Below are 72,089 nucleotides of genomic sequence, written 5' to 3' on the forward strand. Positions count from 1 at the left end.
ATTGTCTTGCTGAAAGGTGAATTCATCTCCCAGTGTCTAGGATTTTGCCTGTGTTTAGCTCCATTCCGTTTCTTTTTCATCCTGAAAACTCCCCAGTCCTTAACGATTACAAGCATACCCGTAACATGATGCAGCCACCACTATGCTTAAAAATATGGAGAGTGGTACTCATGAATTTGTATTGGATTCGCCCCAAACATAACGCTTTGTATTCAGGACAAAAAGTGAATTGCTTTGCTACATTCTTTGCAGTTTCTTTAGTGCCTTGTTGCAAACAGGATTCATGTTTTGGAATTTTTTAAATTTTATTTACCTTGATTTAACTAGGCAAGTCAGTTAAGATCAAATTCTTGTTTACAATGACGGCCTACCCCGGCCAAACACTCCCCTAACCCTGATGATGCTGGGCCAATTGTGTGCCACCCTAAGGGACTCCCGATTCAGGGCAGTTATGATACAGCCTGGGATCAAACCAGGGTCTGTAGTGACGCCTCTAGCAATGCAGTGCCTTAGACCGCTGCGCCACTCGGGAGCCCATATTCTGTACAGGCTTCCTTTTCACTCTGTCATTTAGGTTAGTATTGTGGAGTAACTACAATGTTGATCCATCCTCAGTTTCCTCCTATCACAGCCATTAAACTCTAACTGTTTTAAAGTAATCATTGGCCTTATGGTAAAATTCCTGAGCGGGTTCCTTCCTCTCTGGCAACTGAGTTAGGAAGGACACCTGTATCTTTGTAGTAACTGGATGTATTGATACACCATCTTGATGTCTATAGTATTCTCTCTGGTGTGCAATCTGGTTTCCGCTCAGGTTATGGATGTGTCACTGCAACAAAGGTCCTCAATGATGTCACCATTGCCCTTGATTCTAAGCAATGTTGTGCTGCTATTTTTATTGACTTGGCCAAAGCTTTTGATACGGTAGACCATTCCATCCTTGTGGGCCGGCTAAGGAGTATTGGTGTCTCTAAGAGGTCTTTGGCCTGGTTTGCTAACTAGCTCTCTCAAAGAGTGCAGTGTATAAAGTCAGAATCTGCTGTTTCAGCCACTGCCTGTCACCAAGGGAGTACCCCAAGGCTCAATCCTAGGCCCCATGCTCTTCTCAATTTACATCAACAACATAGCTCAGGCAGTAGGAAGGTCTCTCATCCATTCATATGCAGATCAGTCTTATACTCAGCTGGCTCCTCCCCAGATTTGGTGTTAAATGCTCTACAACAAAGCTTTCTTAGTGTACAACAGGCTTTCTCTACCCTTAACCTTGTTCTGAACACCTCCAAAACAAAGGTAATGTGGTTTGGTAAGAAGAATGCCCCTCTCCCCACAAATGTGATTACTACCTCTGAGGGTTTAGAGCTTGAGGTAGTCACCTCATACAAGTACTTGGGAGTATGGCTAGACGGTACACTGCCCTTCTCTCAGCACATATTAAAGCTGAAGTTAAATCTAGACTTGGTGTCCTCTATCATAATCGCTCCTCCTTCAGCCCAGCTGCCAAATTCGGCCATCAGATTTGCCACCAATGCTCCTTATAGGACACATCACTGCACTCTGTACTCGTCTGTAAACTGGTCATCTCTGTATACCTGTTGCCAGACCCACTGGTTGATGCTGGCCTCCTTACTGTCCCTAGAATTTCTAAGCAAACAGCTGGAGGCAGGGATTTCTCCTGTAGAGTTCCATTTTTATGGAATGGTCTGCCTACCCATGTGAGAGACGCAGACTCGGTCTCGACCTTTAAGTCTTTTTTGAAGACTCATCTCTTCAGTAGGTCCTATGATTGAGTGTAGTCTGGCCCAGGAGTGTGAAGGTGAATGGAAAGGCACTGGAGCAACGAACCGCCCTTGCTGTCTTTGCCTGGCCGGTTCCCCTCTCTCCACTGGGATTCTCTGCCTCAAACCCTATTACAGGCGCTGAATCAATGGCTTACTGGTGCTCTTCCATGCCGTCCCTAGGAGGGGTGCGCCACTTGAGTGGGTTGAGTCACTGACGTGATCTTCCTGTCCGAGTTGGCACCCCCCCTTGGGTCTGTGCTGTGGGGGAGATCTTCGTGGGGTATACTCGGCCTTGTCTCAGGATGGTAAGTTGGTGGTTGAAGATATCCCTCTAGTGGTGTGGGGCTGTGCTTTGGCAAAGTGGGTGGGGTTATATCCTGCCTGTTTGACCCTGTCTGGGGGTATTGTTGGACGGGGCCACAGTGTCTCCCGACCCCTCCTGTCTCAGCCTCCAGTATTTATGCTGCAATAGTTTGTCGGGGGGCTAGGGTCAGGCTGTTATATCTGGAGTATTTCTCCTGTCTTATCTGGTGTCCTGTGTGAATTTAAGTATGCTCTCTCTAATTCTCTCCTTCTCTCTTTCTTTCTCTCTCTCTCTCGGAGGACCTGAGCCCTAGGACCATGCCTCAGTACTACCTGGCCTGATGTCTCCTTGCTGTCCCCAGTCCACCTGGTCGTGCTGCTGCTCCAGTTTCAACTGTTCTGCCTGCGGCTATGGAACCCTGACCTGTTCACTGGACTTGCTACCTTGTCCCGGACCTGCTGTTTTCAACTCTCTAGAGACAGTAGGAGGGGTAGAGATACTCTGAATGATCGGCTATGAAAAGCCAACTGACATTAACTCCTGAGGTGCTGACCTGTTGCACCCTCTACAACCACTGTGATTATTATTTGATCTTTCTGGTCATCTATGAACATTTGAACATCTTGGCCATGTTCTGTTATAATCTCCACCCGGCACAACCAGAAGAGGACTGGCCACCCCTCATAGCCTGGTTCCTAGGGAGTTTTTCCTAGCCACTGTGCTTCTACACCTGCATTGCTTGCTGTTTGGGGTTGTAGGCTGGGTTTCTGTACAGCACTTTATGACATCAGCTGATGTAAAAAGGGCTTTATAAATACATTTGATGCTTCTTTATAAAACCCTCTTAGGCCTCACTCCCCTATCTGAGATATCTACTGCAGCACTCATCCTCCACATACAACACCCGTTCTGCCAGTCACATTCTGTTAAAGGTCCCCAAAGCACACACATCCCTGGGATGACATCCCTTGTCTTTTCAGTTTGCTGCAGCTAGCGACTAGAATGAGCTGCAACAAACACTCAAACTGGACAGTTATCTCAATCTCTTCATTTAAAGACTCAATCATGGACACTCTTACTGACAGTTGTGGCTGCTTTGCGTGATGTATCGTTGTCTGTGCCCACTAATGTTTGTACCCTGTTTTGAGCTGCTACCATGTTGTGCTGTTGTCATGTGTTGCTGTCTTAGGTCTCTCTTTATGTAGTGTTATGTTGTCTCTTGTCGTGATGTGTGTTTTATCCTATACTTATTTTGTAATTTTAATCCCAGCCTGTCCCCACAGGAGGCCTTTTGGTCGGCTGTCATTGTAAAAAAAAAAATGTGTTCTTAAATGACTTGCCTAGTTAAATAAAGGGCAAATAAAATGAATAACTTCGCCATGCTCAAAGGGATATTTCATGTCTGGTTTTTTATTTTTACCCATCTACCAATAGGTGCTCTTTTCCAAGGTCACTTGGAAACATGTTTGTATTTGAAATTTCACTCATTCTGCTCCAGCCATTACAACGAGCCCTTCCTCCCCAATTAAGGTGCCACCAGCCTCCTGTGGTGGGGTACAGAGATGAGGTAGTCTATCAAATCATGTTAAACACTTATTGCTCAGAGTCCAAGCAACATATTATGTGACTGAAGTAAATGTTTACTCCTGAACTTATTTAGAATTGCCATAACAAAGGGTTGAACACTTATTGACTAAAGACATTTCAGACTTTTTTTTGTAAACACTTCAAAAAGCATAACTCCACTTTGACAGTATTGTGTGGAAGGCCAGTGACAATATACATTTTAAATTCCGGTTGTAACACGTGGAGAAAGTCAAGGGGTGTGAATACTCTCTGAAGGTACTGTATGTCGCAGATATTGAGATGGTTGAGGTGAGACTAATGTAGACAAGCTAAATAAAACCAGAGACATTTTTGACAGACCAGATACTGAACCCAGATCATCTTTGCATTTCAAGACCATCTTAGCCCATTGAGCTAAAGCCTAGGCATTACAACTTGGAGCTAACATGAGTCTTCAGGTCTCAGGCAAGATACTGCACTAACACTGTGACATGTGTGTATTGTAGCCTGGTAAATTGTGTTTTGAGGGGTAATCTTGATGTTATAGCCTCCTACATGTGTCCTCTGTTAAGGCCTATTCACCATCAAACCACCGACCAAAACACTGCCGGCTAAGCTCGCCCCTCCCCTTCTACGCGTGCCCGTGGCTCTGAGCGCGCCCCCCACTGTTTCCCTCTTTTCGCGGGGTCCTGCAGTGCCTCCCCTCTCCTCGCCCCCGCGGCGCGCACCCGTTGCTGTAATCTCGTCTGTGTCCGCCAGGAGGCAGTAAGGTTGCAGTGAGAGGCTGCGCCACCAGAACAGCATTACAGCGAGGAAGGCTCCACCAGATGGCAGTTTAGGATTGTTCCTTTCTGCTCCAAGGCGCGGTTCCCGCTTCTCACGACATATTTACAATATTAAAATCTACACACTTTTATCAGATATATCGATTATTTTATTTCGGAAGACAGTAATCGATTGGTCAATGGCCAGTAAAGGTGAGTTTGTTGGTATTTTGGTTGTGTTTTTGGCTTGTGGGAAAGAGGAGACGGGTCTCAGAATCAAGATGGTGGATTCAGAGAGCGAGAGAGGGATGGGGAGAGAGGAGGGGGATGGGTGCTGCTCCGCAAGCTAGCGGAGAGAGCTGGATGTGCTTTCTCTCTTCCCTCTGTTCGGCTAGCTAGCTACATGATCGAGGGCCATTAGCAGGAATGTCTCAACATGTCAGATTGCAGGAACGCACGAGAGACTTGACCGATGTGTTTAGCTAGAATCACTTTTAATCACTCGCCCTTAGTTTCCCCGTTACTAAGTCAATGGGTGTGACGTGTTTTTATTGCTCTTGATAGACGGACAGATTCAAAGCGTCAACACAATGTTGTATACAGACTCTTATTGTAACGTTATAGTGCCGCCTGCGCGACCTAGCTAGCTAACCAGCCAGCCAGCCATTGCTATTGTTGCTAGCTAACCCTAATTCATTGCATATGTGTCGGGTTTTCGGATGATATATTTGGGAGCAAGGTAACGTCAGTGTTAGCCAGGTTGCTGTCACCAGTGCTATTTGACATCCATCCTTGCCAATATATCACGCCATTCGTAGAGATTCTGCAGAAATTTCACCTGTAACGTTAACAACATTGTTTCCTGTTTTCCCACCCATTGTTTTGACATGTTACTTATTGTACCGAAGTTCAACGTTGGCATTCTTGACAAATTCCAATATTTTGACTAGTAGATTCTTTTTTGTAAGTGCAGCTAGCTAGTTTGCTAACCCACTCCGCCCCTTTCTCTGCTTAAAGAAATTTAGCGGGGAAGTGTGTGAGGGGGATGGGTTCCAAATCCAACCCTGGGTACAGTCCAACGCTGTTGGTCTCCATGCTCCCCACTCCAGACCTCACTCTCCCAAGGATCCATTCTTCTGGCAGAAGTCACTTATGGGTTATGAGGATATCTGTTCACTTATACCATTTCAAATCCACATACATCTTTCTTTATTAATGAACTAGGAACTATGGAGTTTGAGAATATTTGGCCAAGTTAGCTAGCTGGCTACTTTAAGCCTAACTCTTTGAAGATTGTGTTAAACACCCAGCTTCACTGTTCTTTGTATAGAGTCTAGACTCTAGAGTCTGATGTTTAGGGTAAAGGATTATACAGCCAGCTTGTGTCCTAGTGATCAATCACGGATTGTCAACAAAGTGGTTATGCAACAAGAGGAGCCATGTGACTTTCCACCAGCAGACTGAACTAGCAGCCTACTGTAGGCTATGCATCCTGGAAGACCAACTAACTACACTGACTGTAAACTACAACTGGTGCTAGAGATACAACACAACTTTATTGTCCCACATTGTAATGTTCCTTGTCTCCTTTTGCGTAGAACATACAACATAGACTGGCAATATTTAGTACACAGCCATAAAACACCACACACTGCAGACAATGATATGATCTTCACTTGGCAGGGCTGTTGACACAGTTCTTGGTTGAGTAGTGTGACTTGGTAAGATTTCCAGTGTATGACTAACCTATTACATATGGCAAATCAATTTGAAATGGGAAACGTTTCAATGCAATGGGGTATACATACATTACTTCTCTGAGCAGCCTAGCTATTGACTTTGTTGAGTCAGGGGCTGGGATACAAGTCTACTCACCTAACATTTTAGCAATAGTTCTACAGCACAGATGCTGCCCATCTGCAACAGTCTGAAAGTCTATCTCTTCAGACAGCACCTGTCCTCCTCTACCACCTTGCCACCCTTCTTACCTGTTGGACTTGTAATGACTTGTATTGACTTGTAATGACTTGTAATGACTTGTAATGACTTGTATTGACTTGTATTGCCATCACTTTCACCAGGACTGATTCTGCTCATGACGTCGTTGTTTTACGTACTCTAGTTGAATGCACAGATTGTGCCATATATTTTCAGCTAAAAAAAAAGTTTGATGTCAAGCCTTGGTTGTGTGGATAAGACTGTCTGCTAAATTACTCAAATGTAATGTAGAGTGATTTAGGGGGGGGATCATGGTTTTTGAAGAACATGGAGTAGAAATTCCCTGAAATAGCTTTCCTAATAGCTTAACAATGTTATCCAAAAACATCTGTTGAAAATAGTCTTGGTTTCTAGGCTAATAATGTTTTCACTGAACGTGAACCAGTCATGAAACATTAGCAAGCTGCTGTTTACACAAGTTAACTGGAGACTCCAGTCATGGATTAAAAGGCAACGTTACCGCTTCAGACAGCATTAAATCGTTTTCCATATTTTTTTTTATTCCTTTACTACTGCTAATACTATCTGCTAATTTGCATAAACTTGGTCGCCAAGATCATAGTCGCCGACCATTAAGTTGTAGAATGTATTCTTGTCTGCAGCACCCATAGAAACTGGATGATCTCTGGTAGTTTGACCATTAGAGGTAGTGCCTGGTGTAATCGTGGCATTTTGCTAGGCCACATGTAGGACCTTGAGCAAAATATTTAAATTTGTTTAGACCAGGGGAAGAGCTAGGTGGGGAGCCCTCCATACCTATTCAAAGGCAGGGGAAACACTGGAGTGGCTGTTCTGTAAGGAACGTCAGTGGAAATTGGCGGAAGTTACCGTCGCTCTCTCATTGAAAACAATGACATCCGGTCATCCTGCCGTGGCCCCAGTCCAGTAATCCAGACCAGACTGTTATGCAGCAGTAGGTCAGGCAGAGTCTACATTAAAACAGGGGTTGGCAACTAGATTCATCCACAGAGCGGTTTTTGTCAGAGGATGGTCGAATGACCGGAACATCATTCTAATCATTTGAACACTGCAAATTGATCACAACTAAGCCCAAAAAGTGCTTGTATTTTAAAATAACAGTAATTTCATATCTTGGTTACATTGAGACACGAGACATGTCTCTTTTTGTTATTCGTGGGAATACTTTTAAAAAATGTATTTCACCTTTATTTAACAAGGTAGGCCAGTTGAGAACAAGTTCTCATTTACAACTGCGACCTGGCCAAGATAAAGCAAAGCAGTGCGACACAAACAACAACACAGAGTTCAAATCTGGGAACAGATTTTCTAAGTTAAACTCATTTTAACTGATTTCCTTGTGATTTTGGTCTTTTTTTTGACCCAAAGCTAAAATTCTAAATTATTATATATATATTTTTTACTAAACTTTGGGGGTGTGGGCCTGTGTAATGACTAGTATATTTCTAGTAAGTTATTCATTTGTAATAGCTAGTTGATTTGTGCGAATGAACCAGTTTTGATTTGTAACTGAATTAGTATTTTATGATCAGGCCAATTACACCATAAATTATACTGTAACATGTTGCCATTATACAGCTCCGGGGCGGTTTCCATGACTTCAGCACACTCAGCCGTGACATTGTTATTGAATCCAGGTGTGTGTGTGTGTGTGTGTGTGTGTGTGTGTGTGTGTGTGTGTGTGTGTGTGTGTGTGTGGAAAGCATTATTTCAGTTTTAGGGAATGACCAATATCAATCGTGTTCGCTGAAAGAATAGTCCCTACGTCTCTTTAGAATGAGGACATCTTGAAGCTAGCTAAAGCAAATGGTATGTATACAGGGAAGCTGTCTAAAGCAAATGGTATGTATACAGGGAAGCTGTCTAAAGCAAATGGTATGTATACAGGGAAGCTGTCTAAAGCAAATGGTATGTATACAGGGAAGCTGTCTAAAGCAAATGGTATGTATACAGGGAAGCTGTCTAAAGCAAATGGTATGTATACAGGGAAGCTGTCTAAAGCAAATGGTATGTATACAGGGAAGCTGTCTAAAGCAAATGGTATGTATACAGGGAAGCTGTCTAAAGCAAATGGTATGTATACAGGGAAGCTGTCTAAAGCAAATGGTATGTATACAGGGAAGCTGTCTAAAGCAAATGGTATGTATACAGGGAAGCTGTCTAAAGCAAATGGTATGTATACAGGGAAGCTGTCTAAAGCAAATGGTATGTATACAGGGAAGCTGTCTAAAGCAAATGGTATGTATACAGGGAAGCTGTCAGGACCACTCACAGTAAAATAACAACTTTAGCTTCAATTGGCATTCGAAAAATCTGATGCTATTAGTTAGCTAACTGGTTGTGTCGCATAGTAAGCTGTGGTGTAGTTAGCTAGCTGGTTGTTGTGTAGTTGGCTGTGGTGTAGACCTAGTTTAGCTAGCAGTTTGTGGTGTAATCAGCTAGCGGATGTTTAGCGGGTTGGCTAGCGGATATTTAGCGGGTTGGCTAGCGGATGTTTAGCGGGTTGGCTAGCGGATGTTTAGCGGGTTGGCTAGCGGATGTTTAGCGGGTTGGCTAGCGGATGTTTAGCGGGTTGGCTAGCGGATGTTTAGCGGGTTGGCTAGCGGATGTTTAGCGGGTTGGCTAGCGGATGTTCAGCGGGTTGGCTAGCGGATGTTCAGCGGGTTGGCTAGCGGATGTTCAGCGGGTTGGCTAGCGGATGTTCAGCGGGTTGGCTAGCGGGTTGGCTAGCGGATGTTCAGCGGGTTGGCTAGCGGGTTGGCTAGCGGATGTTTAGCGGGTTGGCTAGCTGACCTGTAGCATCAGATGGAGAGAGAGAATGTGGGGCTGAAAATGCTCTGAAGCATTCCTGTCCAGCGCTTCGCGTGGTTGTTTCACATCATTCCCTGAGACCTAGCAGACTGGTGTACTTGTTGGCTACTTGGTTCAACACCCAGTTGGCTATACTAGTGTAACATTAAATAGTATGTATCTAAAGGCATTGAAAGCACACAGTCAAGTATGTTTCAGCACGGTAGCATTGCATCTAAAGCTAACATGATGATGCTGCTAATATTTCTCCAGCCGATGCTTGTCTGGTTTGGTTTTCTAGCACATTATTCTCCAACACTACTACTGCTGGTGACACATTTAATGTGGGCCTACCCTCAGGGGATCAATAAAGTACAGTTACACACACACACACTAACATACACACACACATACACATTTTACGTCATTGTCTGCCTAGCCTATATAATGCTCCTGAGATTTTCTGGCGGAGAAAGCCGGCTCACACTCAGATTAAGGGTGTGTGTGTGTTGTTCACGTCATCTGCCCTCATAGTCTCGTGTGGGATTAAGGGTTTCCCTGTAGCACAGTAGATTAAACTACCCCTTCTAACCCCCAGATTACCCCATTACCATTGTATCAGCAGTGGTCCGGTAAACTACCCTCATGGATGATGAACATTGGCTGCCTGGGACCTGAAGACTAATGTCAGGATGTTTAGGCTTTAGCTGAATGAGATAATGCAATCTTCAGTTGAGTTGAAGAGAAGTCAGAACCTAGGTTCTATGTCTGGACAGTCACACTAGCACATTGACAACCTGTGTCACTTTCCCCCAGTAGCATCTCAAGGTAAACCAAACACCTTTGGCCAAACAAACACCTGACTTCATAGGCTGACTTCATGACCAGGCTGCAGAGAGCCCTGGATATGCAGTGCTCTTGAACCCAGTCTTTATCTCACACACACATACCGATTCTGCTAGTCACAGTAATGTGTTCTCTGTAGTGAAATGATAACGTTCTGTAGCCTCTTATGTCATTAGGGTATAATAACCTCAGCTGGAGAAATATGTGTGTGTGTGTGTGTGTGTGTGCCAACAGACAGTGAATGTGGGTCAAGGTGAGAGAGCGAGAGAGGCAGAAAGATGAGAGACAAACTAATGAGTCTCTTGCTCCCCCAGCCCTCCCCTCTCTCCTCCTCTGCTCCCGCTGAACTCCCTTTGTGCTCTCGTTCTCTCCTCCATTTCACTCTCCCTGGCTCTCTCTCTGCGTCTCCATTTTGCGATAGCTGCAGTGAGCCAGGCGGCCATTGCAGAGAGAATCTTCTTTCTTTTCCTTTTTTCTTTCTTTCTCGTTCTTTCTTTCTTGCCTACTGGTATTTCTTGCTTGTTTAGTTGGTTGCTTTTTCTCTTGAGATTAAAAAAATAAAACATCTTTAGAAACCTTTTTGTTTTTTTATGTAAAGCCTGCAGCCCAAAGCCTACTCTAGAGCTCTGTAAAACCACTGGATTACTGTAGAGCCTGCAGCCCAAAGCCTACTCTAGAGCTCTGTAAAACCACTGTATTACTGTAGAGCCTGCAGCCCAAAGCCTACTCTAGAGCTCTGTAAAACCACTGTATTACTGTAGAGCCTGCAACCCAAAGCCTACTCTAGAGCTCTGTAAAACCACTATATTACTGTAGAGCCTGCAGCCCAAAGCCTACTCTAGAGCTCTGTAAAACCACTGGATTACTGTAGAGCCTGCAACCCAAAGCCTACTCTAGAGCTCTGTAAAACCACTGGATTACTGTAGAGCCTGCAGCCCAAAGCCTACTCTAGAGCTCTGTAAAACCACTGGATTACTGTAGAGCCTGCAGCCCAAAGCCTACTCTAGAGCTCTGTAAAACCACTGTATTACTGTAGAGCCTGCAACCCAAAGCCTACTCTAGAGCTCTGTAAAACCACTATATTACTGTAGAGCCTGCAGCCCAAAGCCTACTCTAGAGCTCTGTAAAACCACTGGATTACTGTAGAGCCTGCAACCCAAAGCCTACTCTAGAGCTCTGTAAAACCACTATATTACTGTAGAGCCTGCAGCCCAAAGCCTACTCTAGAGCTCTGTAAAACCACTGTATTACTGTAGAGCCTGCAACCCAAAGCCTACTCTAGAGCTCTGTAAAACCACTATATTACTGTAGAGCCTGCAGCCCAAAGCCTACTCTAGAGCTCTGTAAAACCACTATATTACTGTAGAGCCTGCAGCCCAAAGCCTACTCTAGAGCTCTGTAAAACCACTGGATTACTGTAGAGCCTGCAACCCAAAGCCTACTCTAGAGCTCTGTAAAACCACTGGATTACTGTAGAGCCTGCAGCCCAAAGCCTACTCTAGAGCTCTGTAAAACCACTGTATTACTGTAGAGCCTGCAGCCCAAAGCCTACTCTAGAGCTCTGTAAAACCACTGTATTACTGTAGAGCCTGCAACCCAAAGCCTACTCTAGAGCTCTGTAAAACCACTGGATTACTGTAGAGCCTGCAGCCCAAAGCCTACTCTAGAGCTCTGTAAAACCACTGGATTACTGTAGAGCCTGCAGCCCAAAGCCTACTCTAGAGCTCTGTAAAACCACTGGATTACTGTAGAGCCTGCAGCCCAAAGCCTACTCTAGAGCTCTGTAAAACCACTGGATTACTGTAGAGCCTGCAACCCAAAGCCTACTCTAGAGCTCTGTAAAACCACTATATTACTGTAGAGCCTGCAGCCCAAAGCCTACTCTAGAGCTCTGTAAAACCACTGTATTACTGTAGAGCCTGCAACCCAAAGCCTACTCTAGAGCTCTGTAAAACCACTATATTACTGTAGAGCCTGCAGCCCAAAGCCTACTCTAGAGCTCTGTAAAACCACTATATTACTGTAGAGCCTGCAGCCCAAAGCCTACTCTAGAGCTCTGTAAAACCACTGGATTACTGTAGAGCCTGCAACCCAAAGCCTACTCTAGAGCTCTGTAAAACCACTGTATTACTGTAGAGCCTGCAGCCCAAAGCCTACTCTAGAGCTCTGTAAAACCACTGTATTACTGTAGAGCCTGCAGCCCAAAGCCTACTCTAGAGCTCTGTAAAACCACTGTATTACTGTAGAGCCTGCAACCCAAAGCCTACTCTAGAGCTCTGTAAAACCACTGTATTACTGTAGAGCCTGCAGCCCAAAGCCTACTCTAGAGCTCTGTAAAACCACTGGATTACTGTAGAGCCTGCAACCCAAAGCCTACTCTAGAGCTCTGTAAAACCACTGGATTACTGTAGAGCCTGCAACCCAAAGCCTACTCTAGAGCTCTGTAAAACCACTGGATTACTGTAGAGGCTCTCTGTAATAGAGACCATGATGCTGCATTATTAAGTAAACCCCCACTACAGATACCTTAGAGCAGGCCAGGGGAGCTCCACTCATTTGTCAAGGGGGCATGAGTTCATTGGCATGATTCAAGGGACCAGAGAATGAAAATTAGGAAGGTATTTTTTTCATTGGCCAATGGGCTGGACACAGTGAGGACACATGTTATTCCCTTATATTACATTTGACATTTGAGTCATTTAGCAGACGCTCCTATCCAGGACGACTTACAGGAGCAATTAGGGTTAAGTGCCTTGCTCAAGGGCACATTGACAGATTTGTCACCGACACACACATTCACTACAATATCTACTACGCTGTTGCTTAAAGACTCATTCCATGTGGGATTGGCAGAGAGAAAGAGATGGGGAAGAGTAGGAGAGGGAGAAGATGGACGAATGGTGAGTGAGTGAAAGAGAGCGGTTGTGTGTGAGACACTTCATCCTGTCATTACCCTTCAGAACAGGGTTCTCCAATAGGCGGCCCACCGGTGATTTTATTTAAAATAAATAAATAAATATATATATATATATATACCGTACCAGTCGAGTTTGGACACACCTACTCATTCCAGGGTTTTCCTTTATTTTGACTATTTTCTACATTGTAGAATAATATTGAAGACATCAAAACTATGAAATAACACATATGGAATCTCATGTACTAACCAAAAAAGTGTTAAACAAATCAAAATATATTTTTATTTGAGATTTTTCCAAGGTAACCACCCTTTACCTTGACAGCTTTGCACGCTCTTGGCATTCTCTCAGCCAGCTTCACCTGGAATGCTTTTCCAACAGTCTTGATCCCACATATGCTGAGCACTTGTTGACTGCTTTTCCTTCTCTGCTGTCCAACTCATCTGAAACCATCTCAATTGAGGTCGGGTGATTGTGGAGGCCAGGCATCTGATGCAGCACTCATTACTCTCCTTCTTGGTCACATAGCTGAAGGCACTGTGTGTGTGTGATATTATATATATATATATATATATATACACACACACACACACACAGTGGGGAGAACAAGTATTTGATACACTGCTGATTTTGCAGGTTTTCCTACTTACAAAGCATGTAGAGGTCTGTAATTTTTATCATAGGTACACTTCAACTGTGAGAGACGGAATCTAAAACAAAAATCCAGAAAATCACATTGTACGATTTTTAAGTAATTAATTTGCATTTTATTGCATGACATAAGTATTTGATACATCAGAAAAGCAGCACTTAATATTTGGTACAGAAACCTTTGTTTGCAATTACAGAGATCATATGTTTCCTGTAGTTCTTGACCAGGTTTGCACACACTGTAGCAGGGATTTTGGCCCACTCCTCCATACAGACCTTCTCCAGATCCTTCAGGTTTCGGGGTTGTCGCTGGGCAATACGGACTTTCAGCTCCCTCCAAAGATGTTCTATTGGGTTCAGGTCTGGAGACTGGCTAGGCCACTCCAGGACCTTGAGATGCTTCTTACGGAGCCACTCCTTAGTTGCCCTGGCTGTGTGTTTCGGGTCGTTGTCATGCTGGAAGACCCAGCCATCTTCAATGCTCGTACTGAGGGAAGGAGGTTGTTGGCCAAGATCTCGCGATACATGGCCCCATCCATCATCCCCTCAATACGGTGCAGTTGTCCTGTCCCCTTTGCAGAAAAGCATCCCCAAAGAATAATGTTTCCACCTCCATGCTTCACGGTTGGGATGGTGTTCTTGGGGTTGTACTCATCCTTCTTCTTCCTCCAAACACGGCGAGTGGAGTTTAGACCAAAAAGCTCTATTTTTGTCTCATCAGACCACATGACCTTCTCCCATTTCTCCTCTGGATCATCCAGATGGTCATTGGCAAACTTCAGACGGGCCTGGACATGCGCTGGCTTGACCTTGCGTGCGCTGCAGGATTTTAATCCATGATGGCGTAGTGTGTTACTAATGATTTTCTTTGAGACTGTGGTCCCAGCTCTCTTCAGGTCATTGACCAGGTCCTGCCCTGTAGTTCTGGGCTGATCCCTCACTTTCCTCATGATCATTGATGCCCCACGAGGTGAGATCTTGCATGGAGCCCCAGACCGAGGGTGATTGACCGTCATCTTGAACTTCTTCCATTTTGTAATAATTGCGCCAACAATTGTTGCCTTCTCACCAAGCTGCTTGCCTATTGTCCTGTAGCCCATCCCAGCCTTGTGCAGGTCTACAATTTTATCCCTGATGTCCTTACACAGCTCTCTGGTCTTGGCCATTGTGGAGAGGTTGGAGTCTGTTTGATTGAGTGTGTGGACAGGTGTCTTTTATACAGGTAACGAGTTCAAACAGGTGCAGTTAATACAGGTAATGAGTGGAGAACAGGAGGGCTTCTTAAAGAAAAACTAACAGGTCTGTGAGAGCCGGAATTCTTACTGGTTGGTAGGTGATCAAATACTTATGTCATGCAATAAAATGCAAATTAATTACTTAAAAATCATACAAAGTGATTTTCTGGATTTTTGTTTTAGATTCCGTCTCACAGTTGAAGTGTACCTATGATAAAAAATTACAGACCTCTACATGCTTTGTAAGTAGGAAAACCTGCAAAATCGGCAGTGTATCAAATACTTGTTCTCCCCACTGTATATACATACAGTTGAAGTCGGAAGTGTACATACACTTAGGTTGGAGTCATTAAAACCTGTTTTTCAACCACTCCACAAATGTCTTGTTAACAAACAATAGTTTTGGCAAGTCGGTTAGGACATCTACTTAGTGCTTGACACAAGTAATTTTTCCAACAATTGTTTAAAGAAAGATTATTACACTTATAATTCACTGTATCACAATTCCAGTGGGTCAGAAGTTTACATACACTAAGTTGACTGTGCCTTTAAACAGCTTGGAAAATTCCAGGAAATTATGTCATGGCTTTAGAAGCTTCTGATAGGCTAATTGACTAATAAGCTAATCATTTGAGTCAATTGGAGGTGTGGATTTATTTCAAGGCCTACCCTCAAACCCAGTGCCTCTTTGCTTAACATCATGGGAAAATCAAAAGAAATCAGCCAAGACCTCAGAAAATAAATTGTAGACCTCCACAAGTCTTGTTCATCCTTGGGAGCAATTTCCAAACGCATGAAAGTACCACGTTCATCTGTACAAACAATAGTACGCAAGTATAAACACCATGGGACCACGCAGCCATCATACCGCTCAGGAAGGAGATGCGTTCCTTCTCTTAGAGATGAACGGACTTTGGTGCGAAAAGTGCAAATCAATCCCAGAACAACAGCAAAGGACCTTGCGAAGATGCTGGAGGAAACGGGTACAAAAGTATCTATATCCACAGTAAAACGAGTCCTATATCGACACAACCTGAAAGGCCGCTCAGCAAGAAGGAAGCCACTGCTCCAAAACCACAATAAAAAAGCCAGACTACGGTTTGCAACTGCACACAGGGACAAAGATCATACTTTCTGGAGAAATGTCCTCTGGTCTGATGAAACAAAAATAGAACTGTTTGCCATAATGACCATCGTTATGTTTGGAGAAAAAAGGGGGAGGCTTGCAAGTCGAAGAACACCATCCCAACCGTGAAGCACGGGGGTGGCAGCATCATGTTGTGGGGGTGCTTTGCTGCAGGAGGGACGGGTGCACTTCACAAAATAGATGGCATCATCAGGGTGGAAAATTATATGGATATATTGAGGCAACATCTCAAGACGTCAGTCAGGAAGTTAAAGCTTGGTCGCAAATGGGTCTTCTAAATGGACAATGACCCCAAGCATACTTCCAAAGTTGTAGCAAAATGGCTTAAGGACAACAAAGTCAAGATATTGGAGTGGCCATCACAAAGTCCTGACCTCAATCCCATAGAAAATTTGTGGGCAGAACTGCAAAAGCATGTCGGAGCAGGGAGGCCTACAAACCTGACTCAGTTACACCAGCTCTGTCAGGAGGAATGGGACAAAATTCAGCCAACTTATTGTGGGAAGCTTGTGGAAGGCTACCCAAAACATTTGACCCAAGTTAAACAATTTAAAGGCAATGCTACCAAATACTAATTGAGTGTATGTAAACGTCTGACCCACTGAGAATGTGATGAAAGAAATAAAAGCTGAATTAAATAATTCTCTACTATTATTTGGACATTTCACATTCTTAAAATGAAGTGCTATTCTTAACTGACCTAAGACAGGGATTTTTTACTAGGATTAAATGTCAGGAATTGTGAAAAACTGAGTTTAAATGTATTTGGCTAAGGTGTATGTAAACTTCCGACTTCAACTGTACATTTACAAAAGAAACGTACCCTTTTTCAGGACCCTGTCTTTCAAAGATAATTCGTAAAAATCCAAATAACTTCACAGATCTTCATTGTAAAGGGCTTAAACACTGTTTCCCATACTTGTTCAATGAACCATAAACAATTAATGAATATGCACCTGTGGAACGGTCGTTAAGACACTAGCAGCTTACAGACGGTAGGCAATTAAGGTCACAGTTATGACAACTTTGGACACTAAAGAGGCCTTTCTACTGACTCTGAAAAACACCAAAAGAAAGATGCCCAGGGTCCCTGCTCATCTGCGTGAATGTGCCTTAGGCATGCTGCAAGGAGGCATGAGGACTGCAAATGTGGCCAGGGCAATAAATTGCAATGTCCGTACTGTGAGACGCCAAAGACAGCGCTACAGGGAGACAGGAAAGGACAGCTGATCGTCCTCGCAGTGGCAGACCACGTGTAACAACACATGCACGGTACATTCGAACATCACACCTGCGGGACAGGTACAAGATGGCAACAACAACTGCCCGAGTTACACCAGGAATGTACAATTCCCCCCATCAGTGCTCAGACTGTCCGCAATAGGCTGAGAGAGGCTGGACTGAGGGCTTGAAGGCCTGTTGTAAGGCAGGTCCTCACCAGACATCACCGGCAACAACATCGCCTATGGGCACATTCCCACCGTCGCCTGACCAGACAGGACTGGCAAAAAGTGCTCTTCACTGACGAGTCGCAGTTTTGTCTCACCAGGGGTGATGGTTGGATTCGCGTTTATCGTTGAAGGAATGAGCGTTACAACGAGGCCTATACTCTGGAGCGGGATCGATTTGGAGGTGGCGGGTCCATCATGGTCTGGGGCGGTGTGTCACAGCATCATCGGACTGAGCTTGTTGTCATTGCAGGCAATCTAAACGCTGTTCGTTACAGGGAAGACATCCTCCTCCCTCATGTGGTACCCTTCCTGCAGGCCCATCCTGACATGACCCTCCAGCATGACAATGCCACCAGCCATACTGCTCGTTCTGTGTGTGATTTCCTGCAAGACAGGAATGTCAGTGTTCTGCCATGGCCAGCGATGAGCCCGGATCTCAATCCCATTGAGCACGTCTGGGACCTGTTGGATCAGAGGGTGAGGGTTAGGGCCATTCCCCCCAGAAATGTCCGGGAACTTGCAGGTGCCTTGGTGGAGGAGTGGGGTAACATCTCTCAGCAAGAACTGGCAAATCTGGTGCAGTCCATGAGGAGGAGATGCACTGCAGTACTTAATGCAGCTGGTGGCCACACCAGATACTGACTGTTACTTTTGATTTTGACCCCCCCCCCTTTGTTCAGGGACACATTATTCCATTTCTGTTAGTCACATGTCTGTGGAACTTGTTCAGTTTATGTCTCAGTTGTTGAGTCTTATGTTCATACAAATATTTACACATGTTAAGTTTGCTGAAAATAAACGCAGTTGACAGTGAGAGGACGTTTCTTTTTTTGCTGAGTTTACATACATGCATACATACAGTGCCTTCAGATTTTTTCCACATTTTGGTACAACCTGAATTTAAAATGGATTCAATTTAGATTTTTTTTGTCACTGGTCTACATACAGTACCCCATAATTTCAAAGGGGAATTATGTTTTTAGAAATGTTTACTAATTCATTAAAAATGAAAAGCTGAAATGTCAGTAGTGATTCTACCCATTTGTTATGCCAAGCATAAATAAATTCAGGAGTGAATGTTTCTTAAAACCCTTTGAGCATGGTGAAGTTATTAATTACACTTTTGATGGTGTACCAATACACAACAAAGATACATGCGCCCTTACTAACTCAGTTGCCGGAGAGGAAGGAAACGTCTCAGGGATTTCACCACGAGGTCAATGATGACTTTAAAACAGTTACAGAGTTTAATGGCTGTGATAGGAGAAACCTGAGGATGGGTCAACAACCGTGTAGTTACTCCACAATACTAACCTAAGTGACAGAGTGAAAAGAAGAAAGCCTGTACAGAGTCAACATATTACAAAACATGCATCCTGTTTGCAACAAGGAACTAAAGTAAATGAAAGTAAATGGCGTAAAGAAATGTGGCAATTCACTTTTCGTACTGAATACAAAGCGTTGTGTTTGGAGCAAATCCATCACGGAGTACCACTCCCATATTTTCAAGCATAGTGGTGGCTGCATCATGTAATGGGTTTGCTTGTAATTGTTAAGGACTGGAGAGTTTTTCAGGATAAAAAATAAATGGAATGGAGCTAAGCACAGGCAAAATCCTAGAGGAAAACCTGGTTCAGTCTGCTTTCCACCAGACACTGAGATATGAATTCATCTTTCAGCAGGACAGTAACCTAGACAGTAACCAAGGCCAAATCTACACTGGAGCCAAGAAGACAGTAATGTTCCTGAGTGGCCGAGTTTCCGTTTTGACTTAAATCTACTTGATAATATATGTCAAACTGAAAATGGTTGTCTAGCAATGATCAACAACCAATTTGACAGAGCTTGAAGAATTTTGAAAAGAATAATGGGAAAATGTTCCACAGTAATCTCTTAGAGACTTACCCAGAAAGACTCAGAGCTGTAATCACTGCTTCTACAAGGTATTGACTCAGGGGTGTGAATACTTATGGAAATGAGATATTTCTGTATTTCATTTTCAATACATTTGCAAAAAATGTCTAAAAACATGTTTGTACTTTGCCATTATAGGGTTGTCATTATTGACTAGATGGGTGAGAATAAAAATAAATGTGAATCCATTTTGAATTCAGGCTGTAACACAACAACATGTGAAATAAGTCAAGGGGCATGACTGCTTTCTGAAGGCACTGTATCTGTTTGGGATTCTCGCAGTCAAATTATTTATAGCTATGTTCCGACCATCCGCTCAAGGAAAACTCGGCCCACAGCTGAATGTAATTGGGGACACCTGCCTTAAGGTGTCTGTCTGCTTCTCCTTCCTTGTATGACTGGGGTCATGACTGGGTTAGGAGAGTTCCATCTCTCTCATTGACCTGCATGGGGATAATACTGGTCCCCTTCTTTTCCTATCTCTTGTTAATTTATTCTCACTCTTCTCAGACTCTCTTGATCTATATAATTTGATCATCCTCCTCTGCCGTCTCTCTCTCTCTGGCATTCCCTTCTCCCAGGTGAAAAGTCTTGTTATTATACCTCTTAAGGATGCTATGGTCTCTCTCTTTCTCTCTTCCGCGCCAGGCTTGTTGGCTCTCATACAGAACCTCCGAGATAAGAACCCCCACACTGTTCAACTGACAGAGCAGTATTGAGATGAGACAGAAGTAAATAGCTGGAGCAGTCCGTATCATCCCAGTCCTAGCTAGAGCTGGTGTAGTGTTGTTTGAGGACCATGACTGACTCCTCGGATCTCTCTGCCCTCATTTCTCTGGAGTCTACAACTGTTTCAGATCAGAGGACAATAGCATGCCCAAAAGTCCTCGTCCAAATGACATGGTTTTATGTTTCAGAAAATGGTGTGACATTTCAGAGACTATAATCGTGTCCTTTTTTTTACTAGTTGGCCTAGTTGTCTTGTTCCAGATTGAATGGCCCAGTAATTGCAGGCAGCAGTCTGGTAGAGTTGTCTTTTTATATGCTGTTTCCCTCTTTCACCTCTGTCTAGTTGCTGTTGGAAACACCTTGGCTGTTTTTTGTTGTTTTGGATTCGGACAGGATCACTTTCTTATGAGTGATGCTCTTTAGAGTGCAGAAGCTTGAATAGTGTGTGTGCAGCATTTTGTGTGGGATCTCTACGAATCTTGTTAAGATGCATTATTGAAAAGGCAACACCTTTTCTCTCACTATCACGCTTGTATTTATTTAACCTTTATTTAACTAGGCAAGTCAGTTAAGAACAAATTCTTATTTACACTGACGGCCTAGGGGGTTAACTGCCTTGTTCAGGGGCAGAACGACAGATTCTTACCTTGTCAGCTCGGGGATTCGATCTAGCAACCTTTCGGTTACTGGCCCAACGCTCTAACCACTAGGCTACCTGCCGCCAACATGGAGCTGTCTGAGTGAAGGGTCATGCTCTGCCAAATGATGGGATCTTTTACAGTTGACTGCTGTCTTCCTCCTCCCAAGAGACGTGTTCTCCTCATCTTCAGTGCTGTTAGTTCCCACAGCTTTGTTGGACAGAGGCAGCCTAGTGGCAGTACTCTCTGTCCTTGTTCCCATTATGACAGCATTCTTATGGGCGACTTTATTCAGGTGAAATAGGATTGTATAATGTGGGTAGGTGATAATGTGTTATTATCCACCAGGTCGTTATAGTTGAAAACAGTGGAGATTCTTAAACCTGTTAAGGCTAGGGGGTGCTGTTGTCACTATTTATGGAAATCGTGTAATTTTTGAAACGGCTTCCTACAAACTTCTTGATCGTACAATATGCATATTATTATTATTATTGGATAGAAAACAGTCTATAGTTTCTATAGCCGTTGAAATTTTGTCTCTAAGTGGAACAGAACTCATTCTACAGCAATTTCCCTGACATGGAGTCAGATTTCACACATTTTGGCCCCTGTTCTGGAGTCAGTTTTAAGGCCACTGTTATTCCTATGAGTATACGGACACTGCTTACGTCTTCCCCTGGATGCCTTTACGTGATGACGCTTTGAATGGTATCGATTGCCCAATCACAGCCACTATAAATGAAAAAATCCTCTAGGTAGGAACTCTTTTCTAGGTGCGTCATGCGCGCGGAGGATACCGACCTACTGTTTTTCCAAGCATTAGTGTAGCCAGTTATATTTCTCCGGTCATATTTTTACTCGTTATAGGAGTTAAAAACATCATAAGGTAGTTAATTTAAAGCGTTTTATAGCAATTTATATCCGTTTAGTGCGATTTTGGGACATTTATTTCTGAGCCACTGTGAATCTCTGGGCACCGTTCCAGTTCATGCCGAACGCAATGTGCATTTCTGCATGGCAAGAGGACAGCTTTCGACCAAAAGACGATTAGACCCAAGAAAGGATTCTTTGCCCAAGATTCTGATGGAAGAACAGCTCAAAGTAGGAACAATTTATTATGATAAATCGTGTTTCTGTCGAAAAATGTTAGTGGCTTAGGACGCCATCTTTTTTGACGTAGCTTCGCTTGGCGCAAACTGTATTGAAAAGTAAGGATAATTTAAAAAATGTAATTCCGCGATTGTATTAAGAATTAAATTGTCTATCAATCGCTGTCCACCCTATATTTTTTAGTCACGTTTATGAGTATTTATGTATACGACTAGATCACTGTCTAATATGGCGCACGACATTTTCTGACCAGCTCGGCTACTTTTCTCATTGTATAACCACGATTTTGGTGGCTAAATATCCACATTTTCGAACAAACTGTATATGTATGTTGTAATATGATGTTACAGGAGTGTCATCTGAAGAATTCTGAGAAGGTTAGTGAAAAAATTAATATCTTTTGGCGATGTTGACGTTATCGCTCTCTTTGGCTAGAATCAATGCTGGGGTAATGTTTGGACATGTGGTATGCTAATATAACGATTTATTGTGTTTTCGCTGTAAGACACTTAGAAAATCTGAAATATTGTCTGTATTCACAGGATCTGTGTCTTTCGATTTAGTGTATGCTGTGTATTTTTACGAAATGTTTTATGATTAGTAATTAGGTAAGACACGTTGCTCTATCTATTTATTCTAGTCGATTTGTGACGGTGGGTGCAATTGTAAACTATGATATCTACCTGAAATATTCACATTTTTCTAACAAAACCTATCCTATACCATAAATATGTTATCAGACTGTCATCTGAGGAGGTTTTTTCTTGGTTAGTGGCTATCAATATCTTAGTTTAGCCGAATTGGTGATAGCTAGTGGTGTTGGTGGACAAAGAAAAAATGGTCTCTTTTGCTAAGGTGTTTACCTAATAGATTTACATATTGTGTCTTCCCTGTAAAACATTTTAAAAATCGGACATGTTGGCTGGATTCACACGATCTGTATCTTTCATTAGCTGTATTGGACTTGTTAATGTGTGAAAGTTAAATATTTTCAAAAAAATTTTTTTTTGAATTTCGCGCCCTGGCTTTTCAGTGGGGGGGGGGGGGGGGTCCAGTCCTAGACAGGTTAACAGCAGTGAAAAGGACTTCTAAGGAATCCCCAGAGATCACAATGGATCTCTTCATCTCTTTTGTGCCTTCTTACCCCCTGTCCCTCTCCTCTTTCCCCCAATCTCCCCCTTCTATCACTCTCTCTCCTCCCCACCCGGTCCCTTCTCACTGATCAGCCAATCAGGGGAGGGGGGGGGGCTTATGACCCACACGGGTTGCCATGGCAATGCCTCCCTGCCTCCCGGAGTACATGTCATGCATGTTAAGTGGCTTACACACACACACACACACACACACACACACACACACAGTTCTATGTGTGTTCAGTCAGACCACAGATGATAAAATATGAGCGCTGGATAACTGTCTGTAACGTGTTATATAAGCCCTCGCTGCCTGCCTCCGTGTGTGTGATCTCTCACATTGATTCTAAGCAGGATCAGCCTATTGTAGCAGAGGAAGCTCTGGTTATTCTGTGTGGTATGACACACACACACACATTCCTGATGCCACAGCACCACCTGGAATGTCAGGGTGAGTGCTTCAGAGCACTCCAAGCAGTGAAATCACACAATTCCACTCTCTCTGTCTCTCCTTGTGGAGCTGCTCTGCTCCGTGAGAAAAGGACACACACACAAACCTCTCACCCGGGCAGCTCCCAAAGCGGTCAGAGTCCAGTAACTGGAATACAGAGACCACAGGTGTGTGTGTGTGTGTGTGTGTGTGTGTGTGTGTGTGTGTGTTGGCTGCTCTTTTTTTAACAGTGAACAGACACTCCCTCCAGGCTTCTGTGTGAGAGCGAGATGGATGTTAATTAAGGAGTATTAGTAGCAGTAGTCTTCAGTCGATGGTCAATAACAACTCTGGCAGACACCCATCTCTGGCCTTCTGCCAAGGTGACGCACAGCTTTCAAATACTATCTGAACCCAGTCACACAGATTTCCCCTGTTGCTTTAGCCTTCTTTTGTCCGGAGAGAATCTAGAATTGGGGAGGGAAGGAAGCAAGGGAGGAGAGGCAGAGATGGAGAGCACACATTTCAGCCAACAGTGGGACCGTAGTGATCCCTGGAGAGATGCTACTAGAAGTGGTGGTGGTGGTAGGGGGGTTGTACTGCATAATGACAGTAGCTGGTGGTTAGCATTCAGGATTTCCCTCTGTGTTTTTACAGCTCTTCACATCCTACCACCTTTTATTAGTTAACCTCAATGTGTACCATTATATGGTACCCAATATTGGGTAAAAAATATACTGACATTTTCTACTTACAAGTCCAATCAACAATTTACTTTAATCAATCAATAAATTATCATATGTATATTATATACCGGTACAAACTAGCTATATTTTGTATATATTCACAAACCTCAATAAACAAAAGTTGATAGACCTAGCTATAGCTGAGATAAAGCTGAGAATCCACCATCTCTTCCCTCAGCACTTCTCTCTGTGTGCCCTGCTGTGTGTGACAGACAGACAGAGGGGGGTGTGTGCAATGTGCATGTGTTGGTAACAGACTCACTCGGCTGGTGTGCTCAAGCTCTCTCCAGTTTCTCTGTGTGTGAGAACATTTAAATACAGTCTCTCCTAGCCTGCCCCCTACTGTTGTTTAAGCCCAGTCTCAGCCACACACACACACTCACCCTCCATAACACTCCCTAGACACACTCAACAAAGAGACAAAACACCACATAAACTCACGTTTAACTTATTGAGAGGTTAGATGATTTTTCAAATGATCAAAACCTTGTTAAAGCCGTATAAAGTGTGTTTATGTTGATGGAGGTGAGAGGACTTTGTGGATCATACTGCCATTGGTGGCCAAAGCAGGGTACTGCACCCACTCGTTGATATTTACTGCACTAGGCCTAATATGTAGTAATGACTGTTATTTCTATAAATAGGGCCAGGAGTTTATTCCTATCCAGGCAAGCAAATTGATAGGACAATTAGATCTACGTTAGATCTAACGTATAGCCTATAGAAGGAGCCCTAGAGTTTTCCTGACCTTGCAACCGTGAAAAACTCTGGGGTCTGACCAGTAAAAAATGATTTTCCCTTTTCATAAAGGATCAGATTTGACAACAAAACATCCTGGGTTTGTTATGGGATTTGTTGTGAAGATCTTTTCAAGGATACTTTTTCTTCACTTTAAGTTGAAATCACGTTGTTTGAACTTATTAGAATTTATAATGTTGTGGTTGAAATTATTAAATGTAATTGGTCAGAATGTTGTTGACATGATTAGACCTCTTTCTGTTTGAAACGTGCACACTCTCGACACGCCCCCTCTAGACTTTACTGTTGCACTTCCTAAAGTGGCCAGTTGGTGTCTCCCTTTCCACTCTTTCTCCTCTACTCTGCCTGCTTTCTCTCTCCTCCTCCCTACCTTCTATCTCTCCTCTGATACTCACTCTTTCTCCTTTCTCTCCTTTTTTCGTTCTCTTTTTCAAGTTGCGTAAATGTTGAGAATATTACAAACTAAATCACCAGACATTTGTGACAAATGGCTAAACTGTGTGTCTCTCTTTCTAGGGGCTGGTGTGTTGTGAGGTGCTGTGTCCCCAGTGTTGAGTGAATTTGGTCACCCCTCTGTAACCCCCCCCCCCCCCCCCCCCACACACGCACACGGTTGACCCCGTACCGAGCCACACCCCTCCCTCCAGCGGACCCTTTCCTGAGGACACACATCCCTCCCCTGCAGCAGTCAGGATGATCACCTCTGAGCTGCCTGTCCTACAGTGAGTCTTTCCCTGTTGCATCGTCAACCAAAGCCTCATTAAGAGATCACAACACACCCCTGATGCGGTAATTAGTCGAACGCAGGTGTGTGTGTGATGTATGTTGTGATCGCTGAGTGTGGGTAGAATTCTGTATGTGTATCCCTCTCAGTATAAGTGTGTGTGTGTGTGTGTGTTGCAGGGACTCGTCCAATGAGAGCGGAGCGGCAGACACAGTGAGTCTGAGTGTGAGTGTGAGTGAGCTGGAGGACCCGACAGACACTAAAGGCAAGAAGAAGAGAGGGAGGCCTGGCAGACCACCAGTAAGAACACCTTTCTACAAGGTTCCTTCTCTCTGCATAGTCTCTTCCTGTATATCTGAACCCGTTGCCCCTCCCCCTTTTAGGCAGCCAATAAGAAGCCTCGGAAGTCCCCAGCGGAGAAGGCTACAGGCGGTGCTAAAGGGAGGAAGGCCAATGGGGTCCCTCAGACCAACGGCGAGGGAGGAGACCCCGTCACTCTGTTTGAGGTGGTCAGAATGGGAAAGAGTGCCATGCAGTCTGTGGTTGATGACTGGATCGAGTCGTACAAGCAGGACAGAGACATCGCCTTACTGGACCTCATCAACTTCTTTATCCAGTGTTCTGGCTGCAAAGGTATTACTGTCATAGTCTACTGCTACCTACACACCAGACAATATTCTGATTATATAGGCCTCATTTCCAGGTTGGTTGTATTGTGGTTGTTAAAGGTTGTATTGTGGTTGTGCGTAACCCTCTTCAGGCACCGTGCGCATCGAGATGTTCCGGAACATGCAGAACGCTGAGATCATCAGGAAGATGACAGAGGAGTTTGACGAGGTAATGCATCAAAGCTGTCATTGGTCGGATGAGGGGAGGGAGGGGCGGGTGGATATAGACTGATGTGTGTATTAACGTATTGATGTACGTCAAGGACAGTGTGACAACTGCTGATTTATAAAAAGGGCTTTATAAATACATCTTAATTGATTGACTACCCTCTCACCGTGTCCTCACCCCGGTAATAGATCAACATATTGATCGTGTTTATCTGTGGTCTGCAGGACAGTGGGGACTACCCTCTCACCATGTCCTCACCCCGGTAATAGATCAACATATTGATCATGTTTATCTGTGGTCTGCAGGACAGTGGGGACTACCCTCTCACCATGTCCTCACCCCGGTAATAGATCAACATATTGATCGTGTTTATCTGTGGTCTGCAGGACAGTGGGGACTACCCTCTCACCGTGTCCTCACCCCGGTAATAGATCAACATATTGATCATGTTTATCTGTGGTCTGCAGGACAGTGGGGACTACCCTCTCACCATGTCCTCACCCCGGTAATAGATCAACATATTGATCGTGTTTATCTGTGGTCTGCAGGACAGTGGGGACTACCCTCTCACCATGTCCTCACCCCGGTAATAGATCAACATATTGATCATGTTTATCTGTGGTCTGCAGGACAGTGGGGACTACCCTCTCACCGTGTCCTCACCCCGGTAATAGATCAACATATTGATCGTGTTTATCTGTGGTCTGCAGGACAGTGGGGACTACCCTCTCACCGTGTCCTCACCCCGGTAATAGATCAACATATTGATCATGTTTATCTGTGGTCTGCAGGACAGTGGGGACTACCCTCTCACCATGTCCTCACCCCGGTAATAGATCAACATATTGATCATGTTTATCTGTGGTCTGCAGGACAGTGGGGACTACCCTCTCACCATGTCCTCACCCCGGTAATAGATCAACATATTGATCATGTTTATCTGTGGTCTGCAGGACAGTGGGGACTACCCTCTCACCATGTCCTCACCCCGGTAATAGATCAACATATTGATCGTGTTTATCTGTGGTCTGCAGGACAGTGGGGACTACCCTCTCACCATGCCCGGGCCGCTGTGGAAGAAGTTCCGCTACAACTTCTGTGAGTTCATCTGCGTATTGATACGTCAGTGCCAGTACAGCATCATCTATGATGAGTACCTCATGGACACGGTCATATCCCTCCTCACGGGACTATCTGACTCACAGGTCAGAGCTTTCAGACACACCAGCACACTGGCAGGTAAGAGATTCTCTTTCCCTCTGTCGCTCTCTGTCTCCCTCTCTCTTCTCTCCTCTCTCTATATCGATCTCTGAAAGAACTGGAGACCAGTGTCATTGCTCGGTGTAGATTACAAGATCTATCTATAAGTCTCTGTAATATATATTTGTGGTTCGTGAAGATCAGTTGTATTGTGGCCCGGTCTGTCCTCTCCCTCCAGCGATGAAGTTGATGACAGCGTTGGTGAACGTAGCGTTGAACCTCAGTATCCACCAGGACAACACCCAGAGACAGTATGAGGCTGAGAGGAACAAGATGGCCGGAAAACGAGCCAATGAGAAGCTAGAGCTGCTGCTGCAGAAGAGGAAGGAGGTATGTGATTGGTCTGCTGGTGGTTGGAGGAGGGGCTAGGATCCAACACCTGTCATTCCTCTGAAACAGACCACACACACACTCTGACCCCTTGACTGTCGTTCCTCTGAAACAGACCACACACACACTCTGACCTCCTGACTGTCGTTCCTCTGAAACAGACCACACACACTCTGACCCCTTGACTGTCGTTCCTCTGAAACATACCACACACACTCTGGCCCCTGACTGTCGTTCCTCTGAAACAGACCACACACACTCTGACCCCTTGACTGTCGTTCCTCTGAAACATACCACACACACTCTGGCCCCTGACTGTCGTTCCTCTGAAACAGACCACACACACTCTGACCCCCTGACTGTCGTTCCTCTGAAACAGACCACACACACTCTGACCCCCTGACTGTCATTCCTCTGAAACAGACCACACACACTCTGACCTCCTGACTGTCGTTCCTCTGAAACAGACCACACACACTCTGACCTCCTGACTGTCGTTCCTCTGAAACAGACCACACACACTCTGACCTCCTGACTGTCGTTCCTCTGAAACAGACCACACACACTCTGACCCCCTGACTGTCGTTCCTCTGAAACAGACCACACACACACTCTGACTGTCGTTCCTCTGAAACAGACCACACACACACCCTGACTGTCGTTCCTCTGAAACAGACCACACACACTCTGACTGTCGTTCCTCTGAAACAGACCACACACACCCTGACTGTCGTTCCTCTGAAACAGACCACACACACACTCTGACTGTCGTTCCTCTGAAACAGACCACACACACTCTGACTGTCGTTCCTCTGAAACAGACCACACACACTCTGACTGTCGTTCCTCTGAAACAGACCACACACACACTCTGACTGTCGTTCCTCTGAAACAGACCACACACACTCTGACTGTCGTTCCTCTGAAACAGACCACACACACACTCTGACTGTCGTTCCTCTGAAACAGACCACACACACACTCTGACTGTCGTTCCTCTGAAACAGACCACACACACTCTGACTGTCGTTCCTCTGAAACAGACCACACACACTCTGACTGTCGTTCCTCTGAAACAGACCACACACACACCCTGACTGTCGTTCCTCTGAAACAGACCACACACACTCTGACTGTCGTTCCTCTGAAACAGACCACACACACCCTGACTGTCGTTCCTCTGAAACAGACCACACACACCCTGACTGTCGTTCCTCTGAAACAGACCACACACACTCTGACTGTCGTTCCTCTGAAACAGACCACACACACCCTGACTGTCGTTCCTCTGAAACAGACCACACACACCCTGACTGTCGTTCCTCTGAAACAGACCACACACACCCTGACTGTCGTTCCTCCACAGCTCCAGGAGAACCAGGATGAGATTGAGAACATGATGAACTCTATCTTCAAAGGAATCTTTGTCCACCGCTACAGGTACACACACACACACACACACACACACACACACACACACACACACACACACACAGTAATGAAAGCAGTGATGATGACGTTGGGGTGTGTTTCAGGGATGCTATAGCTGAGATCAGAGCTATCTGTATTGAGGAGATTGGAGTTTGGATGAAGATGTACTCTGACGCCTTCCTCAACGACAGCTACCTGAAATATGTAGGATGGACCTTACACGACCGGGTAGGAGCGCGCGCGCACACACACACACACACACACACACACACACACACACACACACACACACACACACACACACACACACAGGGGCATGCACATAGACACTTACACTCTCTGTCTCCTCTGTCTGTCTCTCTCTCTGTGTCTCCTCTCTCTGTCTCTCTGTCTCCTCTCTCTCTCTCTCTCTCTCTCTCTGTGTCTCGTCTGTCTCTCTCTCTGTGCGTAGCAAGGCGAGGTACGTCTGAAGTGTTTGAAGGCCCTCCAGAACCTGTACACCAACAGAGAGCTGTTTCCCAAACTGGAGCTGTTCACCAACCGCTTCAAGGACCGCATCGTGTCCATGACTCTGGATAAGGAGTATGACGTGGCTGTGGAGGCTATTAGACTGATCACGCTCATCCTGCAGTACGTATCAACACACACACACACGTTTACATATCAACACAAACACACACACGTTTACATATCAACACAAACACACACACGTTTACATATCAACACAAACACACACACGTTTACATATCAACACAAACACACACACGTTTACATATCAACACAAACACACACACGTTTACATATCAACACAAACACACACACGTTTACATATCAACACACACACACACACGTTTACATATCAACACACACACACACACGTTTACATATCAACACACACACACACACACACACGTTTACATATCAACACACACACACACACGTTTACACATCAACACAAACACACACACGTTTACACATCAACACAAACACACACACGTTTACACATCAACACAAACACACACACGTTTACACATCAACACAAACACACACACGTTTACACATCAACACAAACACACACACGTTTACACATCAACACAAACACACACACGTTTACACATCAACACAAACACACACACGTTTACACATCAACACAAACACACACACGTTTACACATCAACACAAACACACACACGTTTACACATCAACACAAACACACACACGTTTACACATCAACACAAACACACACACGTTTACACATCAACACAAACACACACACGTTTACACATCAACACAAACACACACACGTTTACACATCAACACAAACACACACACGTTTACACATCAACACAAACACACACACGTTTACACATCAACACAAACACACACACGTTTACACATCAACACAAACACACACACGTTTACACATCAACACAAACACACACACGTTTACACATCAACACAAACACACACACGTTTACACATCAACACAAACACACACACGTTTACACATCAACACAAACACACACACGTTTACACATCAACACAAACACACACACGTTTACACATCAACACAAACACACACACGTTTACACATCAACACACACACACACGTTTACACATCAACACACACACACACACAGGTTTACGTATCAACACACACACACACACACGTTTACGTATCAACACACACACACACACACGTTTACGTATCAACACACACACACACACACGTTTACGTATCAACACACACACACACACGTTTACGTATCAACACACACACACACACGTTTACGTATCAACACACACACACACACGTTTACGTATCAACACACACACACACACGTTTACACATCAACACACACACACACACGTTTACACATCAACACAAACACACACACGTTTACACATCAACACAAACACACACACGTTTACACATCAACACCAACACACACACGTTTACACCAACACCAACACACACACGTTTACACATCAACACAAACACACACACACGTTTACGTATCAACACAAACACACACACGTTTACGTATCAACACAAACACACACACGTTTACGTATCAACACACGTTTACGTATCAACACACACACACACACGTTTACATATCAACACACACACGTTTACACATCAACACAAACACACACACGTTTACACATCAACACAAACACACACACGTTTACACATCAACACAAACACACACACGTTTACACATCAACACAAACACACACACGTTTACACATCAACACAAACACACACACGTTTACACATCAACACCAACACACACACGTTTACACATCAACACCAACACACACACGTTTACCGTAATTTCCGGACTATAAGCCGCTACTTTTTTCCCACGCTATGAACCTCGCGCTTTATACAATGACGCGGCTAATTTATGGATTTTTCCCGCTTTCACAAATTCATGCCGCCAAAAAACTGAGCACCGTCACATAATGTGACGCAAATCGAGCGCGCTCAAACTTGCCATCATTCTGATTACGGTAGTCATTTTGTCACCCTCATCATAGCAAAGACACAGAGAAATGCATATGATGCAGCTTTCAAGTTGAAGGCGATCGATCTGGCTGTTGGAAAAGGAAATAGAGCTGCTGCACGGGAGCTTGGCCTTAATGAGTCTATGATAAGACGTTGGAAACAGCAGCATGAGCAACTGACTCAGTGCAGAAAGACAACAAAAGCTTTCAGAGGGAAGAAAAGCAGATGGCCCGAACTAGAAAATGAGCTTGAAGACTGGGTCAACACACAGAGAGCAGACGGCCGAGGTGTTTCAACTGTGCAGATCCGACTGAAAGCCAAAACAATCGCCACCGCAATGAAGTTTGAGGATTTTAGAGGTGGACCATCGTGGTGTCTAAGATTTATGAGACGTAAAGGCCTGTCCATCAGGGTACGGACGAGTCTGTCAGCAGCTCCCTCCCGACTACGAGGAAAAAGTTTCAAACTTCCGTAAATTCACTGATGCAAAGATAGCGGAGCATTCCATCGGCCCGCACGACATCATAAATATGGACGAGGTTCCTCTGACGTTTGACCTGCCTCTCACTCGGACTGTCAACAGGAAAGGCGAATCATCCATCACGCTGAAAACAACTGGGCATGAAAAAACGCACTCCACCTGTGTTCTGAGCTGCACGGCATCGGGAGAAAAGCTTCCACCGATGTTGATTTTCAAACGCATGACGATGCCAAAAGAAAAATTCCCGAGAGGAATTGTTGTGAAAGTCAACAAGAAAGGATGGATGACAGAAGGCCTAATGCATGAATGGCATACGGAGTGTTACGGCAAGCGACCGGGAGGATTCTTTCACAAGAACAAGGCATTGCTCGTGTTGGACAGCATGAGGGCCCACATAACAGATTCTGTGAAAGAAGCCATCAAGAGGACAAACTCAATTCCAGCTGTGATTCCTGGGGGCACAACAAAGTATTTGCAGCCACTCGACATCAGTGTAAATCGTGCATTTAAGGTGGCGCTCCGTGTTCAGTGGGAGGCTTGGATGACAAGTGGGGAGAAATCCTTCACTAAAACGGGCCGCATGCGAAGAGCAACTTATGGTCAAGTCTGCCAGTGGGTCCTGACAGCGTGGAGCATTGTCAAAAGATCCACTATCATCAACGGGTTTCGAAAGGCTGGACTGCTGCGTGTTGAAGAGGGCAGCATGAGCTCAGCGGGGAATTTGCCTCCGGATGAAAGTGACGAGAGCGACAATGAAAACGATCCAACATCGGATGAAGCAATTCTGAGGCTATTCAACTCCGACACCGAAGGAGATGACTTCAGTGGTTTCAGTGCACAGGAGGAGGAAGATAGTGACCAATGACTTTCTTGGTAGGATACTGTTTACTGCTATTTTTATTTTTTTTGTTATAAGCCGTGTTTCGTTAAAGCCTATTTATTTTTGTTACAAGCCGTGTTTCGTTTAAAAGCCTATTTATTTTTGTTACAAGCCGTGTTTCGTTTAAAGGCTGTGTAAAGTTCATTTGTTTCAATGTACCGGTAGGCACCTGCGGCTTATAGACACGTGCGGCTTATTTATGTACAAAATACATATTTTTTAAAATTCAGTGGGTGCGGCTTATATTCAGGTGCGCTTAATAGTCCAGCAATTACGGTACACATCAACACCAACACACACACGTTTACACATCAACACCAACACACACACGTTTACACATCAACACCAACACACACACGTTTACACATCAACACCAACACACACACGTTTACACATCAACACCAACACACACACGTTTACACATCAACACCAACACACACACGTTTACACATCAACACCAACACACACACGTTTACACATCAACACCAACACACACACGTTTACACATCAACACCAACACACACACGTTTACACATCAACACAAACACACACACGTTTACACATCAACACAAACACACACACGTTTACACATCAACACAAACACACACACGTTTACACATCAACACAAACACACACACGTTTACACATCAACACACACACGTTTACACATCAACACACACACGTTTACACATCAACACACACACGTTTACACATCAACACACACACGTTTACACATCAACACAAACACGTTTACACATCAACACACACACGTTTACACATCAACACACACACGTTTACACGTCAACACAAACACACACACGTTTACACGTCAACACAAACACACACACGTTTACACGTAAACACACACACGTTTACACGTCAACACAAACACACACACGTTTACACGTCAACACACACTCGTATAATGAGACCCTGTGTGCTTATTGTAACGGTTTGGGATTGGCTGCGGCGTTTAATGTAACTATTTGTGATTGGTTGTTCTAGGGGCAGCGAGGATGCGTTGTCCAATGAGGACTGCGAGAATGTCTACCACCTGGTTTACTCCGCCCACAGACCTGTCGCCGTGGCAGCAGGAGAGTTTCTGCACAGGAAGTGAGTCTGCCTGCCTGTCTGAGTGTTGGAATCCAACCGATAAATCCATTCCGCGATTTATTATTGGCCGATTATCGACCTTTTCCAGCAACATTCCACTTTGTGTGCAGGTTGTTCAGCAGACATGACCCCCAGGCAGAGGAGGAGTTGGCTAAGAGGAGAGGGAGGAGCAGCCCCAACGGCAACCTCCTCCGCATGCTGGTGCTGTTCTTCTTGGAGAGTGAGCTTCATGAACATGCAGCCTATCTGGTGGACTCTCTGTGGGAGAGTTCTCAGGAGCTGCTGAAGGACTGGGAGTGTATGACTGAATTACTGCTGGAGGAGCCTGTACAAGGAGAGGAGGGTGAGAACCACACGTCTCTAGATCTTTACCATAACTCACTGGGTGTCTGTTTATGTCGCAGTAGTTGTTTATCGCAGTATCTGTTTATATCGCGTATCTGTTTATAAAGAGTTGATTGGCGGTCAGACGGTGATCTCTCTCTCCTCTATCTCATCACAGTGCTGTCAGACAGACAGGAGAATTCCCTGATAGAGTTGATGGTGTGCACCATCCGGCAGGCAGCAGAGGCTCACCCACCCGTCGGCAGGGGCACTGGGAAGCGGGTTCTCACGGCGAAGGAGAGGAAGACTCAGATCGACGACAAGAACAAACTGACAGAACACTTCATCATGGCCCTGCCCATGCTCCTGTCCAAGTACCAGGCCGACTCTGAGAAGGTGGCTAACCTGCTACAGATCCCCATGTTCTTTGACCTGGATGTGTACAGCGCTGGGCGTATGGAGAAGGTAGGAGTGTGAGTGAGACAGAACGTTGTGTGCGTGCAAGAGGCCTAGTTAACATTTTTGTGTGTGAAGTTTTCTTTATGGTGACTGTACGGTAGTTACTGACCTTCCCTCCCTCCCTCCTTCTCCCAGCACCTAGATGCCTTACTGAAGCAGATCCGCCTGGTGGTAGAGAAACACATTGAGACAGACGTGCTGGAGGCCTGCAGTAAGACCTACAGTATCCTGTGTTCTGAAGAGTACACCATCATGAACAGAGTGGACATCGCCCGCTCGCAACTCATCGACGAGATGACGGACCGCTTCACACACTCCGTAGAAGACCTGCTGCAAGAGGCCGAGGAGGCCGACGATGACGACATCTACAACGTTCTGTCTACCCTAAAGAGACTCACGGCCTTCCACAAGTAAGACCGTCCTTCCTCTGTCTCATTTCAAGTAGGACCCTCGCTCCTTCTCTCCGTCCCTCTCAGTAAGTCATGAATATAAAGGTCCTCCCTAGACTGACTGGTGTGTGTGTGTGTGTGTTCCCAGTGCTCATGACCTGACGCGGTGGGACCTGTTTGGTAGCTGCTACAGGTTGTTGAAGGCTGGTATTGAGCAAGGGGCCATGCCAGAGCAGATCGCTGTCCAGGCCCTGCAATGTTCCCACTACTCCATACTGTGGCAGCTGGTGAAGATCACAGAGGGAACTCCTAGTAAGGAGGACCTGGTGGCTCTGAGGAGAGTGGTGAAGTCCTTCCTGGCTGTCTGTCAGCAGTGTCTGTCCAATGTCAACACACCTGTCAAAGAACAGGTACGAACCAGTTTGCACCTGTCGGACCAGTCTCACTCCAGTTCAATAAACCAGTCTCACTCCAGTTCAGTTCAATAAACCAGACTCACTCCAGTTACACCTGTTAGACCAGTCTCACTCCAGTTACACCTGTTAGACCAGTCTCACTCCAGTTACACCTGTTAGACTAGTCTCACTCCAGTTACACCTGTTAGACTAGTCTCACTCCAGTTACACCTGTTAGACTAGTCTCACTCCAGTTACACCTGTTAGACTAGTTTCACTCCAGTTAGACCAGTCTCACTCCAGTTATACCTGTTAGACCAGTCTCACTCCAGTTACACCTGTTAGACTAGTCTCACTCCAGTTACACCTGTTAGACTAGTCTCACTCCAGTTAGACCTGTTAGACTAGTCTCACTCCAGTTAGACCTGTTAGACCAGTCTCACTCCAGTTACACCTGTTAGACCAGTCTCACTCCAGTTACACCTGTTAGACTAGTCTCACTCCAGTTAGATCTGTTAGACTAGTCTCACTCCAGTTAGATCTGTTAGACTAGTCTCACTCCAGTTACACCTGTTAGACTAGTCTCACTCCAGTTACACCTGTTAGACTAGTCTCACTCCAGTTACACCTGTTAGACCAGTCTCACTCCAGTTACACCTGTTAGACTAGTCTCACTCCAGTTACACCTGTTAGACTAGTCTCACTCCAGTTACACCTGTTAGACTAGTCTCACTCCAGTTACACCTGTTAGACTAGTCTCACTCCAGTTACACCTGTTAGACTAGTCTCACTCCAGTTACACCTGTTAGACTAGTCTCACTCCAGTTACACCTGTTAGACTAGTTTCACTCCAGTTACACCTGTTAGACTAGTCTCACTCCAGTTACACCTGTTAGACTAGTCTCACTCCAGTTACACCTGTTAGACTAGTCTCACTCCAGTTACACCTGTTAGACTAGTCTCACTCCAGTTACACCTGTTAGACCAGTCTCACTCCAGTTACACCTGTTAGACCAGTCTCACTCCAGTTACACCTGTTAGACCAGTCTCACTCCAGTTACACCTGTTAGACCAGTCTCACTCCAGTTTAAATTGATGATAAGAGCAGTGTGTGTCCTTTCCCTGCTACCCCAGTCTCAAACCAGTTTACACCTACCTGTTCAACCAGTCTTTTTCAAGTTCAGTAAACCAGTCTCAAACCAGTTTAAACTCCAGTTTACACTCCAGTTTACACCTCTTCGACTAGTCTCACTCCAGTTTAAACTTATGATGATGATGGTGGTGATGATGAAGAAGGGTGTTAATGATGATGTGTTCCCTCCCTGTACAACAGGCCTTCATGTTGTTGTGTGACCTGCTGATGGTCTTCAGTCACCAGTTGGTCTCTGGGGGCAGAGAAGGCCTGGAGGCCCTGGTGTTCAACCCAGACAGCACCTTACAGAACGAGCTGCTCACCTTCATCCTGGACCACGTCTTTATAGACCAGGACGATGAGAACCAGAGCATGGGTTAGACACACACACACACAGAGACACACACACAGGTGGCCTAGCGGTTAGGAGCGTTGGGCCAGTATCCGAAAGGTCGCTGGTTCAGATCCCGAGCCGACTTGGTTGAAAAATCAACCAGTGTGCCGTTGAGCAAGGCACTTAACCCTCAATGCTCCAGGGTTGCTTTCAATAATGGCTGATTCCTGGCCGTTGCCCCGCTCTCTGAGGATGTCTCAGGAGAGTTGGGATATGCAGAAAAACACATTTCCAATTCAAACATTGTAAGCACCCACCTATATTATTATTATTACTATTATTATTATTATTATTACACACACACACACATTCTACGCACGCAGACACACACAGACCACTAAGTATGTATGTTCTGTGTCCAGAAGGCGATGAGGAGGATGAAGCCAATAAGATAGAAGCTCTTCACAAGAGGAGAAACCTGCTAGCAGCCTTCAGCAAACTCATCATCTATGACATCGTGGACATGCCCGCTGCAGCAGACATCTTCAAACACTACATGAAGGTGCTAACCTGGTGTCATCTGTCTATCTGACAGTTCAATGAAACATGACAATAGTTGTTTCTGTCCCTGATCCCTGTATGCTTTCATTTCATGTCTGATAGTCACATCGTCATGCTAGTCTCCTGTATCCTCAACCAAAGATCTGACTGGTTTCTCTCTGTCTTTCTCTGTCTCTCTCTCTGTCTCTCTCTCTGTCTCTCTCTCTCTCTCTCTCTCTCTGTCTCTCTCTCTGTCTCTCTCTCTGTCTCTCTCTCTGTCTCTGTCTCTGTCTCTCTCTCTGTCTCTGTCTCTCTCTCTGTCTCTGTCTCTCTCTCTCTCTGTCTCTCTCTCTCTCTCTCTCTCTCTCTGTCTCTCTCTCTGTCTCTCTCTGTCTCTGTCTCTCTCTCTGTCTCTGTCTCTCTCTCTGTCTCTGTCTCTCTCTCTGTCTCTCTCTGTCTCTCTCTCTGTCTCTCTCTCTGTCTCTCTCTCTGTCTCTCTCTCTGTCTCTCTCTGTCTCTCTGTCTGTCTGTCTGTCTCTCTTTCTGTCTCTCTGTCTGTCTGTCTCTCTTTCTGTCTCTCTGTCTGTCTGTCTCTCTTTCTGTCTCTCTCTCTGTCTCCAGTATTATAATGACTATGGTGATATCATCAAGGAGACTCTCAGTAAGACCAGACAGAGTGATAAGATCCTCTGTGCCAAGACCCTCATCCTCAGTCTGCAACAGGTACTGAAACACCCGCACCACACACCGCACACACTGACACACCAGCACCACACACTGACACACCCGCACCACACACCGCACACACTGACACACCAGCACCACACACTGACACACCCGCACCACACACCGCACACACTGACACACCCGCACCACACACCGCACACACTGACACACCCGCACCACACACTGACACACCCGCACCACACACCGCACACACTGACACACCAGCACCACACACCGCACACACTGACACACCCGCACCACACACTGACACACCCGCACCACACACCGCACACACTGACACACCAGCACCACACACCGCACACACTGACACACCCGCACCACACACTGACACACCCGCACCACACACCGCACACACTGACACACCAGCACCACACACCGCACACACTGACACACCCGCACCATACACTGACACACCCGCACCACACACTGCACACACTGACACACCAGCACCACACACTGACACACCCGCACCACACACTGACACACCCGCACCACACACGCACCACACGCACGCACGCACCACACACACACACACACACCCGCACCATACACACACCCGCACCACACACACACACACCCGCACCACACACACACACCTGACACACCCGCACCACACACCGCACACACTGACACACCCGCACCACACACACTGACACACACACTCACTGTTCACTGTGTGTTGTAGCTGTTCAACGAGCTTCTTCAGGACCAGGGTCCTACTCTGGACAGAACGTCGTCTCACGTCAGCGGCATCAAGGAGTTGGCCCGGCGCTTCGCCCTCACCTTCGGCCTGGACCAGATCAAAACCAGAGAGGCTGTCGCTACACTGCACAAGTAAAACCCAACACACACACAGACCCAACACACACAGACAGATTGTTAGAAAGCTGATCAACTCATGTTTTCTTTGGTTTTATTCGTTAACCTCCAAGAATTGACCCAGTTTCGTCATGAGCTGATTGTCTCTCTCTCTTCCTCTCACCTCTCTCCCCCCTCGTCCCACTCTTCCTCTCACCTCTCTCCCCCCTCGTCCCACTCTTCCTCTCACCTCTCTCCCCCCTCGTCCCACTCTTCCTCTCACCTCTCTCCCCCCTCGTCCCACTCTTCCTCTCACCTCTCTCCCCCCTCGTCCCACTCTTCCTCTCACCTCTCTCCCCCCTCGTCCCACTCTTCCTCTCACCTCTCTCCCCCCTCGTCCCACTCTTCCTCTCACCTCTCTCCCCCCTCGTCCCACTCTTCCTCTCACCTCTCTCCCCCCTCGTCCCACTCTTCCTCTCACCTCTCTCCCCCCTCCACAGGGATGGTATAGAGTTTGCCTTTAAGTACCAGAACCCCCATGGTGCAGAGTTCCCTCCTCCTAACCTGGCCTTCCTAGAGGTCCTCTCAGAGTTCTCCTCCAAACTGCTGCGACAGGACAAGAAGACTGTGTAAGTACCTGCCCTGTGTGTGTGTGTCTGTCAAATTATTATGGCACAATAAGCAGACTGTGTGTGTAACCCGTCTCTCTCCTCCCAGTCACTCGTATCTGGAGAAGTTCATGTCAGAGTCGATGTCGGAGCGTCGTGAGGACGTGTGGCTGCCGTTAATCTCCTACCGGAACAGTCTGCTAACAGGAGGAGAGGATGGGGACCGGATGTCGGTAACGTCAGGCGCCAGCAGCAAGACCAGCTCCATCCGCAGCAAGAAGGGACGGACGCCAATACACAAGAGTAAACGCATCGAGGGTGGGTCTATCTCAGAGACATACATTGAGTGTACAAAACATTAGGAACACCTTCCTAATATTGAACAGTCTCAATTCGTCAGGGCATGGACTCTACAAGGTGTCGAAAGCGTTCCACTGGGATGCTGGCCCATGTTGACTCCAATGCTTCTCACAGTTGTCTTGTTGGCTGGATGTCCTTTGGTTGGTGGACCGTTCTTGATACACAGTGTAAAAATGTAAAAAACAGCAGCGTTGCAGTTCTTGATACACTGAAACCAGTGAGCCTGACACCTACTACCGTACCCTGTTCAAAGGCACCTAAATCTTTTGTCTCGCCCATTCACCCTCTGAATGGCACGTGTACACAATCCATGTCTCATTTGTCTCAAATCCTTCTTTAACCTCTCCTCCCCTTCATCTACACTGATTGATGGGGATTTAACAAGTGACATCAATAAGGGATCATAGCTTTCACCTGGATTCACCAGGTCAGTCTGTCATGGAAAGAGCAGGTGTTCCTAATGTTTTGTACACTCCCTGTATAAATACAAGTACCTACAGATGTTGCTAAAATGTGTGTTTTTATCTGTCTCTCTCTCTCTGTCGGCCCACTAGAGGAGAGTAGTGTGGAGGCCTCCTGGCTTCGTGGTAATGACAGCCTCCAGACACCGGGGGCGCTAACCACCCCTCAGCTCACCTCCACCGTCCTCAGAGAAAACCCACGGCAGGCGGCGGACACACACCTACCTGACCACGACTCTGAACCTGGCTCAGAGAACGACTATGTACACAAGTAAGTGTGTGTGTGTGTGTGTGTGTGTGTGTGTGTGTGTGTGTGTGTGTGTGTGTGTGTGTGTGTGTGTGTGTGTGTGTGTGTGTGTGTGTGTGTGTGTGTGTACGCACGTGCACTGTCTGTGTGTGTGTGTAACCCTCTCCTCTGCAGTCCCCAGATGCAGATGTCTTGGCTAGGCCAACAGAAGATGGAGGACAGCAGGAAGGATAGAACAGCCATGAACTACATGAAGGCCCGCAACCAGACTGTCAGACAAACTGTGTACGTGTTTGTGTGTGTGTCTAGTGTGTGTGTCTAGTGTGTGTATTTACTGACCCCCCCCCCACCTCTCTCTCTCTAGTCGTGGTCTGATGGAGGATGACGCGGAGCCAATCTTTGAGGACGTCATGATGTCATCGCGAGGTCAACTGGAGGACATGAACGAGGAGTTCGAAGACACCATGGTCATCGACCTGGTCAGTGACATCACTTCCTGTCGCTGTGACATCACTTCCTGTCTGTCGTGTTTGATTCTGTCGTTTCGATCGTCAATTCTGTTGTGTAATTCGGCCAGTCTATATCGCATCATTCGTTGATTCTCGCGTTCTATCGTTCCAGCCTCCCTCCAGGAACAGGCGTGAGAGGGCGGAGCTCAGACCAGACTTCTTTGACTCAGCAGCAATGATCGAGGACGAGTCGGTAAGGCGAACAAACACACACTCAGCCTTGCAGTGGTAAACCAGTGTGACCCTAAGATATCTAAAACATGATCCATGATGATATCTGTCATTTAACGACATCTCTTTTGTCCGTTATCTCAGGGTTTCACCATGCCCATGTTCTGATCCAGTGTTCCCAGTCCTTCCTGAAAGGGGGAGGGGCCTTCGACAGGATGAGCTGTCAATCAAACATCAGACTGTCTGTCAGAACTTTTATCACACACACTTGAACACCCAGACGAACTCTGATCAGCTAGTTGACGGCCTTGTGTGTGTGGAGTGGATCTGTTGGGATCTACCCTGAAGCTCCAGGGATCCACTCACTGGCCGGCCGAAGGATCCCACTCAACCCTGAGGACAAAATATCGTACAGCGTATCTATCGTACATAGAGAAGATCTTTTATCGTTCAGTGGACGTGTGGGTGTGTTGGGTACAAACCGGACAAAATATCGTACAAAACATTGTTCCACATTTCTTTAAAAATATTGTAAACTTTCAGCCCTTCCTGTTTGTTCCCACTGACTTGTTTTAACTTCCTGTTATTGTTAGCGTTCTGGCTAATCTCTCCGCTAGCTCTGTGGTACTCATGGCCCTGTGCGCCCGGCCCCATGCCACACAGTTGTATGGTTGTTTCGTTCCACTTCCGACGTCATGTATAGACCCCCCCCCCCCCCCCCCAGATGGAACTTGATATTTAATGTGATAAATCTTTACTCTTTCATTTGTTATCTTTACTCTCTCACTCCTGTCTCATCTCTCTTTACTCTCTCTTCCCTTTCGATAGTGTTGAGAATATCCTGTATTTGGTTTTATTGGCAAATGCACCAAACAGCAACCAATGGGACCAGAACTAGAAGAGTTCTCATTGGCCATACAAGAGGCTGTGACGTCATAGCCAAATCCCAAGCCCCTCCCCCTCAGAGCTTCACAGACACACCCACGGTGGAATCGCGGCTTTTTAAAAACGTTTTAAAAATAAATATATTTTGAATTTCAGTAGCTTTAGTACAAAGTTTTAAATGAAGTGAGTTTTTAATTTTTTTTGTCCGATTTATTTGTTTGTACAGTTATCTTTCTGAAAAAGTATCTTGTTTGTTGCCAAACGGTTGCCTAAATGCTTATATCTGATTAGTCCCTACTGCTCAGGCTGTTGCCATGGATACCCAGCCTGTTAAGCGCCATATAAGGGTGTGTCCAGTGCGACCGTAGATGTTGTGCAGGCTCAATAGTCTAAAGTGACTTCCTCTCCATCTGCACTGATGAGGAAGACCTGGACAGGTAACAGCTAATATCCAGTAGCCTTCTACCATATTCATTTCAGCTGTCCTCTCTTTTCAGATCAGTGCATATGAAGGTGGAGACCAGCAGAGAATACCCCTCTAGTCTTATGATGTGGCTGTAGTTACACATAACAGTTGATTGGTTGTCTTATCACTTTGACCCACCCCTATTGTTCTTCTACTGGCTGGTTAAGCTGCCCTTCTGTAAATATCAGAGATGATTGGTTCTTTCTGTAGCGATGGCATCACCTGCCCTTTAACCTTCTAAAATACTGTGTTTTTTTTCTTCCTGTGAACTTGTTGATCTTATCTTTTTTAAATAAATAAAATCTGTAATCTATTTCTGGATTGTGTGTTTTGCTGTATTGGACCGGTTCTAAGAATAGACTCCATACAGTGCCCTCGGAAAGTATTCAGACCCCTTGACTTTTTTCACATTTTGTTACAGCCTAATTTAAAAATTGATTAAATGTTTCCCTTATCAATTGACACATAATACCCCATAATGACAAAGCGAAAACAGGTTGACATTTATTTTAAAAAATGTAACTGATAATTGACAAATAGTCAGACTCTTTGCTATGAGACTATAAATTGAGCTCCGGTGCATTCTGTTTCCATCTATCATCCTTGAGCTTTTTCTACAACTTGATTGGAGATGATTTGGAAAAGCACACAGTCTATATGAGGTCCCAAAGTTTGTCTGCATGTCAGAGCAAAAACCAAGCCATGAGGTCGAAGGACTTATCCGTAGAGCTCCAAGACAGTAACATAACAAAATGTGGAACACTTTCCGAATGCACTGTGTGTGTGTATATATAAATAAAAATAAGACTTCATTCCAAGACTAGCTGTCTATTTGACTCCAGAGGGGGAGGACCAAGACAACGTGGGGGAGAACTATGGAGACTGAGCCCCAACAACAGAGTATCTGTACTTTAGTCTTTATATATCACTTTTACTTCACTACATTCCGAAAGAAAATAATGTACTTTTTTCTCCATACATTTTCCATGACACGCAAAGTACTCATTACATTTCCGATGCTTAGCAAGACAGGAAATGGTCCAATTCTCAAACTTAACAAGAGAACATCCCTACTGCCTCTGATCTGGAAGACTTACTAAACACATGCTTCGTTTGTAAATGTCAGTTGTTGTGCCTCTGGCTCTCCGTATATAGTATAAAAATGGGTGCTGTCTAGTTTGCTTAATATAAGGAATTTGAAAGTTATACTTTTACTTTTGATACTTAAGTATATTTTAGCAATTACATTACACACACACGTTCAAACTCTCATTGGGATATAAAGTTCTGTCTCACACAAGGACAAAGACAGACATCTTTACAATTTCAATCATTTTATTTAACAAACTAGTCTATGGATTCACGGCAGATTCTTCCCAACAAGTCCCACAGGGTTGGGGACAGATAAGTGGATCTAATCCAGGGCTCTCCAACCCTGTTCCTGGAGAGCTACCCTCCTGGAGGTTTTTGATCCAACCCCATTTGTAACTAACCTGAATCAGGTGCGCTAGATTGGGGTTTGAGCAAAAACCTACAGGATGGTATCTCTCTAGGAACAGGGTTAGAGATAAAACCTACAGGATGGTATCTCTCCAGGAACAGCGTTGGAGAGCCCTGCTCTAAGCTATAGGTGAAATTGGAGACCGACAGGTTGGGTGGTCGAAGGCGTTTGTGTGTTAGAGTGGGATGTTGGCGTGTTTCTTCCAGGGGTTGGTCTGTTTCTTGGAGGCCAGAACCTCCAGATCCCTACAGATCCTCTTCCGGGTGGTCGACGGCACGATGATGTCATCCACGAACCCTGAAACACACACGGTTATGATGGGGGAGTGGGTGTAAGGTTTGTTGGAACGGATGGCGTGTGTGTGTGTGTGTACCTCTGACAGCGGCAGGGAAAGGGTTGGCAAACTTCTCTACGTATTCAGCCTCCTGCTCTGCCTGGTTGGATTTCCCTCTGAAGATGATCTGCACAGCACCCTGGGAACACATGTTAGAGAGGCAGACATGTTTGAGGCAGACATGTTGGGAATGTTTTAAAGTGAGCACTGAACTTTTTTTCCCATTTTGACATTGTGAATGTTGCCATGGCTAGAAGTATGTGTGCGTTACCTTGGTCTTGTGTAGAAGGTGTGTGTGTGTTGTGTTACCTTGGCTCCCATCACGGCCACCTCTGCAGACGGCCAGGCGTAGTTGACATCTCCTCTCAGGTGCTTGGAACTCATGACGTCATACGCTCCTCCGTAGGCCTTCCTAGTGATGATGGTGATCTTGGGGACGGTGGCCTCAGCAAAGGCAAACAGTAGCTTGGCCCCGTGTCGGATGATACCGCCATACTCCTGAGACGTACCTGAGAGAAACGGCGAGGAAGGTGGAATTCTCTGGTTTGAAAAAATCTAACTTGTTTTGATTAGAAATGACAGTTGATCACAGTACGGACGTTTCACAATTTATGTGAAAGCTGTCAAGTGAGTCATCTACTTTTTGACGTGCCAATTATTCATGAGGAAAGTCAGACTTGCGTACTACCTGGCAGGAAGCCGGGCACGTCCACGAAGGTGAGGATGGGGATGTTGAAAGCGTCGCAGAAACGAACGAAGCGAGCGCCCTTCACTGATGAGTTAATGTCCAGACAACCTGCACACACACAGGAGAAGTATCACCACCACTACCACCGTCAACATTACCACCATCACCACCGTCATTATCGTCATCACCACCACCACCATCATCACCACCACCGTCATTATCGTCATCACCACTACCACCATCATTATTGTCATCACCACCACCACCGTCAACATCACCACCGTCATTATCGTCACCACCACCACCGTCAACATTACCACCACCACCACCATCATCATCACTAATCCCTCCGACTCTTCTACTCACCAGACGCTACTTTAGGTTGATTCCCTACAATTCCAACAGTTTGTCCGTTCATGCGAGCGAATCCCACTACGATGTTTTTAGCGTAGTTAGGCATGATCTCAAAGAACTCCCTCTCGTCCACAATCTAAAGTTAAAACCACAGATCAATAGACAACAGGCTGTGTGTGTGTGTGTGTGTGTGTGTGTGTGTGTGTGTGTGTGTGTGTGTGTGTGTCGTACCCCCTGGATGATGTCCAGCATGTCGTAGGCTTTAGTGGTCTCAAAGGGAACGATGGTGTCCAGACCAGGAACCAGTCTATCACTGGAGGAGGAGAGGGATGAGATCAAACATCCTCCAAAGGCCATTCATATGGATTACATTTCAGGAAAATCCCAAATGCCATGGTCAGTTCTGTGATTGGCTAGTCTGTCAGAGGAGTTCTGTGGTTGGGTACCTGGGGTCGTGGCACTCGGTAACGGGGGCGGGGTCCTGGTTGCTAAGGGGAAGGAAGTTGAAGAAGTTTCGGAGGTTGAGCAGAGCATCGATGTCGTTCTCAAACGCACGGTGAGCGACGCCTGACACGGCGGTGTGTGTTTTAGCTCCTCCCAGTTCCTCCTGAGTGACGTCTTCATTGGTGACAGACTTCACTACGTCAGGACCTGTGATGAACAGGTATGAGGTGTCCTACACACACACACACACACACACACACACACACACACACACACACACAGATGTAACCCATGTTAGTTGTATTAATTGTACAGTGCATCTATGCAGGAAGGGTCCTGTGGTTCTCCTATACCGTGTGTGTCTTACCTTGACCATAAAGGTGAAGTCGGTCAGGGCAGGAGAGTAGACAGCTCCTCCAGCACAGGGACCCATGATCAGAGAGATCTGAGGAACCACACCTGACGCCATCACATTCCTCTACAGAGACAAAGAGACCGGGAGAGCGTGAGACCGGGAGAGACCGGAAGAGAGCGTGAGACCGGAAGAGACCGGAAGAGAGCGTGAGAGAGAGAGAGAGAGAGTACATTTAGAAGCAATGTAATTTATTTTCTGTCATCCTCATCCCAGTAACCAGTCCAATCAAGCCCCGCCCCCTTACCAGGAAGATGTCCGCGTATCCAGCCAGTGACTCCACCCCCTCCTGGATCCTTGCTCCGCCAGAGTCGTTCAGACCAATGACTGGAGCACCCACCATCATAGCCTGGTCCATGATCTACAGACATAAAGGGATGTGACTAGAAGTAATGAATGAGAGGGCATCAGGCCCTGGAGAGTGAGCCCATCCTCCTACCTTACAGATCTTCTGTGCGTGAGCCCCAGACAGACTGCCTCCAAATACTGTGAAGTCCTAAGAGAGAGCAAGAGACATTTATTATGAAAATAAATGGTAACTACTTTGATGTGTGTGTGTGTGTGTGTGTGTGTGTGTGTGTGTGTGTGTGTACCTGACTGAAGACATACACCAGCCTTCCGTTGATCCTCCCCTGTCCAGTCACCACACTGTCCCCTGCGAACTAGAGGGAGAGGGAAACTGAAACCATGTTGATGACTGAATCAACATTTTAAAAAATGAATACATTTATTCCATTTTGTCCATAGGCTGGATAAAATGTAGGAACCTCTGTTGTGACGTGTTACCTTGTTGTGGTCCTCTTCCATGCCGAAGTCAGAGCAGCGATGTTCCACAAACATGTCATATTCTACAAACGAGTCTTTATCCAACAGGAGCGCAACTCTCTCTCTGGCTGTCAGCTTCCCCTGTGGAGAAGACACACACACCAATCATTACACAGACAAAATGTTATACGGACCGACAGACAGACAGACAGACAGACAGACAGACAGACAGACAGACAGGCAAACAGATAAATACACCATCAAACGGACAGACACTTGCGCATGCTCAGATGATTTACCCTTTTGTGTTGCGCGTCAATTCTCTTCTGACCTCCTCCGATCAGCGCAGCATTCCTCTTTCTGTCTATCCTCTCCTGAACGGAGAGATGACTAACGGAATACCACCGCCGCGACTGTTGCTGCAGCTGGGACTGTGCAACGGCTGCCGAAGCCACGCCATGTTTTACCTGTCCGAATGTTTTAAAAGAAGATTTTAGTCCGGAAAGCAGACCGCAGCTGCTCCGTGCTACAGCGAAGGCCGCCATTGTTGTCTGACTGACGTATAAGGGTGGGTGGGGACTGTGTGAAAATGACGCGCGTTTGAGCCAATCACCAGAAGTTATTTTTTGAATGGCCAGTCAAAAACGAGGTAGATCTGGATGGGGATTGACTTCACGTGTCAACATATTAAGAACCGTATATGATAGGTCAACCTTGAGGGGTTGTAGCTTTAAAGTTTGTGGTATCAATGTCATGGAAATACAAACGACACTTCCCCGAAAGTTGGTTTGGAATCTCCTCTGTGATTGGTCGGACTGACCAACGCCCTTTGCCCCTTCCCTCCTAGCCACAGCTCCTTTCCTAAGCACTGTTGTAGAGCTAACATCATTGGATTGGTAGAATAAGCAACATGCTAAATGTATCATGCATTATACATGTGTCACTCATCTATATGTTGAAATCGTTTTGAAACTTAGTGTCTATATTGCACTGGCTGTGTGTGTGTGTGTGTGTGTGTGTGTGTGTGTGTGTAGGCCTACAGTATAAAACAAGAGAAACACTCAAACTGATCAATATTTATTGGAGGGTTAAACATCTATCAACCATTACAATCATAATTGTACATAAAGTACTGACACCCAGCAGCAGTTACAGGGGACAACAGAGATCATTCTGTTCAGCGGAAAACAATCAAACTCTCACAGTGTTGTGGGTTGAAAAGTCCTCACCCTGTCTAAAGAACATACTTCATTTTCAAGTTTTGTTATTGCTTTTTACAGCACCAGGGGATCGTGTTGTATGGCCCTACCCTTTGAGTCCTCATTGTTTTTCCATCTAGGCACAATTCTATATAGATTGCATTGATGTATAACCCAGTTGTGCACATAGCATAATTTAACCCAATCTATTCTAGAAATAGGACTCTTATGGAGTCATCAGATTACTACATTCTAACACTGCGCATTGATTGGCTTAGATGGAAGTTTATTTTAGTGTATTAGTTTGACAGACAGATAACAGACTGCACGTTTAAAACACAGCATATGTATTGGTCAGGTCAGGTGAGCAGAGCTGGGATAGGATGACGTGTGTGTGGGTTTAACTGAACCAAACGTATTATGACACACACACACACCCCAGAGTGCAAACAGCTACAATCAGTGTCTGTGTTATATTCTTACATTCTAACACAGTTTCAAACACCAGTCCAACCCAGTTTGATCCAGTTTAACCCAGTAAGAGAGACATTCTAACCCAGGTCAACAATCAGGTTTAACCCAGTTTAAAAGCCTTAAAAACATCTGCTTGTCTAACCTGGACATTGGTCTGAAATTCTGACTGCAAGATGGCTTAGGGTTTGCAGCTGCATAGACACACACACACACACACACACACACACACACACACACACTAGAGGTTTTCCTGCAGCCAGTCCATGTATCCTCTGATCATTCTTTTCCCCACATCAAAGAAAAATGGCCAGTGTGCAAAACTCAAGGCGCCGTGGAAACCGTCGTCATAGTGATGGCTGGAAACCGTGACGCCTGCGTCCTGTAGCCTCCTGGTGTACATCAACCCATCGTCTCTGAGCACATCGTACTCACATGTTAGAATGTAAGCTCGCGGCGTTCTACCCAGAACCCCCTGCTCCGCCAGCAGTGGCGCCGCTCGGACATCCAGCAAACCCGGGAGAAGATCACCCTCCTGCCCTGTGACCTCCTGTGACCCCATCTCCATGCCAACAGGCTTGTAATGCTTAATGTGTTTGGCCGGCAGAAGGGTGGTCCAGTTGAGATGGGAGCGGACGGAGGGAGGGATGGAGGGATGATGGAGGAAGGAGGGGGACAAGAGGAGGGGATGGAGAGAGGTATCAACCCCCAGGTAGAGCAGCCAGAACCTACAGACAAAGAGAGAGAAGAGTTACTAACACAGGTGTGTGTGTGACTGTGTGCATGCAGATGTGCGCCAGTGTGTGTGAACATGTACGTGTGTGTACCTGGCCATCATAAAGCGGTGTAGCATGGGTATGTTGTGGTTCTGTTGGTGGGATGGAGTGTTGAGGTCTAGACCCTGGAGGACTGGGTAGATTAACGCCTGAACACTGAACTTCACGCTCACACTGTCATCTACCGAGATCTGTGAAGAGAGGGAGAGTGTGTTAGTGTGTCTCTGTAGACGTGTGTGTGTGTGTGTGTGTGTGTGTGTGTGTGTGTGTGTGTGTGTGTGTGTGTGTGTGTGTGTACCTGCTGTGCGACGGCTGCAGCGAGATTTCCTCCAGCGCTGTCACCTGACACGGCCACGCGCTGTGGATCCACAGACAACTTTCCCAGAATGCCCGGCTCCAGGAAGTGCTTGGCTGCAGCCAGACAGTCCTCATACTGCACAGGGAAATGCACTTCTGGAGCCAGACGGTACCTACACACACACACACACACACACACACACACACACACACACACACACTTTTGATATGGTAAAATTGACAAAAAACACTTTTTCATCCTTTTAACAGTTCTGTCCAAACCTTAACTTGTTACTATGGCGTTATAAGAACCCAAGACATTCATGTTGAGTGTGTGTGTGTGTGTGTGTGTCTTTGTGTGTGTGTGTCTTTGTGTGTGTGTGTGTGTGTGTGTGTGTGTGTGTGTGTGTGTGTGTGTAGAACTGAAGCTACTACAGTGTGAAAAGAGGAGACACTTACTCAACAGACACAACCACTGCATTCAGCTCATCAGACATCTGCCTACACAAGACATCATAGCTCCCCATCTCTGAGAGGAAGACAGGGAGCGGGAAGAGAGAGGTGGGGGAGTAGAGAAGGAGAGAGAGATGGGGGGAGTAGAGGAGAGAAAGAGAGAGAGATGGAGGAGAGATGGGGGAGTAGAGGAGAGAAAGAGAGAGAGATGGGGGAGTAGAGGAGGAGAGAAAGAGAGAGAGATGGGGGAGTAGAGGAGGAGAGAAAGAGAGAGAGATGGGGGAGTAGAGGAGGAGAGAAAGAGAGAGAGATGGGGGAGTAGAGGAGGAGAGAAAGAGAGAGAGATGGGGCAGTAGAGGAGGAGAGAAAGAGAGAGAGATGGAGGGGAGTAGAGGAGAGAAAAAGAGAGAGATGAGGGGAGTAGAGGAGGAGAGAAAGAGAGAGATGGGGGGAGTAGAGAAGGAGTTGAGGAGGAGAGAAAGAGAGAGATGGGGAGATTAGAGAAGGAGCGAAAGAGGAAGAGAACGAGAGAAAGAGATGGGAGGAGTAAAGAAGGAGAGAAAGAGATGGGTGGAGTAGAGAAGGAGAGAAAGAGAGAGGTGGGGGGAGTAGAGAAGGAGAGAAGGAGAGAGAGGTGGGGGAGTAGAGGAGAGAAAGAGAGAGGAAGACAGTGAGAAACCAAAGGTTGTTACATTAGTTACATCATGAACTAGATGTGTTTATGCTGGTAAACACACACACTTACTGGTGGCCCCCAGGGCCCATCCTCCTCCATGGTAGAACATCACAGCCCTCCTCAGACCCCCATCTCCTCCCCCCGCGGCAGGGGGCTCGTACACACGCACCGGGACTCTGTCAAAGTCCACGTCACTCACCCTCACCCCGCCTCCCTGCCCTCCCGCCATCTCCCCCGAGGACCCCAGCCCCAATGTGGGCCCCCGAATCACTGTGATGTGGTGACTGAGACCCAGACACTGGCACAGGTCACCCTGGGGGAGAGGGGGAGGGAGAGAGAAAGGACAGAGAGATAAAGGGAGAGATGGAGGGGGAGAGAGACATTTTAATGAGGTCTGAGAGAGCTGGAGTATCCCTGGTAGTTTAGTATGCTAACCCTGTTCTAGGAGCTAGGGCTTTGACTTGAGAGTGAGTGTTTGTTCTGTCCTACCAACTCCATGGTCAATGTCACACCCTTGGCAATGACTACCATAGGAGTTGGCAAGACAGCACAGATCTTTGCCCAGGATAGGGCTCCCCAAGGTCCCTTTTAGCAATCTGTCTCTGTCGGCCCTTTCACCTTCTAGCCTACAGCCTGGGGTCTAGACAACGTTGTGAATGTTGCTCTCTTCTACACTGACACTAGTTACAACATGGCTAAAGGTGCTCTGTTCACCCCAGTGTGTATGGGCGTGTTTGTTTGTCTTTACCCCAGGCACTACTTACACCATGACTGTGTGAAATCTAGGTGAAGGGCCACACACACACACACACACACACACACACACACACACACACACACACACACACACACACACACACACACACACACACACTATAAATGAGTTTGTTCTGTATTTAGCTAGTTCAAATCAATTATCCACATATGATTTCACACAAGGACTGGAGAAAACACAGTAAAGCATTGTTTTAAAGCATCAGTTCACATGTTCTACTTGTTCAGACTAACTAGCTAGCTTTACAACGCGTCACATGTTAGCTGCATTATAAACTATCTAGCTAGTATAGCCTCCAATTCTGTGTCTCCAACCAACAGGCCTAAACCTGCTGCACCTGACTGCGATACTGTCCCACCCTGATCTGTTTCACCTGTCTTTGTGATTGTCTCCACCCCCCTCCAGGTGTCTCCCATCTTCCCCATTATCCCCTGTGTATTTATACCTGTGTCCTCTGTTTGTCTGTTGCCAGTTTGTCTTGTTTGTCAAGTCAACCAGCGGTTTTGTGTCAGCGCCTGCTTTTCCCCCAGTCTCTCTTTTCTTGTCCTCCTGGTTTTGACCCTTGCCTGTCCTGACCCTGTGCCCACCCGCCTGACCACTTTGCCTGCCTGCCGTCCTGTACCTTTGACCCACCTCTGGATTAACGACCTCTGCCTGCCTTCCTTGCATCTGGGTCTTACCTTGATTCCTGATAGATACATAGGTCGAGTAATAGAGAAAGCATTGCATTGCCTACTAACGTTACTCGTTAACATAAATAACTGTCAAGCTAACGCAATGTAAAGTATGATTGGGTTTATAGCTATTCTTCTTGTTTCTTACCACTTGCAGCATAGCACGGAATAAGGCGTCCAGCAGCATCAGTTTCAAAGGCTCCTCGATGGCAGCAGGTAACGGTGTATAGATGTAATAAGGAACACCCACCGTTAATATCAATGTTACTACAACAGAAGACAACTTCATCTTTATAACACCAGTATTGCTAGCTATCTCCCCAACGTGAGACGTAGTTAGCTTTATATTAAAGATTCGGACTTTGCTCGTTAATACCTCTTAAACGGAACATGTAAGAATGATATAAATTACATATTTTGAACCAGTTGACGATCGAGAACAAGTTACTCCCCTTGTTTTTGCAATTCGGTGTCGTATTTTCTTAGTTAAAAAGTTGCTCCCCTCCGTTTAGCGGTAACGTCTTAAAACGGCAACGCCTACTTTTGCATGGTAATGAAACATGTCAATAGTTTCTCAACCACATGACATCGCTATCAAATCAATTTGACATTGTTCAGACAGCTTCTCTCGAATCCACCGCAATTTGTTTAGCTTTTTTTTTTTACTCCAATTCATTTTGATTAACTTTACAGATAAATGCTTCCAAAAAACATAAATACTTCTACCCCATAGGACTTAGATGAATAAAACCAATCTATGGCAATTACTTTATTTTTTTTTATTTGGCTATTTCAATGATTTTTTTTTTTCTTAATGTATAAAAAAAATTCTTTATATAACTTCAGTAGCTTCCACCCCAAATCACTTGCATGAATTCAACCAACTTTGATTCAGGGACCTCGTCAATAAAATATAAGGCAATTCCTTTTGTATTTTTGGACTTTCTATGAATTTAAAATCATTATGTGAAAAAAGACTTGATTAAAACGTAAATAGCTTCCACCCCTAAGGACTTTCATAAATAAAAACAACTGTTAGATGTTCGGGGAAATCCCGCTATGCCCTCTGACGAACCATGAAACAGGCAAAGCATCGAATCTTACTACACCGGCTCCGACTGTGGCAGGGCTTGCAAACTATTACAGACTACAAAGGGAAGCATAGCGGAGAGTTGCCCAGTGACACGAGCCTACCAAACAGCTAAATAACTTCTATGCTTGCTTCGAGGCAAGTAACACTGAAACATGCATGGGAGCATCAGCTGTTCCGGAAGACTGTGTGATCATGCTCTCCATAGCAGCCTATGTGAGTAAGAACTTGAAACAGGTCAACATTCACAAGGCTGCAGGGCCAGACAGATTACCAGAACGTGTACTCCGAGCATGCACTGACCAACTGGCAAGTGTCTTCACTGACATTTTCAACCTCTCCCTGTCTGTCTGTAATACCAACATGTTTCAAGCAGACCATCATAGTCCCTGTGCCCACGAACACTAAGGTAACCTGCCTAAATGACTACTGACCCGTAGCACTCACATCTGTAGCCATGAAAGGCTGGTCATGGCTCACATCAACACCATTATCCCAGAAACCCTAGACCCACTCAAATTTGCATACCGCACCAACAGATCCACAGATGATGCAATCTCTATTGCACTCCACACTGCCCTTTTACACCTGGACAAAAGGAACACCTATGTGAGAATGCTATTCATTGACTACAGCTCAGCGTTCAACACCATAGTGCCCTCAAAGTTCATCGCTAAGGACCCTGGGACTAAACACCTCCCTCTGCAACTGGATCCTGGACTTCCTGACGTGCCGCCCCCAGGTAGTAAGGGTAGGTAACAACACATCCGCCACGCTGTTCCTCAACATGGGGGCCCCTCGGGGGTGCGTGCTCAGTCCCCTCCTGTACTCCCTGTTCACTCATGACTGCACGGCCAGGCACAACTCCAACACCATCATTAAGTTTGCTGATGACACAACAGTGGTAGGCCTGATCACTGACAACAATGAGACAGCCTATAGGGAGGAGGTCAGAGACCTGACCGTGTGGTGCAAGGACAACAACTTCTCCCTCAACGTGATCAAGACACAGGAGATGATTGTGGACTACAGGAAAAGGAGGACCGAGCACGCCCCCATTCTCATCGACGGGGCTGTAGTGGAGCATGTTGAGAGCTTCAAGTTCCTTGGCGTCCACATCACCAACAAACTAACATGGTCCAAGCAGACCAAGACAGTCGTGAAGAGGGACTGAAAAGATTTGGCATGGGTCCTCAGATCCTCAAAAGGTTTTACAGCTGCACCATCGAGAGCATCCTGACTGGTTGCATCACTGCCTGGTATGGCAATTGCTCGGCCTCCGACCACAAGGCACGACAGAAGGTAGTGCGTACGGCCCAGTACATCACTGGGGCCAAGCTTCCTGTCATCCAGGACCTCTATACCAGGTGGTGTCAGAGGAAGGCCAGAAAAATTGTCAAAGACTCCAGCCACCCTAGTCATAGACTGTTCTCTCTGCTACCGCACGGCAAGCGGTACCAGAACGCCAAGTCTAGGTCCAAGAGGTTTCTAAACAGCTTCTACCCCCAAGCCACAAGACTCCTGAACATCTAATCAATTGGCTACCCAGATTATTTGCATTGCCCCCCCCCCCCCCCCCCCCCCCTCTTTTACGCTGCTGCTGCTTCTCTCTGTTTATTATCATCTATGCATAGTCACTTTAATAACTCTACCTATATGTAAATATTACCTCAATTACCTTGACTAACCGGTGCCCCGCACATTGACTCTGTACCAGTACCCCCTGTATATAGCCTCGCTATTGTTATTTTACTGCTGCTCTTTAATTATGTTACTTTTTTAAAACTATTTTCTACATTGTACAGTCTTGGCCAAAAGTTTTGAGAATGACACAAATATGAATTTTCACAAAGTCTGCTGCCTCAGTTTGTATGATGGCAATTTGCATATACTCCAGAATGTTATGAAGAGTGATCAGATGAATTGCAATGAATTGCAAAGTCCCTCTTTGCCATGCAAATGAACTGAATCCCCAAAAAACATTTCCACTACATTTCAGCCCTGCCACAAAAGGACCAGCTGACATCATGTCAGTGATTCTCTCATTAACACAGGTGTGAGTGTTGACGAGGACAAGGCTGGAGATCACTCTGTCATGCTGATTGAGTTCGAATAACAGACTGGAAGCTTCAAAAGGAGGGTGGTGCTTGGAATCATTGTTCTTCCTTTGTCAACCATGGTAACCTGCAAGGAAACATGTGCCGTCATCATTGCTTTGCACAAAAAGGGCTTCACAGACAAGGATATTGCTGCCAGTAAGATTGCACCTAAATCAACCATTTATCGGATCATCAAGAACTTCAAGGAGAGCGGTTCTATTGTTGTGAAGAAGGCTTCAGAGCGCCCAAGAAAGTCCAGCAAGAGCCAGGACCGTCTCCTAAAGTTTATTCAGCTGTGGAATCGGGGCACCACCAGTACAGAGCTTGCTCAGGAATGGCAGCAGGCAGGTGTGAGTGCATCTGCACGCACAGTGAGGCGAAGACTTTTGGAGGATGTCCTGTTGTCTTTTTCTTTTTTTTCTTTTTTTTTTTCTTTTTTTTTTTTTCTTTTTTTTTTGTGGGGTGTTGTTGTCTTTTTCTTATTGGTGTCCTTTAGTAGTGGTTTCTTTGCAGCAATTCAACCATGTAGGCCTGATTTCACGATGTCTCCTCTGAACAGTTGATGTTGAGATGTGTCTGTTACTTGAAGTCTGTGAAGCATTTATTTGGGCTGCAATCTGAGGTGCAGTTAACTCTAATGAACTTATCCTCTGCAGCAGAGGTAACTCTGGGTCTTCTTTTCCTGTGGCGGTCCTGATAAGAGCCAGTTTCATCATAGCGCTTGATGATTTTTGTGGCTGTACTTAAAGAAATCTTTTTTGAAATTTTCCAGATTGACTGACCTTCATGTCTTAAAGTAATGAAGGACTGTCATTTCTCTTTGCTTATTTGAGCTGTTCTTGCCATAATATGGACTTGGTCTTTTACTATCTTCTGCTATCTTCTGCATACCAACCCTACCTTTTCACAACACAACTGATTGGCTCAAACACATTAAGAAGGAAAGAAATTCCACAAATGAACTTTTAACAAGGTACACCTGTTAATTTAAATTTATTCCAGGTGACTACCTCATGAAGCTGGTTGAGAGAATGCCAAGAGTGTGCAAAGCTGTCATCAAGGCAAAGGTTTAACACTTTTTGGGTTACTACTTGATTCCATATGTGTTATTTCATAGTTTTGATGTCTTCACTATTATTCTACAACGTAGAAAATAGTAACAATAAAGACAACCCCTTGAATGAGTAGGTGTGTACAAACTTTTGACTGGTACTGTAATCCTGGCAAAGTCCTAATCATAAAGCTAAGAATATTGCACTCCAAGGTCCCTTACCTACCCCAGTGTGTGGTAGCCTCAGCGAATGGAAGTATGGGAAACTATGTTTTTCGGTGGGTTCGGCAGTTAACTAGTATGACCAGTAGGTGACGCTATTGGTCTCAGAATTAAAACGTGGTGTGGTCTGTACTGGCACCGTTAGGTTTAGGACAGCAGGGGTCGTCAGTGGCCAGAAGAACATTCATCCACTGAATCACAAGACAGCTACAGCTAGGGGTTTTCTTGACCATGAGTCCTGAGTCCTGACCAACTTTAAAAAAGCCTCTATCTCCAGGCCATCAGACTGTTGAAAAGCTATCACTAGCCGGTACCCTGGCCTGCACCTTAGACACTGTCTCTAGCCGGCTACCTGCCCAGTACTCTGCCCTGCACCTTGAGACTAATGCCACATGTGTATAGATAGAGTCATTGAACGCTGTCCCCCTCATATTCTGTTAATATACTGTTGTTTACTCACTGTGTATGTATCTACTGTAATATACCTAGCCTAATATACCTCCTACCGTACATACCATTGTCTTTACAAATGATATACTGTCTATACACACCACATATTTATGTTCTGAATTCTGACACATGCTCACTGTAATATATCTATTCTGGGTTGCTGATTGGACCCATTCTGTCGTTTCTTGATTTCTTGTATCGATTTATGTATTATTTGTGTATTTGTATTTTATTGTGAGATATTCTACTGCACTGTTGGAGCTAGAAACATAAGGATTTCACTGCACCTGCTATAACGCCTGCAAATCTGTGTATGCGACCAATATACTTTGATTTGATTCGATCAGAACTATACCCTCCCTAATAGTATTTTAATGGTCTCTCTCCCTCAATTCTATCCTTCCCTCCATTCTCTCTGTCTCTCTCTCTCTGTCTCTGTCTCTTTCTCTGTCTCTCTCTCTGTCAGTCTGTCTGTCTGTCTCTCTCTCTCTCTCTCTCTCTCTCTCTCTTCCCACGCTGTATCTCGTCCCTTGGAGACCCTCCTGGAAACGTAAACAAACAACAGAATAGAATTTTAGATCTGAACTCTCCCCCTCATTTTCCAAAACACAACTGTGTGTGTGTGTGTGCGTGTGCGTGTATGTGTGTAGACCAGCAGCACTAGACCGTGTCAGATTATGGAAGATGGGTGTGTTTTCTTTCTCTCCCAGAAGTGTGAACTTGCTCACTCCCCCTCGTGTGTGTTTATGTATGTGTTTCTTCCTCAACCACTGGAAACTAGCTTCTCAGTATTCTCTGTGTGTGTGTGTGTGTGTGTGTGTGTGTGTGTGTGTGTGTGTGTGTGTGTGTGTGTGTGTGTGTGTGTGTGTGTGTGTGTGTGTGTGTGTTGTTCCCAACCCGGAGGCTAGCTTCCCTGTCTTCTGTGGCGGACCAAAGGGTTGAGTTGTGAGCCAGAGGCTGACTGAAATGGAAATGCATTTCTGTCTCATGCATTTATTCCTGCTAGATGACTGTATCCACCACCTCAGTGTGTGTGTGTGACAGAGAGAAATGCTAAAATGGAAAAATGTGTAATTTACTCATTAACTTATTTACTATAACTCCTGTCAGTCAGAGGCAGTAAGTCTGCCCCCAATGCCTCTCACCCACCCACCCACCCACCCACCCACACCCACCCACCCACACCCACCCAATACCAAGAGACGACAGTACAAGAACAAGAGAGGAAGGAGGGAATGAAAGAGGGGGAGGAGGGGAAAATGGGGAGAGGGAAGAAAGTGGATTAGCTAAATTTGTGTGTCTCGAATCTCGGCGGCCATCTGGAAGACATGGGTGACAATCACCATCTACACACACACACACACACACACACACACACACTGATTACTACAGTATAACTCTGTAATGATCGTGTAATAATGTGCTTGGGGCAGAAGGAGAAAGCCACGCTCATCCACACACCTTTTTGCAAATCTGAGTCAACATTCAAACATGGAAAAGAAATCTACTCAAACTCCCAAACAGTGTAGTGATAATGTAAGGCTTCCATTATATTTCTTCCACATTTACAGACTTTCAAACATCAAAGGGTTAGGGCCAGAGGGAAGGGGTAGGGAGGAAATAGGGCAGGCTACTAGGATACTAGGATAGAAATCAGGCTGGAAGAGAGAGGTTTGGGTTAGCCGTCAACGGTCAGAGGTCAGAGAGCTGCTTTCTGTGAGTCAGAATCTTAGCTCTGAACTTTGAAACACAAAGAGGGCTCTCTTCTTCTACTGTTCTATTGGTGGTCACACAAACACACACACTCACACACACATCTTGTTCTGTCTGTTTTGACTTCTCACTTCTTCTCACCATAGCCAACGCCCAATTTTTCTCCCATGAGCCTCTTTGCTCATTGATGTGATCCTGATGTTCGGTCCCCCCCCCATAGCTGCGGGAAGTATTTTGGGGGTGGGGGTGCTGCGATTTATTTAAAAACATTTTTGCCCGTACTGAATCGGTCTGCTAATACTAATAAAGGAATAGTAAAGGCCCAGTGCACTACTTTTGTGGATAAAAAAACAAACATGTATTTGACTGTTTACCATCATTCGTAATTTCAGTCTGATAATTATCTGTACAAAACAGTTCATCTGATAATGCTTAATATACAGTACCAGTCAAAAGTTTGGACACACCCAATCATTCAAGGGTTTTTCTTTATTTTTTACTATTTTCTACATTGTAGAATAATAGCGAAGACATCAAAACTCTGAAATAACACATATTGAATCATGTAGTAACCAAAAAAGTGTTAAACAAATCAAAGCATATTTTATATTTGAGATTCTTCAAAGTTGCCACTCTTTGCGTTGATGACAGATTTGCACACTCTTGGCATTCTCTCAACCAGTATTACCTGGAATGCTTTTCCAACAGTCTTGAAGGAGTTCCCACATATGCTGAGTACTTGTTGGATGCTTTTCCTTCACTCTGAGGTCCAATTCATCCCAAACCATCTCAATTGGGTTGAGGTCGGGTGATTGTGGAGACCAGGTCATCTGATGCAGCACTCCATCACTCTCCTTCTTGGTCAAATAGCCCTTACACAGCCTGGAGGTGTGTTTTGGATCATTGTCCTGTTGAAAAACAAATGATAGTCCCATTAAGCGCAAACCAGAGGCGATGGCGTATCGCTGTAATCAAATCAAATCAAATGTATTTATATAGCCCTTCTTACATCAGCTGATATCTCAAAGTGCTGTACAGAAACCCAGCTTAAAACCCCAAACAGCAATCAATGCAGGTGTAGAAGCACGGTGGCTAGGAAAAACTCCCGAGAAAGGCCAAAACCTAGGAAGAAACCTAGAGAGGAACCAGGCTATGAGGGGTGGCCAGTCCTCTTCTGGCTGTGCTGGGTGGAGATTATAACAGAACATGGCCAAGATGTTCAAATGTTCATAAATGACCAGCATGGTCAAATAATAATAATCACAGTAGTTGTCGAGGGTGCAGCAAGTCAGCACCTCAGGAGTAAATGTCAGTTGGCTTTTCATAGCCGATCATTAAGAGTATCTCTACCGCTCCTGCGGTCTCTAGAGAGTTGAAAACAGCAGGTCTGGGACAGGTAGCACGTCCGGTGAACAGGTCAGGGTTCCATAGCCGCAGGCAGAACAACTGGAACTGGAGCAGCAGCACGGCCAGGTGGACTGGGGACAGCAAGGAGTCATCATGCCAGGTAGTCCTGAGGCATGGTCCTAGGGCTCAGGTCCTCCGAGAGAGAGAAAGAAAGAGAGAAAGAGAGAATTAGAGAGAGCATACTTAAATTCACACAGGACACCGGATAAGACAGGAGAAGTACTCCAGATATAACAAACTGACCCTAGCCCTCCAACACATAAACTACTGCAGCATAAATACTGGAGGCTGAGACAGGAGGGGTCAGGAGACACTGTGGCCCCATCCAATGATACCCCCGGACAGGGCCAAACAGGAAGGATATAACCCCACCCACTTTGCCAAAGCACAGCCCCCACACCACTAGAGGGATATCTTCAACCACCAACTTACCACCCTGAGACAAGGCTGAGTATAGCCCACAAAGATCTCCGCCATGGCACAACCCAAGGGGAGGGGGGGGGGGGGGGGGGGGGGGGCACCAACCCAGACAGGAAGATCACGTCAGTGACTCAACCCACTCAAGTGACGCACCCCTCCTAGGGACGGCATGGAAGAGCACCAGTAAGCCAGTGACTCAGCCCCTGTAATAGGGTTAGAGGCAGAGAATCCCAGTGGAGAGAGGGGAGGCAGAGGCAGCAAGGGCGGCCAGGCAGAGACAGCAAGGGCGGTTCGTTGCTCCAGAGCCTTTCCGTTCACCTTCACACTCCTGGGCCAGACTACACTCAATCATATGACCCACTGAAGAGATGAGTCTTCAGTAAAGACTTAAAAGTTGAGACCGAGTCTACGTCTCTCACATGGGTAGGCAGACCATTCCATAAAAATGGAGATCTATCGGAGAAAGCCCTGCCTCCAGCTGTTTGCTTAGAAATTCTAGGGACAATTAGGAAGCCTGCATCTTGTGACCGTAGCGTACGTGTAGGTATGTACGGCAGGACCAAATCGGAAAGATAGGTAGGAGCAAGCCCATGTAGTGCTTTGTAGGTTAGCAGTAAAACCTTGAAATCAGCCCTTGCCTTAACAGTAAGCCAGTGTAGGGAGGCTAGCACTGGAGTAATATGATCAAATTTTTTGGTTCTAGTCAGGATTCTAGCAGCCGTATTTTGCACTAACTGAAGTTTATTTAGTGCTTTATCCAGGTAGCCGGAAAGTAGAGCATTGCAGTAGTCTAACCTAGAAGTAACAAAAGCATGGATACATTTTTCTGCATCATTTTTGGACAGAACGTTTCTGATTTTTGCAATGTTACGTAGATGGAAAAAAGCTGTCCTTGAAACAGTCTTGATATGTTTGTCAAAAGAGAGATCAGGGTCCAGAGTAATGCCGAGGTCCTTCACAGTTTTATTTGAGACGACTTTACAACCATCAAGATTAATTGTCAGATTCAACAGAAGATCTCTTTGTTTCTTGGGACCTAGAACACGCATCTCTGTTTTGTCCGAGTTTAAAAGTAGAACGTTTTCAGCCATCCACTTCCTTATGTCTGAAACACAGGCTTCTAGCGAGGGAAATTTTGGGTCTTCACCATGTTTCATTGAAATGTACAGCTGTGTGTCATCCGCATAGCAGTGAAAGTTAACATTATGTTTTCGAATGACATCCCCAAGAGGTAAAATATATAGTGAAAACAATAGTGGTCCTAAAACGGAACCTTGAGGAACACCGAAATGTACAGTTTTGGTTTGTCAGAGGACAAACCATTCATAAAGGCAAACTGATATCTTTCCGACAGATAAGATCTAAACCAGGCCAGAACTTGTCCGTGTAGACCAATTTGGGTTTCCAATCACTCTAAAAGAATGTGGTGATCGATGGTATCAAAGGCAGCACTAAGGTCTAGGAGCACGAGGACAGATGCAGAGGCTCGGTCTGACGCCATTAAAAGGTAATTTACCACCTTCACAAGTGCAGTCTCAGTGCTATGATGGGGTCTAAAACCAGACTGAAGCATTTCGTATACATTGTTTGTCTTCAGGAAGGCAGTGAGTTGATGCGCAACAGCTTTTTCTAAAATTTTTGAGAGGAATGGAAGATTCGATATAGGCCGATAGTTTTTTATATTTTCTGGGTCAAGGTTTGGCTTTTTCAAGAGAGGCTTTATTACTGCCACTTTTAGTGAGTTTGGTACACATTCGGTGGATAGAAAGACGTTTATTATGTTCAACATAGGAGGGCCAAGCACAGGAAGCAGCTCTTTCAGTAGTTTAGTTGGAATAGGGTCCAGTATGCAGCTTGAAGGTTTAGAGGCCATGATTATTTTCATCATTGTGTCAAGAGATATAGTACTAAAACACTTTGAGTGTCTCTCTTGATCCTAGGTCCTGGCAGAGTTGTGCAGACTCAGGACAGCTGAGCTTTGGAGGAATACGCAGATTTTAAAGAGGAGTCCGTAATTTGCTTTCTAATGATCATGATCTTTTCCTCAAAGAAGTTCATGAATTTATTACTGCTGAAGTGAAAGCCATCCTCACTTGGGGAATGCTGCTTTTTAGTTAGCTTTGCGAGAGTATCAAAAAGAAATTTCGGATTGTTCTTATTTTCCTCAATTAAGTTGGAAAAATAGGATGAAGGCTGTGGTAGCCATGCTGGTCAAGTGTGACTTGAATTCTAAATAAATCACTGACAGCATCACCAGCAAAGCACTCCCACACCATCACACCTCCTCCTCCATGCTTCACAGTGAGAACCACACATGCAGAGATCATCTGTTCACCTACTCTGCATCTCACAAAGACACGGTGGTTGGAACCAAAAATCTCGAATTTGGACTCATCAGACCAAAGGACAGATTTCCACAGGTCTAATGTCCATTGCTCGTGTTTCTTGGCCCAAGCAAGTCTATTCTTCTTAATGGTGTCCTTTTAGTAGTGGTTTCTTTACAGCATTTCGACCATGAAGGCCTGATTCACGCAGTCTCCTCTGAACAGTTGATGTTGAGATGTGTCTGTTACTTGAACTCTGTGAAGCATTTACTTGGGCTGCAATCTGAGGTGCAGTTAACTCTAATGAACTTATCCTCTGCAGCAGAGGTAACTCTGGGTCTTCCTTTCCTGTGGCGGTCCTCATGAGAGCCAGTTTCATCATAGCGCTTGATGGTTTTTACGACTGCACTTGAAGTTCTTGAAATTTTCCGGATTGACTGACCTTCATGTCTTAAAGTAATGATGAATTTCTCTTTGCTTATTTGAGCTGTTCTTGCCATAATATGGACTTGATATTTTACCAAATAGCGCTATCTTCTGTAAACCCCCCTACCTTGTCACAACACAACTGATTGTCTCAAAACGCATTAAGAAGGAAAGAAATTCCACAAATGAACTTTTAACAAGGCACACCTGTTAATTTAAGTTTATTCCAGGTGACTACCTCATGAAGCTGGTTGAGAGAATGCCAAGAGCGTGCAAAGCTGTAATCAAGGCAAAGGATGGCTACTTTGAAGAATCTCAAATATTAAATATATTATGATTTGTTTAACACTTTTTGTGTTACTACATGTTTCCATATGTGTTATTTCATAGTTTTGATGTATTCACTATTATTCTACAATGTAGAAAATTGTGAAAAAATGAAGAAAACACCTGGAATGAATAGCTGTGTCCAAACTTTTGACTGGTACTGTATGTTTCTTGAAATATACAAAAAATATATATAAACGCAACAATTTCAACAATTTTACTGAGTTACAGTTCATATAAAGAAATCAGTCAATTTAAATAAATGAATTAGGCCCTAATCTATGGATTTCACATTAGTGGGCAGGGGTGCAGCCATGGGTGGGCCTGGGAGGGCATAGGCCCACCCACTTGGGAGACAGGCCCAGCCAATCAAAATTAGTTTTTCCCCACAAAAGGGCTTTATTACAGACAGAAATGGTCTCAGACGATCCCGCATGTGAAGAAGCCGGATGTGGAGGTCCTGGGCTGGTGTGGTTACATGTGGTCTGCTGTAGTGAGGCCGGTTGGACGTACTGTCAAATTCTCTAAAATGACGTGTGAGGTGACTTATCGTAGAGAAATGAACATTAAATTATCTGGCAATAGCTCTGGTGGACAGTCCTGCAGTCAGCATGCCAATTGCATGCTCCCTCAAAACTTGACATATCTGTGGCATTGTATTGTCTGACAAAACTGCACATCTTTGTGTATTCCCTTTTATTGTTCCCAGCTTATTGGTATGCCTCACCTGTCAGGGGGATGGATTATCTTGGCAAAGGAGAAATACTCACTAACAGGGATGTAATCAAATTTGAGCGAAATAAGCTTTTTGTGCATATGGAACATTTCTGGGATCTTTTATTTCAGCTCATGAAACATGGGACCAATGCTTTACATGTTGTGTTTATATTTTTGTTCAGTATATTTTGCAAATGTGAAAACTGAAATGGTCTAGCTATTCATTCCTTTTCAGTAGACGCTGTTATCCAGAGCAATTTACAGTAGGGAGTGCGTACATTTTCATACCGGTCCCCCATGGGAATCAAACCCATAACTCCAGCATTGCAAGCACCATGCACTACCAACAGAGCCACATCTTACCATCACAATCCACTTGACGTCTCAATTACTGTATTCTGCATTGCGGCAGGTAGCCTAGCTGTTAAAGCACTGAGCCAGTTTTATTTTCATTTGATTTATTTAACTTTATTTAACCAGGTCGGCCAGTTGAGAACAAGTTCTCATTTACAACTGCGACCTGGCCAAGATGATGCAAAGCAGTGCAACAAAAACAACAACACAGAGTTACACATAAACAAACGTACAGTCAATAACACAATAGAAAAACTGGAGTGATATATGTGCAGTTGAGGATGTGCAAGTAGAAATACTGGTGTGCAAAAGAGCAGACAAACAAACACAAATATGGGGATGAGGTAGGAAGTAGGTTGGATGGGCTATTTACAGATGGGCTGTGTACAGCTGCAGCGATCGGTAAGCTGCTCAGATAGCTGACGCTTAAAGTTAGTGAGGGAGATATAAGTCTCCAACTTCAGTGATTTTTGCAATTCGTTCCAGTCATTGGCAGCAGAGAACTGGAATAAAGGCGGCCAAAGGAGGTGTTGGCTTTGGGGATGACTAGCGAAATAAATACCTGCTGGAGCACGTGCTACGGGTGGGTGTTGCTATGGTGACCAGTGAGCTGAGATAAGGCGGGGCTTTACCCAGCAAAGACTTATAGATGATCTAGAGCCAGTGGGTTTGGCAATGAATATGTAGTGAGGACCAGCCAACGAGAGCATACAGGTCGCAGTGGTGGGTAGTATATGGGGCTTTGGTGACAAAACGGATGGCACTGTGATAGACTGCATCCAATTTGCTGAGTAGCGTGTTGGAGGCTATTTTGTAAATGACATTGCCGAAGTCAGGGATCGGTAGGATAGTTAGTTTTACGAGGGTATGCTTGGCAGCATGATTGAAGGAGGCTTTGTTGCGAAACTGAAAGGTTGCTGGATCGAATTCCCGAGCTGACAAGGTACAAATCTGTCGTTCTGCCCCTGAACAAGGCAGTTAACAAACTGTTCCCAGGTAGGCTGTCATTGCAAATAAGAATTTGTTCTTATCTGACTATCCTAGTTAAATGTAAAACAAACTGCTGATGGAAAGTCTACAGGTACAAACCTAGATGACCAGCCTATGTACAATACAGTAAAGTACATGTACATTAAGTGCTTTGTAAGGATGGTACATTTTACTGCATAAAAAGTGGTTGTTTACTATGTTATTTGATTAAGAAAAATATTTAATTTGATGTGGATGTTTTGTGTCTTTGCCCATAACTTTGCACCTTTTGATGTAAATGTTAGTTTTTTCTGGATGCCATTAGAATGACAATCGCGGAGAAAGGGACAGGGACAGGGACAGGGACAGGGACAGGGACAGGGACAGGGACAGGGACAGGGACAGGGACAGGGACAGGGACAGGGACAGAGAAAGGGACAGGGCAACAACTCTTACAATTCCAACTATTAAAACCTATAAGATACTGTTCTTAATTATACAACTACCTTTTTTGTCAAAGCAGAGATGCTGAAATATTTTTTTCTCCCCAAGCTACAGATGTCTATATTGGTCCGCTAATACTATTAAAGGCCCAGTTTCACTACTTTTGTAAAAATATATATATATAAAAAAAGTGTATATTTTTTAATTAATATTTTATTGAAATTCTGATTTTTCAGAGGCTCAGCACCCCTACTACCCGTGGCTATGCACCCCCCCTCTCTTCCTGTACCCCTGCTGTTAAGCGCCCCACAAACCAAAGCCCACAGGTAGGCTGTTAAACCTAGTTTCAAACCCTCTCTCTCCCCCCCTCTCCCTCACGCTCATTCTCCCCCCCCCCCCCCAGCTGTTGTCATTGTGAGAGGCAGCTGTTGTTGGGGCTAAGGAAGCAGACATATCCTCAGTTCAATTCAACTCAACTTTATTGGTATAAATGTTCAGGTACAGCAATGTTACCTAAGTCAGTCAATAATGATAAGCAGTGAACTAATGTAACTAAATCACAAATGAACTAACAAACAAATTAATTAACTGACCAAAACACAGAGAGGACTGACATAAATGGGCAAGAGACTAAAAAGGGGAGAGAGAGCGAGAGAGAGATCGATAGATAGATAGATAGATAGATAGATACAGTTGAAGTCAGAAGTTTACATACTTAGGTTGGTGTCATTAAAACTCGTTTTTCAACCACTCCACAAATTTCTTGTTAACAAACTAATGTTTTGGCAAGTCGGTTAGTACATCTACTTTGTGCATGACACAAGTAATTTTTCCAACAATTGTTTAGACAGATTACTTCACTTATAATTCACTGTATCATAATTCCAGTGGGTCAGAAGTTTACATACACTAAGTTGACTGTGCCTTTAAACAGCTTGGAAAATTCCAGAAAATTATGTCATGGCTTTAGAAGCTTCTGATAGGCTAATTGACATCATTTGAGTCAATTGGAGGTGTACCTGTGGATGTATTTCAAGGCCTACCTTCAAACTCAGTGCCTCTTTGCTTGACATCATGGGAAAATCAAAAGAAATCAGCCAAGACCTCAGGAAAAAAATTGTAGACCTCCACAAGTCTGGTTCATCCTTGGGAACAAATTCCAAACGCCTGAAAGTACCACGTTCATCTGTACAAACAATTGTACGCAAGTATAAACACCATGGGGCCACGCAGCTGTCATACCGCTCAGGAAGGAGACGCGTTCTGTCTCCTAGAGCTGAACGTACTTTGGTGCGAAAAGTGGAAATCAATCCCAGAACAACAGCAAAGGACCTTGTGAAGATTTGTGAAGGTTGATCCTTGGGAGCAATCATTAGTCAGGAAGTTAAAGCTTGGTCGCAAATGGGTCTTCCAAATGGACAATGACCCCAAGCATACTTCCAAAGTTGTGGCAAAATGGCTTAAGGACAACAAAGTCAAGGTATTGGAGTGGCCATCACAAAGCCCTGACCTCAACCCTATAGAAAATCTGTGGGCAGAACTGAAAAAGTGTGTGCGAGCAAGGAGTCCTACAAACCTGACTCAGTTACACCAGCTCTGTCAGGAGGAATGGGCCAAAATTCACCCAACTTATTGTGGGAAGCTTGTGGAAGGCTACCTGAAACGTTTAACCCAAGTTAAAATGTTTAAAGACAATGCTACCAAATACTAATTGAGTGAATGTTAATTTCTGACCCAATGGGAATGTGATCAAAGAAATAAAAGCTGAAATAATTCACTCTCTACTATTATTCTGACATTTCACATTCTTAAAATAAAGTTGTGATCCTAACTGACCTATGACAGGGAATTTGTACTAGGATTAAATGTCAGGAATTGTGAAAAACTAAGTATAAATGTATTTGGCTAAGGTGTATGTAAACTTCCGACTTCAACTGTAGATAGATAGATAGATAGATAGATAGATAGATAGATAGATAGATAGATAGATAGATAGATAGATAGATAGATAGATAGATAGATAGATAGATAGATAGATAGAGGGAGGGAGGGAGGGAGCGTGAGAAAAAGGATGGAGAGAGAGAGATGTGTGTGTGTGTGACCTGGATGTCCTTGCCCATCTGTATGTTTGTGTGAGTGATGCTGTATTTCTGGCATCTGTTGCTTTCAGCAGGAGCTTAACACACACACACACACACACACACACACACACACACACACACACACACACACACACACACACACACACACACACACACACACACACACACACACACACACATAGGGGTCGTGGGTAAAGTGGGGAGGACAGGAAGGCAGTGAATGTACTATATAACGCTGACAGACCAGTCTGTGTGTGTGTTTTTTTTTTTGAAGACGACCAGGGACCCTTGTTGTGCAGAGCGTTCCTGGTTTGAGACCAGGTCCAGACAGGGGATCTACTCTCTTATATACGCTAGTTATTACCGCGGGGAGCTAACACAAGTCATCAGGTGTCAGGCAAGGTTATCACGCAACCATCGCTCACTGAACCACCTCTGTTACTTGTGTTGAAATCTCCTCTAGTCTTCTGAAGTCAGACTGGCTTCCCCAATTCAGACTCAAAGTTTATTTTTACTGCAGCGTGGGAAGACCATGTTACTGTCCATACACACACACGCATTAACATCACACACACACACACACACACACACACACTGACATACACACACCCTTTATGTGATGTGATGCGCCTTGTGACCACTGATGTGGTTATAGGAGCCACATTCCAGTAGGGATTTGGAGAAGGATCTAAGGTGTGTGTGTGTGTGAGTGTGTGTGTGTGTATTAGATGTGTGCGTGTGTATCCGAGATGTGTGTTGAGATATAGTTGTTGTCTTATATACGAATATAACTTTGAGGTCCCTGGTTTCTATAGTAACAGAGGTGTATACCTCGCTGGTTCCCATAGCAACAGACATTGTGAGCCTGTCAGGTGTTAAAAGTGTTAACTTCAGGTGGATAATAAGATTCCAATATAGGTTTGAGGTGATAAGGAGATTTAAATAGAAAGAGAATGCTGCTGTATGATAGCTCATGTATAGCCCCACCCACACACAGTTCAATAATACAATAACACAACACAAAAGCACATCACACACTGCCTAGAAGTAAACATTTCCACACACACATTTTTTTTTTAGGCTGGCCTACTGCGAGAAGCATATAGCCTGCCCTAATATCTGAGTTGTGATTTATTGATAGTCACTGACAGCTCAATCTGTATATTAAATGGTTTAATGTGTGTATGCGTTTGTGCGAGTCACTCCATACAAATTCCCGCCACCGTTTGCTCACGGGAACCGCCGCACGCTGCTCATTCTCTCCAGGAGCTGTCACCCTCTCTCCCCCTCACTGACACACAATACCACACACACACACACACACACACACACACACCGAGCAGCTCGAGCCCCAGTGGAGACGCTTCTGACGCTCAGCTCGCTCCACCGACAACACCAAGTCACGTTCTGTTCTTCTCTGGCGGAACCGGAGAGCGAAAGTCTTTTAGGATTCTATCTATCGCGTATGATATGTGGAGCTGAACGACCGGTCGTGACGGAGGACGCGAGGGGAGATATAAAAAAAGAGCGAAAGGGAGAAAAGAAAAGGTAGGATACGGTGTGCGTTATATCTGATTTGCGATCTTTTCGGTACGAGCTGAGTTTTACTGATCGAAATGTGTGAGAACCGCGAGAGGCTATTCAAATGTGTGTTTGTGTTTTGCAAGTTTTTGTTGATAGTTGAGTCGAGTCGCTGTGTTGGTTGTAGGCTAGGCTACTTCCATTGGCTGTAAAGGCTACTCATGAAAAGCCACTGGAGTTGGTGTGTGGGTGTGAGTGTACTCTGATAGTGCTGGATCATTGGTTTGCGTTGGGATGGGCGGGGGATAACCTCTACTAAACTAAAACGTTTTGAAACGGATTTCTACCTGAACTTGTCCAATAATGACAGACATGTTCGTGTCTGTTCTAATCTGCATGACAGTAGACTATATCTCGTTCTCTACTGAACGTAGCAAAGTGCCCATTTGTTGCCCCTGAATATACAGGCAGAAGTTGAATATCCTGAATATACAGGCAGATGTTGAATATCCTGAATATACAGGCAGAAGTTGAATATCCTGACTATACAGGCAGAAGTTGAATATCCTGAATATCCAGGCAGAAGTTGAATATCCTGAATATCCAGGCAGAAGTTGAATATCCTGAATATCCAGGCAGAAGTTGAATATCCTGAATATCCAGGCAGAAGTTGAATATCCTGAATATCCAGGCAGAAGTTGAATATCCTGAATATCCAGGCAGAAGTTGAATATCCTGAATATCCAGGCAGAAGTTGAATATCCTGAATATACAGGCAGAAGTTGAATATCTGAGCTGTTGCTTGTATTTTGCCATGTTAGACTATTTTGTAACACAGTTGGTAGGACACCTAGCTACCTACATAAGGATTCCATAACACCTGGATAACCATACATAAGCACGAGTTTGTTGACATTGACACTGCTTATGAATGTGTTATGGGTTATACATGTGTTATGTATTTGTGGGTAGCCTTCAAATAATGTGCGACAGACAGAGAATATTCCTCCCATCTTTCCCTAGAGGCCCTTTCTCAACACAGACCTGGGGGTTTCATCCTGCGCTTATAATCAAGGATTCAGACCTTGGACACCAGGTGAGTGGACTTCCAAGTGTCCGCCCTGAGATTGGAGGGTTGGGGGTTCGATTCCCTGTCGAGTCATACCAAAGACTCTAAAAATGGGACCCAATGCCTCTTTGCTTGGCAGTCAGGATGAACCAAGGAGATGGATTGGGGGTTGAACTAGTCTCGCGTGGCCAGCCTTCCAAAACCCTGTCTAGTTAGAAGCCTGTTTCTGTGGTTTAGGGGTAAACAAGCGATAAAGTGGCGTCCTGTCCAGGGGGTGTAGATC

General features: G+C 45.1%; 3 protein-coding genes across 4 annotated transcripts; 1 reads left to right on the forward strand and 2 right to left on the reverse strand.

Moving 5' to 3' along the window:
- The first annotated feature begins 4,477 nt into the window (after window positions 1–4,477).
- LOC120051378 (cohesin subunit SA-1-like) lies at window positions 4,478–43,595 on the forward strand. Of its 2 annotated transcripts, XM_038998219.1 has the most exons (26): window positions 4,478–4,625; window positions 25,403–25,608; window positions 25,790–25,910; window positions 25,994–26,243; window positions 26,371–26,447; window positions 27,482–27,686; window positions 27,886–28,037; window positions 29,404–29,477; window positions 29,573–29,696; window positions 29,920–30,098; window positions 34,350–34,457; window positions 34,568–34,800; window positions 34,960–35,246; window positions 35,376–35,650; window positions 35,778–36,039; window positions 37,358–37,532; window positions 37,913–38,052; window positions 38,652–38,753; window positions 39,463–39,611; window positions 40,076–40,204; window positions 40,293–40,501; window positions 41,098–41,275; window positions 41,426–41,536; window positions 41,616–41,730; window positions 41,873–41,953; window positions 42,076–42,099. In XM_038998219.1, exons 2-26 carry the CDS (start codon window positions 25,580–25,582, stop codon window positions 42,097–42,099), a joined length of 3,789 nt encoding a protein of 1,262 aa, XP_038854147.1. In that variant the 5' UTR covers window positions 4,478–4,625; window positions 25,403–25,579. The 2 variants fall into 2 exon arrangements, with proteins under 2 accessions (XP_038854147.1, XP_038854146.1); XM_038998218.1 differs by lacking the exon at window positions 4,478–4,625 and having other exon boundaries at window positions 25,580–25,608; window positions 42,076–43,595.
- Window positions 43,596–44,599: 1,004 nt separating this feature from the next.
- LOC120051379 (propionyl-CoA carboxylase beta chain, mitochondrial-like) lies at window positions 44,600–48,325 on the reverse strand. The gene is made up of 13 exons (XM_038998220.1): window positions 48,080–48,325; window positions 47,802–47,921; window positions 47,609–47,677; window positions 47,455–47,511; window positions 47,263–47,376; window positions 46,971–47,081; window positions 46,606–46,835; window positions 46,391–46,472; window positions 46,172–46,295; window positions 45,806–45,913; window positions 45,427–45,626; window positions 45,157–45,256; window positions 44,600–45,080 (listed from the first exon to the last, which is right to left on the reverse strand). Exons 1-13 carry the CDS (start codon window positions 48,323–48,325, stop codon window positions 44,959–44,961), a joined length of 1,683 nt encoding a protein of 560 aa, XP_038854148.1. The 3' UTR covers window positions 44,600–44,958.
- Window positions 48,326–48,841: 516 nt separating this feature from the next.
- On the reverse strand, window positions 48,842–53,644 carry LOC120051380 (neutral cholesterol ester hydrolase 1-like). The gene is made up of 6 exons (XM_038998221.1): window positions 53,250–53,644; window positions 51,722–51,965; window positions 50,983–51,052; window positions 50,525–50,696; window positions 50,278–50,417; window positions 48,842–50,178 (listed from the first exon to the last, which is right to left on the reverse strand). The coding sequence occupies exons 1-6, from the start codon at window positions 53,388–53,390 to the stop codon at window positions 49,692–49,694; spliced, it is 1,254 nt and encodes a 417-aa protein (XP_038854149.1). The 5' UTR covers window positions 53,391–53,644; the 3' UTR covers window positions 48,842–49,691.
- Window positions 53,645–72,089: the final 18,445 nt, after the last annotated feature.

The sequence above is a fragment of the Salvelinus namaycush genome, chromosome 7, assembly GCF_016432855.1.
Source record: "Salvelinus namaycush isolate Seneca chromosome 7, SaNama_1.0, whole genome shotgun sequence".
NCBI classification, from domain to species: Eukaryota; Metazoa; Chordata; class Actinopteri; order Salmoniformes; family Salmonidae; genus Salvelinus; species Salvelinus namaycush.

What these genes read in the sequence shown, in the direction of transcription:
- LOC120051378 (XM_038998219.1), top strand. Translation starts at nt 25,580, where the DNA reads ATGATCACCTCTGAGCTGCCTGTCCTACA. An exon ending in CGACAGGACAAGAAGACTGT is followed by an intron (nt 40,205 to 40,292) that starts GTAAGTACCTGC and finishes CTCTCCTCCCAG; the next exon opens with TCACTCGTATCTGGAGAAGT. An exon ending in GAGAACGACTATGTACACAA is followed by an intron (nt 41,276 to 41,425) that starts GTAAGTGTGTGT and finishes TCTCCTCTGCAG; the next exon opens with TCCCCAGATGCAGATGTCTT.
- LOC120051379 (XM_038998220.1), bottom strand. Translation starts at nt 48,325, where the DNA reads ATGGCGGCCTTCGCTGTAGCACGGAGCAGCTGCGGTCTGCTTTCCGGA. An exon ending in TGGCCGTGATGGGAGCCAAG is followed by an intron (nt 45,257 to 45,426) that starts GTAACACAACAC and finishes ATGTGTTCCCAG; the next exon opens with GGTGCTGTGCAGATCATCTT. An exon ending in TTTCCCTGCCGCTGTCAGAG is followed by an intron (nt 45,081 to 45,156) that starts GTACACACACAC and finishes TGTGTGTTTCAG; the next exon opens with GGTTCGTGGATGACATCATC.
- LOC120051380 (XM_038998221.1), bottom strand. Translation starts at nt 53,390, where the DNA reads ATGAAGTTGTCTTCTGTTGTAGTAACATTGATATTAACGGTGGGTGTT. An exon ending in TCCGTGCTATGCTGCAAGTG is followed by an intron (nt 51,966 to 53,249) that starts GTAAGAAACAAG and finishes CCTCTCCCCCAG; the next exon opens with GGTGACCTGTGCCAGTGTCT. An exon ending in CACCGCTTTATGATGGCCAG is followed by an intron (nt 50,179 to 50,277) that starts GTACACACACGT and finishes CTTTGTCTGTAG; the next exon opens with GTTCTGGCTGCTCTACCTGG.